General features: G+C 38.2%; 1 protein-coding gene across 2 annotated transcripts; it reads right to left on the minus strand.

Moving 5' to 3' along the window:
* Positions 1–7,829: 7,829 nt before the first annotated feature.
* LAMP2 (lysosomal associated membrane protein 2) lies at positions 7,830–50,031 on the minus strand. 2 transcript variants are annotated; one of them, XM_037152087.2, is made up of 9 exons: positions 49,847–50,030; positions 39,678–39,796; positions 38,308–38,521; positions 34,050–34,208; positions 32,898–33,085; positions 32,118–32,240; positions 27,578–27,641; positions 24,342–24,506; positions 7,830–13,185 (listed from the first exon to the last, which is right to left on the minus strand). In XM_037152087.2, exons 1-9 carry the CDS (start codon positions 49,908–49,910, stop codon positions 13,046–13,048), a joined length of 1,236 nt encoding a protein of 411 aa, XP_037007982.2. In that variant the 5' UTR covers positions 49,911–50,030; the 3' UTR covers positions 7,830–13,045. The 2 variants fall into 2 exon arrangements, with proteins under 2 accessions (XP_037007982.2, XP_037007983.2); XM_037152088.2 differs by lacking the exon at positions 7,830–13,185 and adding an exon at positions 19,532–21,947 and having other exon boundaries at positions 49,847–50,031.
* Between the last annotated feature and the right edge of the window lie 22,058 nt (positions 50,032–72,089).

A 72,089-nucleotide genomic window follows, 5' to 3' on the forward strand; every position in this document is an offset into this window, starting at 1 on the left:
TCTCGAGCATAGGGAGGCGGGCTTCCGTGGGGCCTTCATTTTGTTGTCTGAAAGACCACTGGGTGACTGTCCTAAAGAAAGGCAGTGTTTGGGGAAGTGTCGGTTATATACGTAAGGCCTGAGCCTTGGCCACTTTCATCTCAAGTCCCTTTCCAGTGAAGAGTCGATGAAGAACAAAAGGAATTCCAAGGACAGACCTGGTGCTTCTCTTGGGAGGACTAACTGGATTAAAAAACAGACTGAAGGAGGTGGGACAGACACTTGAGAATGCCTCTGTGCTTCTTGTCTTCCACTTGGTGTGTTCTCTGTAGGCCCCCAAAGGCAGTTGGAGCCTAGGGGGTGGGAAGGTAGATCAGTTCCAGTGTGAACAAAAGATGTCCTAGTTTCTCCTCTGAGATCTGCCCTGTTTACCAAGTTCAACCTTTGTCAGGATTTTCTGAATCTAACTAGTAATAAAGTGTGTGCATTTTCCTGCTGTGTCTTCTGTGTAGTGTGTATCTCAGAGCAGGCTTGCTCATACGTGCCAGCTTAAATCTGCATCTCCCTCCACCCCACTGAGGTGAAAGGTCAATCTCATTCCCTATTGAAGGGACCCACCTCTTCTCCTAGGTTACTTAAGAATGGGAGGGAGGGCGGCTTCTGTGGGGCCTTCAATCATTTTGTGATTGTCTCTGCTACCCTCACTGTCCCAGTCCACACGGTCCTTCGAAGGTGGGCATCTCTGCTGCTCCTGGGCCTGTGGGGTATGAGAGGTGAGGTGGGGAGGGGGTTTCTGCCTAGGCTAAGAGACCTAATGCCTGGGGTCCAGCCTCTGTGTTTACCATCTCTCTGAGGCCCTGTCCCTCTCAGTATAAATTTCCCTCATTTTTTTAAACTTTATTTTTGTTGACACTATTACAATTGTCCTCCTTTACCCTCCTTTGCCCACTTTCACTCAGCCCCCATCCTGCATTTCATTTCTGTTTTCCAAGGCCTGTGCACAGTTCCATCAAGGTGCTCAGGATTCTGGAGAACAGCCAGGCTTGGTCTGCTAATGAGACAAATGTTCCCTGAGGCAAATGTGGGTAGCTCATTGCCTGCTTGGTATAGGGGCAGAGATGGGGCAGAGCACAGAAGTGATCCTGCCCCACCAGCTTTCTCTTCCCTCAGAGGCCTGACCACCGGGAGGTCTTGGTTACTTGGGAGGGCATTTGACAAGCAGGGGGACAAGGAGGGACACTGAGCTAAAACTCTGTTTTGTCAGTGCTGACTTTAAGATACTCGTGTGTGCTGACAGCTCCCTGGAATTTTGGGAGGATCGTACACAGGTGAGACTTGGGAATGTTATTGTACATTTTAATCTGGTGCTTCTCGATGTGTGGTTTCTTGACCCACAGCATCAGGGTCACCTGAGTACTTGTTACAAGTGCAAACTCTCATGCTCCACCCCCCCAGATCTGACTCCAGAAGCCCTGGGGTTGGAGCATAACAGGTGTTTGTGATGCCCCCGGAAGCTTAAGAACCTTTGTAATCCATAGTGTAATAACAGCACACCTCATGGTTGGTTCATTTAGGGCCTCACAACACTGGGATGTCCACTGGAATATCTGTAGGTCTCTGTGAAATCAGGGCCAGCCCTGGGCATGATCTCTTCCACAACTCAATGTGATTACCCAGTATTTCAGGACTTTTTTTTCCATAGAAACCTGCATGAATCTTTGGCCAGAATCACTGATGTTGGCTATCAGTTATCCCTTCATTCAGGGCTGGGCACATGCAGGTAAAGGCAGTAAGTTACTTAAGGGAAGAGTCTGGGCTTTGGAGCCAGAGAGACCTGGTTTTATACACCTGCTCTGCCATTCACTAGCTGTGTGACCTTGAACAAGCCATTGAATTTTTCTGATCCCCCCAAAGTGGTGGCTTCTTACCTCTGGTTCTGCTGTGATAATCAGGTAATGAATAAAGGACACCTAGTTAGTGACTGCTCACATCACTAAGTACCTACTATGTGACACTTTATGGTCATAAGCCTTTTGGTCACTGTCACAGCTCTGTAAAGTATAGGTATAGATACGTTTATTAATAGTTCTTCAAGAAGGACATTTTACTCCCATGTTACAGATGTGGTAACTGAGTAACTCAGTTGGCAGTTGATGAAGCCTGTGTTCTAACCCTTATTTGCCAGGCACCAAACCCCATGCCTTTCTACTGTATCAGTGCCTCAACCTTTTGCCATTACCATGAATAGAAGTTAACAGGGTCTGCCAATACCTTGACCAATAGGACTGATTATAATAGAAGGACTAAAGTTATAGAGGCAGTCCGCGGGACAGGAAAGTAGGCAGAGTTGGTGAGAGTCAGGCATGCTTGGTTTCTGTGGAGTACTGGTGCTAGAAAAGAAGATGCTGGAAGAAGAGGATTGTGGACATAGTTCCTAGAGGTGTCAGCCTGGTGAAACCAGCAGAGACAGAAATACAGGAAACAGAGCAGCATGTAGTGGTTGGTATATTTACTTTGGCCCCACCTCCACAGAGCACCTTGCCATCAACACGTCCACTCCCATGAGTCTCAACTGCAAAAGGTAAGTAGTGGTTCCCATCCTGACCCTTCCTGTGGGGTCTCTGCAGGCCGTATGTGCAAAAGTGTAGGGATGGGGAAAGAGACTCTTGGGTGTCACAGGAAGCGACAGCAGACCAGTGATAAGTGTGCCTCTGCATTTTTCTGGGGGTGAGAAAGCTGTGCATGCTGCGTGGTAAAGGCCAGGTGATTGGACTAATGAGCAATATAAAATAATCTTTCTTTATAAAAACATGTTTCAAATGAAGGGAGAGCCCTGATATCTGGTAGGAGTGGAGGCTTTGTCCTCTCATGAAACCAGCTGTCCTTTATGAGCAGAGTGCAAGAGAGAACCAAGGAGATTCAAAACCCACTCTTTTGGGAATTCATCTTCCTGAGGCTCTTTCTTATTATCAAAGTAAACTGGATTCACCAAAGCAGAAATATAAAAAAACAATTAAAACCATCCACAATCCTTAAATGGGGAGGTGACTACTGTTTATATGTTAATGTTTTTGTATACATATACACATGTACATATATAAATATATATATCAAGACAAGATGTGGTACATACTTTTTTAGTTGCCTCCCTGACTGTAGTAGTAGCTCCAATCTGGGCCCTTCCTATAGTGGATTTTACACCTAGCACAGGTGTGTGTGTATGTATGTATGTGGGTATACACACATATACATTATATACATATACCAAAACATAATATTACATATTTTTCATTTAACAGTATGACAGGCATATTCATATTATTTGAGAAACTGTTTTTAAATGGCCATGTAACATTTTCTGTCAATGTTTCAATTTGCTTAACTAGTTCTATTTTACTGGGCATTTAGATTGTTTTCCAGTCTCAAAATTGTTAGTGTGCAGCTTTCTGTACCATGACCAAGAGTAAATATCATCATTCAAAATACCTTAATATGTTTGAAGCATATCTTGTTTTAATTTATATATTTTTTGCTTACTAGGAACATTTTTTCAAGTTACTTATTCATTTGTATTTCTTCTGTCATGATTTATTCATGTCCTTATTCAAGTTTACTCATGGAATATGTATCTTGTTTTGTATTTATTTGATAGTATGAATGTTATCCTAACCCTTTGTCATATTTAAGATTGCAAGTATTCCCCCTTGTTTGTAGTTAAAATTTTATCTGGTGGTATTTTATGGTCAGAAGTACTAAACTTTTATATATTGAGATCTTTTCTTTTCCAGTGTCATCTTTTTTCTTTTATTCTTAGGAAAGTCTTCTTTATTTTGAAATAAGATATACAACCATCTATATTTGATTCTATATCTGTTATAATTTTAAAATTTGAACTCTTTAATCATCCTTGAATTTATTTTGGTACTTGTTATGATGTTGGTTTCTAAATGTGTTTTTCCCCAAAATAATTAACCTTGTATCTCAGCATCATTTTTCAATGTTCCATTCTTTCCCCATTGAGTTGAAAAGAACATCTTTATCTGATACCAAATACATATCAGTGAGTGTGTGTGTGTCTTTTTCTTGTCTGTTGCACTGTTGGCCTTTTCCTATTTGATTCTGGTTTTATAACACATTTTAATAAATGTAGTACAAGTCATCGCTCATTACTCATCTTTTTCTAAACTTTCCTGATAGTCATTACCTGTTTATTCTCTCAGTTAAAGCTTTGTAATTGAACTCTCTACCCCTTAGAGCCCCAGATGTACTTCCTTCAATTGGATTCCGTAAGACTTACCCTATAGTGTCATAATTCATTCCTTTTTTAAACCTAGTTTGAGTGGATTTTTGTTCCTCTGTCTCAGCCCTATTCTCACTTTTCACTTCCTCCTTCCATGATCTTGTCTAGACATTTGAGACCCATCATCTTTAGGAAAAAGATCCCAATCTATATCATTAAAAAAGCTCACATTTATTGCTTCCTACTATGTACTTGGTAGCATTGTGTTACATAATTCTCTTAAAAACCCTGTAAGAGTATCTCCATTTTACTGATGGAGAAACCTTGGCTTACAGAGGTTAATAACTTGTCCAAGTTCACACCGCTACTGTGTAGTAAAAGCCAGGATTCAAATTCTGTTCTGACACACCTGCGAAGCTATACTAAATAGCATTCAAAAGAAGGAAGAACGAATATCAAATATTCTGTCTGCTTTAAACTTGAAAATTATAGCAACTATAGACACAGAATTCTGTTTTGGGAACTGAAACTGACATAAGAACCAGTATGTTATGCTACATGGAGGCTGTAATAGCAGAGTGCTTAAAGACATCATCTCCAAAGACTTGGCTCTGAATCCCAGCTGCATTCAATGGATTGATGATAAAGATGGTATAATCCACATACAGCACTCTCCACAGTGCCTGGCACACATCAATTCTAAGATGTACATTTTTTCATATTTTAACATCTTTGAAACCGGTAGGCCTCTCACAACCACAGTTTAATTGGTAATATTTGTTACAATTGTGGATAAAAGAAGGTACTAAGTGCTCAATAAATATTCAGCTATTACACAAGATGACCACTCATTCGTCACACACGCAAATACTTATTCAGTATGAACTATGTACCAGGCACTGTTCTAGGGACTGGGACAGAGTGGTAAACACGGCAAAAATTCCTGCTCTCATGAAGTTTACCTTCTAGTGGGAAACATACATGAAACACAGATTAAGTAAAATATATAAGGTGTCAGATGGTGATAGGTGGTAAAAAACAAAACAGTAGGGGGAATAGACAATTCTGGGGATGGGGAGTGCTATTTTAAATAGGGTGGTCAGGGAATGCTTCGTTGGGCGATATTTGGAAAGAGAATTGAATGGGATGAGAGGGTAAGCATGATAGCTGTGAGAAGACCTTTCCAAGTAGAAGGCAAAGTAGCTTTAGGGCACAGGTGGCAAACGCAAGGCCCACGGGCTGAATGCAGCCCTCCACCTTGTTTTATCCGGCCCAGCCCCTTGTTTCTACCAGGCGGTAGCACCGACCTCTCACTTAACTGTTAAGGAAGGAGTAGTTATATTTATACAGTCCTCAAATTACATTCAGCCCTTTCAAGGCAACCGCAAGGCTGATGTGGTTCCCGGTGAAAATGAATTTGACACCACTGGGTGTCAAAGGCCTTTGGGGAGTAGCAGGAGCGCCTGTATGAGTGGAGTGAGTACAGAAGAGCAGATGAGGTGGGTAGGGGAGCGCTACAGATTAGGGCTGGAAACTGGAAGTATGTGGGTAAGGATTCCTTGAAATCCATTAAAAAGGCTCTATATGGGAGCACAGAAACTGTGTATTGGGGCTCAGATCCACCTAGTGAGGATCGTTGTCATGGTTATACTGCACTTAACACCACACGATGGCTCAGGATAGGAATGCATTCATTTAGTGAAAGTGAGGAGACAGTTCCATTTAGTCTCTTAAACACACTGATTAATGCACAGTCAAAATGAGTCATGGTGCAGAACCGTTTAAGGGCAGAATGATAATGGTACATGATCAGAATAATTAGATGAGGCTACTCTGAAAAAAGTGAGATTCAGGGCTTAAACATTACCGATGAAATACAGAGCAAACCGGCCTTGGTTTGATCTTGCAAAAGGCATGCTACCACAGCATTCACCTGGCTCCTCAAGTGGGCTGACAAAACTCAAGTTATTTTAAGAATATTGGAGGGCATTTTTAGAGTGACTACATCGCACAGGATAGAAGAGTACAGCAGTCAAATTTCTGTAACCATTTAATGTAAGGTATACATTTTTTAAAGATCGATCATTTCCTAGAATCCAGGATGCGGAGTAGTTAAGGGCCTGGCTTTTGAGGGAAGGCAGAGCTGGGCTCAAATGTCAGTGTTGTCACTCTCTGTGCAACTTTGGCTAAGTAACCAACTCAAGCCTCAGTTAATACCTTACCTATAAATTGGAAATGATACTGCCCAACCTCAGAGCTGCTGTGAGGATTAAAGGAAATAATGTGTGTAAAGTGCTTGCATTTACTGTAACTGCTCAATAAAACTATAGCTGCTTTATGCCCTGGCTGGGGTGGTTCAGTGGATTGAGTGCTGGCCTGTGAACTAAAGGGTTGCTGGTTTGATTCCCAGTTGGGCACATGCCTGGGTTGCAGGCCAGGTCCTCATTAGGGGGTGCTCCAGAGGCAACCACACATTGATGTTTTTCTCCCTCCCTTCCCCTCTCTAAAAATAAATAAAACCTTAAAAAAACTACAGCTGCTTTATTTTACTACAAATGCACGGCATACTCTTCTGTTCATTCAAGCAAGTTCTTGAAACAAAGGGACTGAAATTTATACTGTTATCATAATACAGATAGTAAGAGCAAAGAGAAAGTAAAACGTTCCTCTAGAGTTCCAAAGGCAGTTCTAGCAGTCAGAGTATACACACTGAACTTTAAAAAATGAATCAGCAAACTACCTTTTAGATACACAATAACCGTCATGGCACTACACGTAGTGGGGCAGTAGGTCTACAATTGTGAGTATGCAAAACAGAGTTTATTCTGATATTATTTATTCATTACTATATTATTTTTCCACATGAACAACTGTAAACCTACCTTTGCCCCACCCTGTATAAAGAACCACTCTTCTTGCTACCAGTAATGTTAAAGTGCTGCTTTCAGAGGCCCTGAGAGGTGCACAGAGTTGTGAAGTATGTTCAGTGAATTAGCTGGGACAATAAAGACAGGTTCTATTGAGGTTCCCCTCCCCAGCCCCACAATGCAAGGTGAGGACATTTTTTAAAAATTAAAAGCCATTAAATAACTAATGAGATCTAATGTATAATTCTTTCTGCCACCAAAAGTGCCCCTTATGTAAAATGGAGTGTTGTCATTTAACCCAATCATATAACATTTGCACATTAGACTGTGTTCTAAGTAATTTGAAATTTTCAGGAAATGGATAGCTACCCTTCTTCCCTGCTGCATCACTGAGCTGTATCTTGCTGAGAATGGCATGAACTTCAACAATTGAGTTCAGTTCATCCATGCAGAGAGACATATGCTCAGAGTACATTTATTCAGGAGTTCTTACATTTGTTAGATTTCCAGATTTTATTCAGAATGTTTTCTTGGAATTTTCATGACCAGATAGGCCCCCATATTTGAGGTGTCTGAACTAAAGGTTCTAATGCCTTCTTAATGATGGCAATTGGTTAATTTGCAGACCTAGACATCATATGATTCCTCTTGGCAATTCAAGAGACTAGAATTTGAGATTACACAAATCAATCTAAGTTCTTAAGCCTAAATACACAGAGTAAAAATGAAGTTACCCACAGTGATCTGGATTATATGATCTTTATTATTTTAGAATTCATTGATCTAAAGATCACACATGTCAGATCAAATAGGAGTATCACAGTATGTTTTACTTTGCAGGTATTAATTAGTTCATTAAATTGATATATCCAAAACTTGACTTAGCAGCAAGCATCGGTTCTCCCAAAGAAGCTTAGGTGAAAACAATTCTTTTTATTCATGAGCTCAAAGTCCTTCTACCGTCTGACCCACTGACATAAAAACTCAGTGAGTAAAGCTAATTGAACACTCAGATCCCAGATTTGGGGCTTCCTATATTTAATTGGAGTTGAAGCAGTGTTTGTTTTAACCCTCTGTTAATATTTTGTTTTTTATTCTTAATTCTCAAAGAAGATTAAATGCACATTTGGTAATTACCTAAGATAAAGCTATGATACCTATTGAAGAATTAAGTGATTTCAGTCCCCTACTCTTCATTTAAAGGTAGAACACTTTTAAATGAACCTATAATTTTTAATGTATTTGAATTTCCAATTTATATACCTAGCTAGGTCACAGTCTGATTGAAATCTGGGCTCTAGAAAATGATCTAAAAAATATTTAATGAAGCCACCATTCTTTATGATACCATCATTTTGACCAAATAATAAATAAGCAATTGTTTTCACAGGAGACCATTTAAAAAAGAAAACATTCTTGATATATTTAGCAAGCAGGGGAGAGCTTGAATCTGCACGTCACAACTAGAGTGTTCTAAGGGAGAAGTAATTGAGCGATCTGACTTTCTACTCCAGTTTGGAATATATGCTTTTGAGATTCACAATAGGTAAAGGCAGTAAAGAAAGATGTTGATAAATTTTCTTTCTTTTCTAATTCCAGTCATTGGCAAAAAGTTCTGGCATCAGCTAATGGCAACAATACAGTGGTGAACATCTGCATTGTGCTGAGAGGTAGATGGGGACTTGATCCTTGGATTTAATAACCAACTAACTTAAGGTTTAAGCTCAATTTAATATTCCACGGGACGTTTTGGAAGTGAAGGCAGATCTTTGGAAATTTTTGTTTTTAGTTATATAGAGATAAAATAGCTTGATAAAATTAACATCTGCCTTATACTAGTAACAGGTGTGCAAAGCAGCCATTTGGCCCCTGGAGAAACATAACACTGTGCTTCCAAATCGAAGGGCAATTCAACAGCCTAGCCAATCAGATATTGGGATGAGTGGTCTCTACAGCCTTACTCCAAAAGCTAGAGCCACTAGAGGTCTTGAAAAGGATGTAAGTCTATATTGAGATCAACAAATTTACGGAATAATTCCAGTCCAGCTTTGGATAGGCAGCTGATGACACTTTAGGGTCCACTAACCTCTAGAGATAGCTCTTACTCCTCTGAGAAGTCAATATATTTAAAATATCAATTAGAACTTCAGATAGGAAATGGGAGAGTGTAGGAGGCACACAAAGTATAGAACTTTGTTTTTAGTGGAGGATGGATTAACTTTCTGAACAAGTTAAGGCTCTAAAGGAAAAAAACATTATAAATCATAACCCTAAAAAAACATAATCCACTCTGTATTGACACCTTCCAAAAAGCCAAAGATCTTACTTCATCCTTCATCTTAAATGTCAAGTCAGATAATCAGTATATTTCAAACTCCAGGAGGAAAAGAAAAAGACAACTTTGTGAAGAAAACAGCCAAAGTTTTGCTATTAAACAGAGTATTTTGAAGACATTTCTTTCTTTAACTAGCAGAAAAATACAGATTTAAGTAATCCTGATCAGGAGGTTGAGAAAGGAAGTTTTATTATGGACCAAATTTTGTGTTTGCCTCCAATGAAAATGAATTCGTTGTTTTCTTGCATTTATTTCCTGAAGCAAGTTAGAGTCTCTAACATCTTTGACTTTGCAAATAATGTTAAAGTAGCCAAATACAAGTAACTGCAACATATAAAATTATACTTCAGTAGAAATGCTATTATAATTAGATCCAGAGGCTTAAAATTATTACTAAAAAAACACTCTAAATCACATTTTTTCTTCCAATTACACTTTTAACAAAGGAAGGAAAAATAGGAAAACAAAGGAAATTGGTCCTAATACATTTTTTAAAAAATAAGTGCTACTCATGCCCAAGTTAGCTAGCAATTCACTGAGGTTAGTCTGCTTATCTTAAACAATCAACTGCACAGGGTTTCCTGGCTTTTAGCCAATGGAAAACATAACTTCTGATGATAGAAAACCAAAAAGCACTAGATTTAATTGGCTACACAGACTGATACCCAGTTCGACTTTTCCTTCTTCCAATCATGTAAGAGATAAAGACAACAATTATAAGGAAGCCCAAGGCCACACCCACTGCAACAGGAATAAGAAAGTTGAGGTCAGAGTCTGCAGAACATTCTTCAGCTGTTAGAAAAGAACAGACAGAATCAAGGAAAGGAAATTAGTAAGGAATACAATTAAGCAGAAACAGCATTTTGAAAGTGTACATAAGTTAGTCTTTTAGAACATTGCCCCAATTTTCTTATTTTCTCTATATCCACCCAGATATTTCAAACAACCAATCTTCTTATAGTTCTCATCAATGCATCTGAAATCACAGCAAATGCCTCAGTACAAAAAGCAGTAGTTAAGGGAAGAACAGGAAAAGGTCTAAAACACAGAATTGCACTTGCCTAACATGGGGAGATTTTGTTTGTGAAATTACACTGGGGAAAAGAGCTATATCATCTACTCCTTCGACCACTTCCTGAGTATTTCCCTGCTCCCTTTCTTCCTCACCACCATTATCATTAAAATATAAATAAGAATTCTGTACAAGTAATAAAATTTAAGTTGAAAAGAACTCAGGATCAAAAAATGCAGTATAAAATTGTTCACACAGGCAATAGGTAACTATCAGGTTATATATGCAGAATCCCATACATTGCAGTCTGTTCCACTGGACCACCAGGAAGTCAGGGTGTGCAATGTAGATTTTGAGCTCTGGATTCAGAAAGAACTGAGTTTGAGTCTTGATTCCATAAATTACAACAACACCCTAGGGGGTCAAGTTATTTAAACTTGGCCTCACTTTCCTCATCTGTAAAAGGGTAATAATATCTGTATTATAAGGTATTTGAGGATTATATACAATGGTACTTCTAAAGCATCAGATACACATCAGGTGATCAATAAGTGTTCCTTTCTGTTTTCCTCCCATGTTTGTGATCCCATTCAAAGAGGTTTAGGTTTTGAGGTAGCAAACAGAGATCAACATAACAGTGTTTCAACTTATTATTATTATTATTTTGAAAAAGCTAATATTTAGTACTTTAAAAATACTTAAAGTTGAGATCATGTGTTATTTATTGAAACTAGTGCAGAAGCTCAAAGTACTCCATTTTGATCTCATAATTACAAGTTTAAATTAGTTTTACTACTGAGTGACTAGATTTCATTGGGACAATTTTTATCAAAATGCTAATGGTTTTGTTGACCAGTAGGTATATAACCTCAGTGAGGTTACTTCCCTTTCTGTAAAATTATAGGGTTAGTAAATAACAATTAAGGTCCTTTCCAGTATGAATTAGTCCTTCCCTAATTCAATTAACAAAATGTGATATTTGGTATGATTTATGATTAAGTAATAACTTGCATTTTCCTCTAATTTTATCTTTTCCTCCTCTTGCACTTTTGTCATTCATAAAAAAGAAAAACAGTTGCTATGGTTCTGAGTATATGAAATTCAGCTATTAAGGTAGCTTATGTTGAAAGAATTTATTGTATTTTAATGAAAGCTTTCAGAGACTAATAGCTGGGTACCAAAACACTCTAATCAGTGAGTTACAGAAATTCTGAACCAGCTAATATATACATAGAATGAATAAAATAATTCCAATGTGAAAGTCTTCTCAAGTCTATTAATTAAGCTTCCTTCTTATTTGTTCTTACATTCAGTATCTATGCTGCACTTATAATAAGAAATATGCTTCAATAGGAGCTGATTATCTAGTTCATTTTAATAATTCCAACAGCTTCCTCCTTTGGCCCCCCTTCCCCATCTATGCTCTGCCTCACAGGGACTGTCTTGAAAAAGCAACAGCCTAGTTGCTATGCTTCACTGCATCCCTTCTGAGATTGCTGTTAGCTTACATTTCATAAGTACCAGTCTGATGACAACACTAAATAGATTTTAATGCTCTAGAGAGCAACAAGATGAGGTAGAGAAACACAACACAATCTATCCTAATTAGTTCACAGAATATTCCTTCCAATGCTAATCAGGTACCCAAAGACTAACACAAGAAAAAAAAAGGCAAGTGGTTAGATATCCTTGAATCTTATCAGTCTCTAGTGGTGAAAAAAAGAAACATTTTTTAAAAATTACTAATTAGAAAACACTGTGGCCCTGGCCGGGTGACTCGGTTGGCTCCTGGAGTGCCATCCCATACACCAAAAGGTTGTATGTTTGATTCCCACAGGTGCTTATGGGTTTGATCCTCAGTTGGGGCACCTATGAGAGGCAAGCGATCGATGTCCCTCTGTTTGTCCATCTGTCTCTAATCAATAAACATATCCCTGAGTGAGGATTTAAAAAAAAACAAATTAGGCTCTACTGTGGCCTTTTGGCTCTATTATTTACCTAGGGGGAAAAATCACAAGCCTAAGTACTGACTTAGCCTTACCTTGAACTCAAAGAAATCAACAAAAAGTCACATAACCTAAAAAATGTGGTGGTCCTGAGGACATTCAACTGAAAACCAAGTTTGCCTATATCTGATGGGCATTTATGCCACATCAGTATTTAATAAACTATATGCAAAGGCACTGTGATGACTTAAAATCAGTATAGTTCTTATACACTGAAACAGAACACCAGTAGTGAAATAGTATTTATTAATTCTATTAAGAGACAGCTACATATTTTATTCTTATAATGGCCATGTTAATAAGTTTAATGTATCTTAGATTAGGATCAAAATTTGGCCAAGGCTTCTCAAAATAGACCTAAAAACACTGCACACCAATGTTCTTTTTAACAAGTTTGTCTTCAGGCCAGTAAAGACATTTTTTATTTTAAGTTGATCAAAGAGAACAGTTTTGTATTAATAAAGATGTATCTCAAATGCTAACACTGATTTAAGCACTGATCAATTTCAACAAATCAATCTTCAGGAGCAAAGTGTTTCAAAATTAAGAGGCAAGAAAATCTTGTTATGTGCATGTGTTTTTATATAATCAATCAAATTGCAGGTTCTAAAACTGCTCATATCCAGTGTGATGGCGCTTGAGACCAATAAAGTAAGCCAGCAACACTAGAATAAGTACTCCTGCCAACGCTGCTCCCACCGCTATGGGCACAAGGAAGTTGTCGTCATCTGCACTGCAGTCTTGAGCTAGATGTGGAGAAAGGACAATTGAGAACAGAAACAATGACAAAATTTCAAATCTGTAAAATTTAACTTAAAATCAGCACTTCCCAACATGTATTTTTTACACCAAAATAACAAGTCATTGGCATTCATTACCAGCAAATGAGATGCTCCACAAAAGTGATTTTCCAAATAACCAAATCATACACTTTTAAGGACCTCCAAAATGCAGTCATTTTGGAAGATATATAAAATGACCACATACTTCCCAGATTCCTTAAACAGAAGATAATGAATAAATATAATTACTCTTTCCTGGATTATCAGCCTGTGAGCTTTCAGAGGCAAACTGTTATGATGTTGTCTCAGTGGAACACTGCAGTTTGTGAAGTATTAATGAAATGAACCAAGTGAACAACTATACTATGCAGACCTAAGAACTCTAAGCATGGAAATCTGGGATTATTTAGTAGTGGGGAAAAGACTTAAATTGGCCCCGATGGCATAACTGTTTGCCTTAAGATGTTCAATCTAGTATGAGAGACAAGAAAATCGGTGGTTATAATTTCAAAATGGGCTATAATACGGGCAAGCATTGGAAATGTTTGAGGCACACTCAACTCAGCCTTGTTACACAAGACATACTTTAAAAGAAGTGAAACGGGAGTTGTGTTTTAAAAGATGAACAGGAATTAACCATGCAGGTAATGGGAAAACGGCATTTCAGGTATAGGGAATGGCAAAGACAAAAATAAGGAAGGTAAGATAAAATAGTACTTCAGGGGAAATGCAAGAAGGTTGGCATAGGGAGAACATCGGATCAAGTACTCAGCAGGAAAAGCAGCAGCTCACAAAGGCCCTCTATGCTGTGAGCAGTCTGGCCTTATACTGAAGCCCCCCCCCCAAAAAAAAAGTGCAGCAGGACTTTAAGCAAGATATTGCTTCAGAAGTTGTAGCAAAGACAACTGGTGGTATTAAGTTAGGAGGCACCTCTATTGCTATAGTCCAGATCTCCAATAATCAGGTCCTGAACTGGTTTAACAAAGTGCAAATGCATAAGGGACAGACTAGGGATATAATTAGAAGGCAGAATTGACCAAATGGATGTCAGTGATATGGTAGGAGGAGATAATTGAATGGTTTCCAATTCTACCCACTGCTTAAGTGACTATGTAGATGCTGGTCCCAGTTCATGATGATAGGGAATACAGGAGGAAGAATATATGCATTTCAGTTTTGTTTATAGTTATTTTTGTATTTCTAAAATTTGTGGTGGGGGGGTAGGGTGGAAGAAGGACATATTCTGTTTTAGATCTGCTGAGTTTAAGATACATGTTTCCAAGTGGTTGATGAACCTAAGTTGTAGTTAAAACCACAAAGGTATTTCTTAGTGATGGCAAATAACAGAAAGAGGACCAGAGGCAAAACCCTTGAGAACACTAAAATTTGAGGGATAAAGGAGCAGAAAAAAGACGTAGAAAAGGCATTTGAAAATAGTGCCAGTGAAAGAAACAATTTCCAATAGCGTGGGAGAATAGTGTAAAATGTTAGAGAAGTCTGAGAAATGCCCATTGGATCTAGCAATATGAAGGGTGGGGGCTATAAGTCAAACTGCTGCAGGTTTAACAGTAAACAGGAAGTGATTGGTAGGAGATCAAGAACTTGGGATGGGGAACATAATACTCATTTCAAGAAGTTTAGAACAGAGAGGACAGTAGGGAGGTAATTATATGGGACACGTGGGGTCGAGAAAACATATCTTCAAGGCGAAAGAGACTTAAATATGTTTATAGGATGAGGGAAAGAGCCATTAGCATTTGACAGGTTGGAGATGCTAAATGGTACAAGCTTTCCTAAGAGGTAGAAGAAATGGGATTCCAGAAGTACTGGAATTCCCAGGAAAAGAAAATATACTGAGACTGGAGAGGAGGAAGGAATGAATAGTGCAGATGGAGATACATTTGCAAAAAGGGAAAGAAGGCTGGGATGTTGAGTCACCACTTCTCACTATTTTTCCATTTCCTTGACTCTAATTGCCCTAGTTCTCCTCCTAGCTTGCAATCTATCAAGGATGGATAAATCAGATAATTAAACTTATTAGAATTTGGGTCAAAAATAAGACTGAACAGGCTGCAAGGCAATTCTGATTGTGTTTGCGTTTAAGAAATGTGCCAGGCTAGCCTCCAGGGCAATAACTGGGAACAAGATGCAGTCCTGGACTTTATGGACTTTATGACTTCAACTGTGGCTGCCAGCTCAATGTTCTTTCTTACTTGCTTCTTAGTTCTATTAAAAATCCAGAAAGCTGAGGTTGCCAGATGTGACTTGTGAATATATGGCATTTGTTAAGAGTATCCAGTTAGCCTCCCCTTTCAATTTCCTAAATTATTACCCAGTATATAAACTAATACATGACATGTACCATATAGCATTATGCCTTGGACTTAATGTAACTTTGAAAAAATTCATTAGATCAATTTCTAATTCTGACAACGGATTCATAGCCATCTTTCCCAAATTGGGTATTTAACCTAGTACTGAAACAACTTTCATAAATAGTGCTAATAAGGCTTTCATGTAAGGCAAATATTTCCAGAGTAGATCAAAAAGGTAATTCCACTAATACAAAGATCTTTCTTGGTGCTGTCACTGATTTAAAATGCTCTCAATTAGCATGTGAAATATTAATTTATAACAACTAATGATGTTATACATGCAACCTTTAAGGATTCTTTAAGTAATGGGAAGATATTTAGGTAAAACAGTCATTTTAATAAGATCACATCCTGAAGAAAAGAAAATATCACTTTGTAAGTCATTCTCATCTGATCTATTTGTCTAATGTACACTTGAGATCACATTGAAAGTATTTTGGGGGAAAGGAAAAGTGTACCTCTGGAAGAGTTCAACAGTTACAGAAGCAGTGAAGATTTTTAAAAATAAAAAAATTCACAGCCATTGAGGACTTCTGGCTAAGATGGAGGCATAGGTAGACATACTGTGCCTCCTTGCACAACCAAAATAAGGACAATTTAGAAACAAAATAACAACCAGAACTAACAGAAAATTGAACTATATGAAAGTCTGACAACCAAGGAGTTATTTTAACTCCTCTGCACACATTCATCCAGACCGGGAGGAGAGGCACAATCAAGTGGCTGGATGGAGAGGGGTCACTGCAAAAAAAGCAGCAGCATGGGGCATGCAAGACAGCAGAGGGCAGACCCAGCAAGGTGGCGATTGTGAAGCAGGGTACTGTGTGCAAGGCAGCTGGCTGACTGTGCAGTCCAACATTCACACACAGATAAACCAGGTGAAATTGGGGAGCGAGACAGACCGAACAACACAGGGTCCCAGTGCCAGGAAATAAAACCTCAATACACCAACTGAAAACACCTGTGGGGGTTGAGGTGCTGGGAGACCCCCCCAACCTCACAGGAGTTCGTTGAAGAGACCCACAGAATCCTAGAAGGTACACAAGCCCACCCACCCGGATCAGCACCAGAAGAGCCCAGGTTGCTTGGGAAAAGCAGTGGAAGTGACTGAAATTCCGTAGCAGATAGCAGAGCAAGGGCCATTGTTCCCTCTCAGACCTTGCCCCCATACATAACCTCACAACCCTGCGACTGGGTTACCCCACTCTGGTGAACACCTAAGGCTCCGCCCCTTACTACATAACAGGCATGCTGAGACAAAAAAAAAAAAGGACCCAAATGAAAGAACAGATCAAAGCTCCAGAAAAAATACAACTAAGTGAGGAAGAGATAGCCAGCCTATAAGATGTACAGTTCAAAACACTGGTAATCAGTATGCTCATAGAATTGGTTGACTATGGTTGCAAATTAGATTAAAAAATGTAGGCCATGCTAAGTGAAATAAAGGAGAATGTTCAGGGAACCAACAGTGAGGGTAGGAAACTGGGACTCTAATCAATGGAGTGGACCAGAAGGAAGAAAGAAACATTCAACCAGAAAAGAATAAAATAAGAATTTAAAAAAATGAGGAGAGGCTTAGGAACCTCTAGGACATCTTTAAACGTTCCAGCATCCAAATTACAGGGGTACCAGAAGGGGAAGAGGAAGAGCAAGAAGTGGAAAAGTTATTTGAATAAATAATAAAGGAGAACTTCCCCAAAGTGGCAAAGGAAATAGACTTCCAGGAAGTCCAGGAAGCTCAGAGAGTCCCAAAGAAGTTGGACCTAAGGAGGAACACACCAAAACACATCATAATTACATTACCCAAGATTAAAGATAAGGAGAGAATCTTAAAAGCAGCAAGAGAAAAGAAATTACCTGTAAAGGACTTCTTATCGGACTGTCAGCTGATTTCTCAAAAGAGACCTTACAGGCAAGAAGGGGCTGGAAAGAAGTATTCCAAGTCATGACAGGCAAGGACCTACATCCAAGATTGCTCTATCCAGCAAACTTTTCATTTAGAATGGAAGGGCAGATAAAGTGCTTCTCAGATAAGGTGAAGTTCAAAGAGTTCATCACCACCAAGCCCTTATTCTAGGAAATGTTAAAGGGACTTATCTAAGAAAAAGAAGATAAAAAATATGAACAGTAAAATGACAACAAGCTCACAATCATTAACCACACCTAAAACAAAAACAAAAGCAAACTAAGCAAACAAGTAGAACAGGAACAGAAACACATAAATGGAGATCACATGGAGGGTTAGCAACAGGGGAGTGGGATGAGGAGAGAGAAGGGAAAGGTACAGAGAATAAGTAGCATAGACGGTAGGCAGCAAATAGGGGGAAGTTAAGAATTATATGGGAAATGTAGAAGCTAAAGAACTTATGACACATGGACATGAACTAAAGGGGGGGAATGTGGGTGGGAGAGGGTGTGCAGGGGGGAGGGGAATGAAGTGGGGGAAATGGGAAAACTGTAATAGCATAATCAATAAAATATATTTTAGAAAAATTCACAGCCATTGAAATTTCAACAAAAAGTTTCTTGCAGATTTAAAAATACTGTTATCTTCAGTTTTATATCTCAGAAATCTTTCAAATACAATATTCAGTGTGAGTGGGAAAGCTGAGACATACATTTTAACAAAATATAAAACGAAATTCCTTTTAAAAACCAATTGTGTTAAATGTCTCTTTGGAAAAATCAGTGTTAGGAATCATATTCTTATGCGACACCTTTTTTATTATATATTTTTTAGTTATATAACCAAACTGAAGTACATCAATATGTGAAAAGTGTGAAAAGACAGTTGAAGCTATTTAGTATCATGTCTATGTACACTACTTTCAAAAACAAAATATGGAAATTACTGATACAGAAAGTTAGCTACCAGGGTAAAAGATAGGGAGATGGGAGGGACAGAGATGAGCCCAAGCCAATTTAACATTATCTATCTAACCAGAGATGAAATGCTATAATCTTAGAAATAGCTGAGTCTTACAGGAATTCCTCCTAAAAAAAAATTAAAGAAACTTAAGACAGTGCATTTTACACTGTATATAAGGTATGTTTTTGATACATAACAAGGAGCTTATCAGATTCCTTCTAAATATACTCAAATCTTCACTGAAATGAAAAACTACTACTCAAAAAAAAAAGTAATGGGATTTTTAAAGCCCTCAGCTTTAAGAGACCCCAGAAATTAAGCAGCTTGGCAAAGAAGTCATGTGGTAGCTAGTAGTAGAGGTGGAAGCTGTGAAATTAACTGGCAGTCATATGGTTTAACTGGGTAATCCAGAGGAAAGTTCTGGGCCATATGGCTATATCTGTGTGTGTATGTGTATGATATACTAAAGTTCAAGTATTTGAGGGTATCTGAGACAGAGAATGCACACAATCCTATTTTGGTTCAGATCAACAGCCTGGATTGTATGGCTGCAACATACAGCTGCTATGGATAGATATTAAATATCAGACTTATCTTAGGAGTTGAGAAAAGTGTCTAACAAAATTCTCTGATGCTTTTACTATGAAATGAATACTCTCGATCATTGATTCCCCCAGTTGGCTACACACCAGATTCAGCTGGGGAGCTTCTAAACACACACACACACACACACACACACACACACACACACACACACACACACACACACACATGCAAGCACCCAAGCACCTCATCGCAGACCTGCTCAATTAAATCCTCTAGCAATGGAGCTTAGAATCTCAATTTTTATAACAAGCTTCCTAGGTGATTCTTACTCTGTAGCCAGCCCAGCATCAGTACAGATTCATGTATGTGACCACTCTTCCAGATAGTAATACTACAACAGACTATTTTAGAAATAATTTAGTTCTACAGAGCATTTGTAAAGTTTTTCCTTTTGGAAGAAATGGTCATTATGTGGCATACCACACCTTGACTTTAACCAACGGGAAAAAATATGAGCAAATTTCCTTAAGAAATAAAACAATCTTTATTGTTTGTTTTAGAAGCAATATGTTGAGCAAATGGACAAGCAAATATCTAAAGAGAAACACCATACATCAACTAGTGGCTTAGACAGTTGAAAAAAAACATGAGAAGTATTTACATGGACCAGTTTCTTTATACAAATGATCGAACATGAAAAACACGCAGAACCATATAGTGTTAGACCATCAAGGTATAAACCCAGTAAAGCAAATGAAGCTACAAAAGGTACAAAGAACATGTGGCTACAGGAAATAATAATGGAAATAACCATATATAAACTGGCCCATGTAAAATACAAAAAATATTCAATGAAGTCAAATTTCCTAGAAAATAGTACTAATGAGAGGTATTTTAGTATGAATCAGGTATATAGTTAAATGTAGAAACTTTCAGAAATATTAACAGCATTAAGCCACTGCCATCCACTTGTGCTTCTAATTTCTTTTTTTTTTAAAGAAGCTGTTTTGTTTTGACTCATGAGAAATATCTAAGGTCTACTTCTTATAAGCATTATCCATTCTTCTAAAGTTAATGCTCTTACACTAAGATACTATTTAAATAAAAAATATTTTTTTTAAAATCAGATTTATATTTAGTCCTTAATAAGTGCTTAAGCTGGCAATGCAGCTCAATGTAGCTTTAGGAGAGAGGCTGATTAGGAATCTGATTCTGAGCCAGTAAGACTTTCAAGCTACCCTAAACAGAGAGCAAATTTAAGTGAGAGTAGATAGTTAGTACTCCAATATAACTCAAAAGGCAATTATAGACATACACATACTAACATGCAATTGTGTACATGTGTTTGTGTGTGTTTTAACTAGACTACCAAATTAATTCAACATTGATAATATTTTGGAACCCAGACATTTTCTAGTGGATAGGGGTACACATAATATCCCATCCAAAAAAACTTAGACACCTTTGGTATATGGCTGTATACTAACAATTTCTAAATATTTGCTGAGCCATTCCAATAAAAAAAGATCTAGAAACAGCAAAAAATATTTGATGTGTTAACTATGAAGCTATGTTTTGCCTTCTCGTACAAACATTAGGTGGTGTACAGTAAATGGACAATTGGTGCATATCTCGAGAGGACAAAACTGAACACAAATACATGAATTAATAATGGTTCTCTCATAATGAGCAATAATAACATAAGTTTTGATTAGCATAGAACCATTTAAATGGGAAAGCCAAATTAGTAAATGTTGTAGCAGTCAATGTAAGCTGTAAACAAAGAATAACTTTAATGGAGAAGAATGAGACTTTTGGGTTAGATGCAAATTACTTTAAGTGGAAGTGCTCTTCTTTATCACAATTCTAGGACATACTGGCATTTCTTCTTTAAGGAAAAGAAAACACAAGAAAGGAATAAAACACACTACTGCCACCAAGGATACTGAAAGTCTAAAGAGAAGTCTACATTAACTTTAGCGCTGCAGGTAGAGGCCAATTTATGGGTACAAAGGACTAATGCCCAAAATTGGCACTGCCTAGCAATTATCTCTAAAGCACCTAGAAAATGGATTGAAATGTCCAGCTGGAATAGTCTCGTATCTTGCAATTTAAAAGACTGCAATATCCAGTTCTTTTTTAAAAGGATTAAACAATAAGCTTAACACCTACTTTAAAATTTCGAAAGCTTTTGTATCTTCTGTCCTTACAGCCACATTACATACAAATGTATTTAAAAATCATAGGAAAGTAGTCATGGCTAAGAACAAACAATACTAGATTACTGAAAACTGGCATATCTCTCATAGGTCAAATATGCAGCAATGTCAAAGCAACTAAGTTAACCTGCAAACAAAATCACAGAAAAAATGCAAAGGAGCAAGTACAAATCCATTGTAGATGTATTGTCTCAATTCAACCACATGCAAGAAAACAAATCTCTTTTTTAAAACTGTTCTCCCTAAACTGTATATTTCTAGTCAGAACATCTAAAGTAAAAATACTGAAACATTAATTCAACCCAATAAAATAGAACTTATAATCCAGGTGATTTTGTACATGTTTTTGCTGTAGAAATAGCAGATTCAAATCCTTTGGCTGGTGAAACCAAATGCATGTGACCAATTTATAGTTTATAGTTTTGATGTCTTTGCATTTATTAAAGAACAAAACCCCCCAAACCACTGGTTCTAAGATCAGAACTACAACTAAATATACCTTAAATTGAATAGTATTGCATGTTGGAACTTGTACTTGCTTTATTATTTTGGAACAGAGATCACATATGGATTAGTGTTACAGAGTCTGATATCCAGCATAACTTTTTCTTCTGCCAATTAGGTAAGCAATCACTATAACGATAATCAAGCCTGAAAGACCAGCACCAACTACAATTGGTATTAGAATGGTGTCATCATCCAGCGAACACTCCTGGGCTGTAGGTGAGAGAAAGTGTGTAACAAATAATGAGTATAATAAAAAAAAGAATGTTTAAAAGTTAAAGATGTTGATTCAAAAGTCAGAAATGCTCTTACAAGTTCAACTTTAACTGAGACAGGTATATTTTAAAGATAAAGCTACAGAAAATTATAGATAGCTCTAGAATTAAAATCCTAAAACTTACTTGTCCTTTCATTTATGTATATGTATATATGTTAATATATATGAATACATATATACTCATATCTATGAGTAAACACACATGTTTGAATGTGCTTATTTATTTACATTCAAAGTCCTTTGCAAAACAGGAGTATTACTTTATCAAACATGAAGAGAGCTAATCTAACCCATTTCATATAGTCAGATGAACCTCTTAGTGGTAGAGTGAATGCCTCTTGGGACACTGGGACCAGATCAGGAAGGTTTAATCATGGAATTAGAAAGGACAGGCTGGCTCTAAAATCCCTTAGAACACAGATTGACAAACTACAGGCCATGAGCCAAATTGGCCCAGCTAAAAATGGCTTTTAAACATTTATAAATGGTTGAAAAGAAACCAATGGCTGTTTTCATGCTTCAAGAGCAGAGTTGAATAATTGTGACAGAGACCATATGGCCTTCAAACCTAAAACACTGTCTGGGACTTTACAGAAAAGTATACAGATCCCTGACACAGAGTACATTACTTGAGTGACTGCAAAAGTCAAGAAACTGGGACCTCTTCCTAATTTGAATATGTTTATTACATTTATCCATCTGGTCAGGACTGGCAGTCCACAGGGACTATTTATTCTATTTCTCGGGAGTAATGTGATCCAATAACATCCAATCAACACCCTTTTACCTTACTGCAAGTGTATTTCCTCCTCCTATATAGTCAAGTATTACTAATGCGTTGTTTTTAAAGTTACCCAGAGTCAAGAGCCTAACCTCACATTATTGATGATGCATTCATTATCAATCAGTACAAGGGTTGGCAAAGTTAGGTTTACAGTTGTTTATATGGAAAAATACAAATTACTAAACTCTGTGTTTCATGTACTCACAACTATAAACCTACTTTTGCCCAGCCCTGTATTACAAGTTGTATATTTGGGTGACATTTTAAATTCTACATACATAAAAACCAGTTTCAAATTAGAGAAAGAACAGAGCTCTTCTCTTGTTACAGCTGACTAGCTAGCTATACAAGCATGAGCTGATATTAAACTGCAAGTGATTTTAAATTCTGAACACAAATCTGGATCTAAAATTAAGGTAATAATATAGAGGAACCGGATAAAGACTCAAGGAGAAAACTATTAAAGGGTCAAAATAATTGAAGTAAAAAAGAAAAACAGACAAAAGGGGAAAAGAGTTTTTTGAAAAAGTTTTTAAGTGTGATTAGCCTCTCACGTCACATTAATGGTAAGGTGAAGAGCCTACTTTATTTTGACCTAACCAAGCCAGGCTAGGTATTCAGCACTACTGCAAAAGTAGTTGAATGACACAAAGCATATTTACTTTTAAATACAGCTTTTACATTTCCTTCTAAACCATGGAATTAATTGTTAAAAATTCTGTGGATGTAGATGACTGGAATGGCTGTGTTCAGCAGAGCTACAATCCACAAACCCCCAATTTTAAGTAAATGGTTAAAAAGGACAAGTCAATTAAAGAATTTTTTCCTTTGTGCAAATTTTAATCTTGTAATGCCAAATACATCTTTAATATTAATATAAACACACTGTAATTAGCCCTTCACAAAGGTTTGGGTAAAAGGCAGAAAACTGTACTTGAACACAAAAAAAAGTTTAAAAAATTAAAAATAAATAAATAAAAATAAAAATCTGAGAAACACCATCATTAGGAATGAGTAGATCTTCAGAAAGACTCATTCACACTGGCACATGATTTTAAAACTCTCCAGATCATTCTGGCTGGCCAAAACACTGTTTATGATACTGGAGGCTTTGGTACCTCAATCTTTTGTCTCAGCAAAACATGACCAAACTGCTTTTATTTGAGTATGAAAATGTTTCCAGCTAGAAGATGGCCCCAAGGCAGATGAGAGATACTTAAAGCTGCTGCTTCCAAGTGCCATCCTTCCCACAAACTAAAACTGTGGGGGCACCCCTACCTTAAGTAAAGCTCACTTAAAGCTTCTATCAGTATTTAGCTCTTAAGAACTTTGTTGTAAATGTTTTTCAGATCACAAAAAAAATCTATTTTGAGCACAATGATGGGCCAAATATAGAGTGACACAACTTGCCCAAGGCTTTGAGAATTCTATATCGGAGTTGAGAGGTGAATTCATACTTCTCTATGTCATTGCTTAAAGTTTCCATGACTCAAAGGAAAAGTCAATGTAAACCATCAATTATTAATAAAACTCACTTGATTCTTACCTGTAGAATACTTTCCTTTTATAACATTGAAAGGCTGAACCCTTAGATCAAAGGTATTTATCTGAAATGCTTCAGATACTGAAACCGTCTGCTCTTTCTTGCACATATAAGAACTTCCCAGGGGGGCATCCCAGTAGCTGAGATTGTTATTTGCAAAGCTGAAACCTTTAAAGGAAAAAATATGTTAGTAACTTTTTATCCTATCAACACAAAAAGTGGGACAGTCCTCAAGATATTTCAGTGAAGTATAAAGAGCTTGGAGTACAGGCTCTACCCACAAAAAGCAATTCTTCCAATCACTAGGTTCCCTATCTTTCCTTTTTTTCTTTTTAAAATTTAAGTATACTTGGTATACAAGATTATATTAGGTATATTAGTTTCATGCGTATAATATACTGACTCAATATTTCTATACCTTACAATGTGATCACCCTACTAATTCTATTCACCATCTCTCTTTCTATAGATGTTTCTATAGTCTAAAAATCAGTCATATCCCTAACTATTACACACCATGGTTCAAAAATACAATACACTGCAAAATATAGAATACTATAGTTTTAAGTTACTGAGTTTAAATTGTGATCAAAGTGGGATTCGTTCCAGGAATGCAAGGACAATATTTGTAAATGAATAAATGAAATACATCACATAAACAAAAGGAAAGAAAAACCACATGATCATACCAATAGATGCAGAAAAAGCACTTGGTAAGGTACAGCATCCATTTATGATGAAAACACTCAGCAAAGTGGGAATAGAGGGAGCATTCCTCAATATAATAAAGGCCATACATGGGAGACCTACAGCCAACATCATACTTAATGGGCAAAAACTTAGAGCTTTCCCACTAAGATCAAGAACAAGACAAGGATACCCACTTTCACCACTCTTATTCAATATAGTATTGGTAGTCCTAGCCACAGCGATTGGACAAGAAAAAGAAATAAAAAGCATCCAAATTGGAAAGAAAGAAATAAAACTGTCATTGTTTACAGAAGACATGATAGTATACATAGAAAATCCTATAGACTCCACCAAAAAACTACTCGACCTAATAAGTGAATTTGGCAAAGCAGCAGGATACAAAGTCAGTATTCAGAAATCAAAGGCATTTTTATACACCAACAGTGAAATATCAGAAATGGAAATCAGTACAAAAAATCCCATTTGATATAGCAACAAGAAAAATAAGGTACCTACGAATAAACCTAACCAAAGAGGTAAAAGATCTGTACTCAGAAAACTACACAACACTGAAGACAGAAATTGAGGAAGACACAGACAAGTGGAATCATGTACTGTGTTCATGGATTAGAAGAATTAACATCACCAAAATGTCCATATTACCCAAAACAATTTACAGATTCAACACAATTCCTATTAAAGTACCAATAATATATTTTACAAATATAGAACAAACATTTCAAAAATTTATGTGCAACCATAAATGACCCCAAATAGCTAAAACAACTTTGAGAAAGAAGAACAAAACAGGAGGGATCACAATACCTGATATCAAACTATATTACAAGGCCATAATAATCAAACCACTCTGCTACTGGCATAAGAACAGACACAGAGATCAAAGGAACAGAATACAGAGCCTAGAAATAAATCCAAGTCTCTATGGTCAACTAATATTCGACAAAGGGGGCAGTAACATAAAATGCAGTAAAAATAGCCTCATCAACAAATGGTGTTGGGAGAGCTGGACAGCTATGTGCAAAAAGATGAAACTCGACCACTACCTTACACCATACACAAAAATAAAGTCAAGATGGATAAAAAACTTAAATATAAGTTGTGACACCATAAAAGTCCTAGAGGAGAACAAAGGCAGGAGAAATCTCAGATATTCCACGCAGCAGTATTTTCACCAATATGTCCCCAAGAACAAGGGATATAAAGGAAAAAATAAACAAATGAGACTTCAAAATAAAAAGCTTCTGCATAGCTAAAGAAAACATTAGCAAAATGAAAAGGGAACCAACCATATGAAAAAAATATACTTGCAAATGATGCCTTGGACAAGGGTTTGATCTCCGAAATATATAAAGAACTCACACAACTCCATTCCAGGAAGACAAATAACCCAATTAAAAATGGGCAAAGGACCTGAACAGACACTTCTCCAAGGAGGACATACAGAGGGCCCAGAGACATATGAAAGGATGCTCAACATCACTAGCCATCAGAGAGATGCAAATTAAAACCACAGTGAGATACCACTGCACACCAGTCAGAATGGTCATCATAAACAAATCAACAAACAAGTGCTGGCAAGGTTGTGGAGAAAAGGGAACCCTAGTGCACTGCTGGTGGGAATGCAGACTGGTGCAGCCACTGTGGAGAACAATATGGAATTTCCTCAGGAAACTAAAAATGGAACTGCCTTTTGATGCAGCAATTCCACTGCTGGGACTATACCCTAAGAATCCTGAAATACCAATTCAAAAGAGTCTATGCACCCCAATGTTCACTACTACAATTTATAGTAGACAAGTGCTGGAAGCAACCTAAGTGCCCATAAACTGATACATTTACACGGTGGAATACTATGCAGCAGAAAGAAAGAAGGAGCTCCTACCCTTTGCAACAGCAGGATGGATCTGGAGAGCATGATTCTAAGTGAAATAAGCCAGGTGGTAAAAGACAAATACTATACGATTTCACCTGTAAGTGGAACCTAATCAACAAAACAAACAAACCAGCAAAATAGAACCAGAGACATGGAAATAAAGAACAAACTGACAGTAACCAGAGGGGAGGTGAGAGGGGATAATGGGGGGTGGGAAGGTTGTCAAGAAACATATATAAAGGGCACATGGACAAAGCCAAAGGGGGGTTGGATAGAGGGTGGGAAGTGGGTATGTTTGGGGGGGATAGTAGGGGGGTAATAGAGACAATTGTACATGAAATATTAAAAATAAATTAATTAGCACTGGCTGTCATAGTGCAGTGGATTGAGGGCCGGCCTGCAAACCAAAGGGTCACCAGTTTGATTCCCAGTCTAGGGCACATGCCTAGGTTGCTGGCCAGGTCTCAAGAATGGGGCACACAAGAGGCAACCACACACTGATGTTTCTCTCCCTCTCTTTCTCCCTTCCCCTTTCTAAAAATAACAAATAAATAACATCTTTTTAAAAAGGCACTATTTGGTAACAAGACAATCATGGTTTCTCCTCTTTCAGTTTAACCCACACTCTTTTTCCCAAGGCCAATAATTTGCTTACCAGATCCATTAACCAAATACATGCTGATATTCACTTCCTTCAGATAGAATCGGTTTTCATTTTTCTGTTTAAAAAAGAGTTTGCAGTTAATCAACACATTACTACTGCATATAGGTACAATTATAATCTATAGAAGTAAAACAATCTAATACTATTAACCAAAAGATAAAAAATACTATAGATTAGACCTGGTCAGTAGAAGAAATTGTAACCAAGAGAACTGAAAACGTGACAGAAACCCCTTCCCTCTGCATTTTGTTTCCTATTCCTTAGACCAGAGGTGTAGTCATGTGGTTCTCAGACAATTCATTCCCTCCATTTTATTCCTGCTGTCACTTGCTAAGCCCTCACCACTTCTAACCTGGATCATAATAGCCTCTTATCTAGAGCTCTCTGCCTTTCAGCCTCTCCGGTTCAGTCGTTCCTTCACTGCTATTATTTTTCTGAAGCACTCATCTGATTAGCCAGTCATTCTAATTATGTCAGAGCTTAGTATGTACAAAGTAACATATGAAGTGCTCAAGGGAGCTAGCAAAATGAACCAGACTTGAATCCTGCCACCATGTTTGCAATCTGCCAAAGAAGATAAATACAGTAGTTCCCATTTTCCAATTTCGTGTTCTGTAGTTTCAATTTCCATGGTTTTGCTTGTGTGCGGTCAACCACAGTACAAAAATATTAAATGGAAAATTAGAGGTGTTTGGAGAGAGAGAAATCACATTCACATAACTTGTATTACAGTATATTAGTCTAACTGTTCTATTTTATTCTTTATTGTTGTTAATCTCTTACTGTGACCAACTTATACATTAAATTTATCTTAAGTACGTATAGGAAAACACATAGTCTATATAGGGTTCAGTACTATCTGTGGTTTCAGGCATCCCCTGGGGGTCTTGGAATGTTCCAGTGGCTCTTGAAATGCAGTATTAATTCACTGGTCATGTATGTACTATAACAGAAAAATGACTTAAATGTTAAAAAAGGGAGGATTTTTTTGTAAAATTTCCAAAATACAATTAGCTCTAATCCTCAATTATTCAGCATAGATCCTCCATAGAGGGAAAAAAAGGTTTTAGACTGAAGAAACCAAATTCAGATATAAAAAACATTAACAGACATAACTTTAAATAAATGTATGTACTATAGCTGTGGCTGGTGTGGCTCAGTGGATTGAGCACTGGCCTGAAAACCAGAGGCTTGCAGGTTTGATTCCCAGTCAGGTCACATGCCTGGGTTGCAGGCCAGGTCCCCAGTAGGGGGCGTGCAAGAGGCAACCACACACTGATGTTTCTCTCCCTCTCTTTCTCCTTCCCTTCCTCTCTCTAAAAATAAATAAATAAAAATCTTTAAAAAATAAATAAATAAATAAATAAATAAATAAATAAATATATATATATATATATATATAAATACACACACACACACAAAATAATAACCGTGTTACAAAAAGAAAGTGGTAAGTTGTGAAAATTAAAATGGAGAGAAATTACTTCAAACTAGGGGAGGAACAAAAGTGATGCAAGCTTAGGGATGGGCCATTTGAATTGGGTAGAATTCAATCAGGAAACAAGCAGAAAAGGATATTTAAGAGGGTAACAACAATAGTAAAGGTAGAAGATAAGTGTAATCACAAGTATACTGAAATCTGAGAATTTACTAAATGCTAAGCACTGTTTTTAAACCTTTACATATGAAGCTCACTGAATAATTACAACACCTTATTTTGAGATGTGGTAATCAAAGTGAGTAGATGTTAAGTAACTTCCCCAGAAGCTATATGGTTAGTAGTCAGTGAGCTGGGATTTGAACCAAGGAAGTCTGGCTGCAGAGCCCATGTGCTGGTTACTACCACACTCTCCTACCTCACTGGATTATATATGGGGAAACAGGGTGAGGGAAGCATGAGATTCATGAGGAGGAAACGAAGCTGGATATGCTGGTTACCTTGCACAATGGTGGGGCGGGGCGAGAAGCTACAACTACCCTGCCAGGGAATTTAGATATTAGCTTGCTGGCAAAACAGAACCACTGAAGGTTTCTGTCAGGAAAGGCTGTGCTTCAAGAATATTAAACTGACACAGAACACTAAGGGAGGGGAGGAAGTAGAGGGTCTAGTTAAGGAGGCTGAACAGTCTAGGTAAGAGGTAATGCAGGCTGGAATGAGGGGAAAGGCAGTAGGGAATGAAAACAAGAGGACAGACTCTGAGAAATTTCAGAAGGAAGCATAAAAAAAATATTTGACTACCTTATCTCATCTCCCCTGTGCCTGGGCTATGTTTCAGCTTGGCACCCAAGGCTCTCCACAATCTATCCCAACTACTGATCCACATTTATCTTTCACTAAATATGTTACATGCCTCATTTTCCTGGCTGGTCTTGACTGTATTCCTTTATCCATGGGTAACCTGTACTTTTGCACTTTCTCCCCTAATATACAAAATCTGACCCATCCTTGAAGTTTTAGCTCAAATGTCATCTCTTCCACTAAACCTTCCTGACCCACCGCCAGCCAGAATTAACCTCTCCCTCTCCTCTATACTCTACAGCACCTTGTATTTTCCTCTGGTTAAGCACTCATCCCACTTTGTATGCACCTTCTGCAGACCACAGAATCAAGGTCAAAAGCCTCAGCATGACATTCAAGGCCTCCCACAAAAACAGTAACTATTTGTCCATTTTTATCCTTGCCACCAAACTGTGGTCACCTTAAGAATACAGGCCTTCTGCCCTGGCTGATGTAGCTCAGCGGATTGAGCACAGGCCTATGGACCAAAGGATCATGATTCGATTCCCAGTCAGGGCACATGACTGGGTTGCAGGCCAGTTCCCAGCAGGGGATGCAAGAGAGGCAACCATACATTGATATTTCTCTCCCTTTCTCTTTCCCTTCCCCTCTAAAGATAAATAAAATATTTTAAAATTTTTTAAAAAAGAATACAGGCCTTCTAAAAAAAAAAGAACACAGACCTTTTTATCCTACAATAGCATCCTGTGCATAACACACTCGAATTCAATAAATTCTTAGGAAGAACTCTTGTGACAGGGTTGAAGGTAGGATGTATCCCACTCAGCTGTGGTGACATTACAGGTGTTCCCTGAATTTTCAAAGTGCCTAGAGCATGGTTAAAATATCACTATCTTGGATTACATTTTAAAGTAGTCTGCTGTGCAAATTAAATGTTGTAATTATCTAATATTTCCACATGAGAGTCAGAAGAAACCATGGGCCTTTCAGTATCTTACCAGAGCTAGAAAGATCAAACTCAATCACTCAAAAGGGAACGAACCTACAATATTAGTTTTCTCATTCTTATTGACTAGAATATAATCGCCATGCAATAACTTGAAAAGAATGTGTCTGCGGAGGCCTGCTGTTACCACATTGAACTGGACAGGCATAACTAGATGGTTTTAATAGTAATTCACTGGTCATATACATACTATAACAGAAGAATGATTTGAATGTTAGAAAAAGGGAGATTTTTGTAATCCTTTCTAAAATATAATTGTCTAATATAATCCTTAATTCTTGGCATAGATAGGCCATGGAGAAAAAGGCTTTAGACTCAGGCAGCCAACTTTAGATACAAAATAATAACAGACCTAACTTTTTCTTGTATCAGAGGTTCAGACTATTTCCCCATCCCTTAGATATACCATTGTTATTTGAAAGCAGAACTGTTTTCTACCCACTTATACAATAACTTAATTTGAGAACTTTTGGTGGTTCAACGTCTTCCATCACTGATAACTATCCCCCTTTTTCCATTCCCGTTTGCTATAATACACATGCGTGTATGAATGCATGCACACACACACACACACACACACACACACACCTCAAAAATGTGGGGATAATAATTGCTTCTGAGAAGGTAAAAATAAAGGCTCTCAATGATTCATTTATGCTAGCAAGAAAGTAGAGAAAGTATGCCTAACCTGGAACTTTCTGTTTCAGATTCAGCCTTGACATGAGCATGAACAACAAAAACAGAGCCTTGTACATACCAAGTGTTCAATAAATGTTTGCTGTTATTACTGATACTATTACAAACAGTATAGCTTCCAAAAAGCATAAAATATTATAGTACACAAACAAGAGTTTTCTAAAAAATAGAAAAATCATTACACTGTAGATATTACTTTATCTTCTATATATCTTATATATGTAGTAAATATATTTTCTAACCTCACCATATACACTTTATATATATGGAAAGATTAGAAAGTGTTTTTTTTTTATGTAGGCTAATTCTTGCTCCTACCCTAAGGTCTACATAAGAGCAAAATAGCCACAATTGGCCAACATTAATATAAGAATCCAGCCCATAGACCACTGAGGTGACCCTGAGGGATTAACAGCAATCAATGGACTACACTCTATAATTAAGTAGTGTTGAAATGGAAAATAGAGCTAAATATCCCCCCATATGCATGCACACGCGCACACACACACACACACACTCTCTACCTATTTTTACTTTCAGATATGTTTCTAAGAGAATGAATCTAATTTTAGAAAAAATCTATTACTCACCACAGCAAAGACAAAGTCAAGATACTTAATGTTGCTGCTGTTCAGCCTAAGTAGAGCAGTTTGAGAATGGCAGCTGCCAGTGAAGTTTGTTGTATTGGGGTTGATGTTAATAATTGAAGTAACCTTTAGGGGAACAAGGTGGGGAAGGATAGAGATTCATCATAAATGTCAACAAGAAAACCTTACATTCCTAATAAGACCAACTTTAGTGGGGAACAAAAAAAATCCTTTTGCCTCAATACCTAGGTTTATGGTGTCTTACATTCAAACAAAGTTGGCATAGGCCTTCAAGCTATGAGTCAGATGACTCAAAAAAAAAAAAAAGAAAAGAAAAACAAGAGAGAAGCTTCTAGTAAGCCAAATGCAAATACACTTATTTTATGGAGCATAAGAGCCATTTCTCTGGCTTGTTTCAGTCATGGGACTCTGGAAATGAGATTTGTTTGTTGCCACGTCTTCTGTATCCTCAGTGGAACACTGCAATTCAAAGTTGCACTTGAGCATATCTGTATGATTCAAGCTATTGAACAGCTGAAGAAATAGATAGCTAGCAGCACTGTTCCCACAGATCAACCTACAGTAACTCTTCACGATTACAGTAACTCCAAAGTCATCAAAACTCAATGAGTCAACATTAAATCTCCATTTTAAATGCCATTATTCTAGTAACACTACTCTTAAGCTGAATGTAGCATATACGGTTTGAAAGGAGATGCGAATAGAATATACCTATGAAAATAAACAGCCATACTTTATCGTGAGTGATATAAACAACTATACCTTATCTTGAGTTATGTTCAACTGCAGCCCCATGTCAGCCAGAAGACAAGTGTTGCTGCCATTTTTAACTGAATAGGATCCCATCTCTGGTTTTTCCTTTGGAGTAGGTGTTGTAGTAGGAGACGGCAAAGTGGTGGGAACAGTGGGCACCATGGTGGTTGAAGGTTTATCTTTCTTACACAGAAACTCTACAAACAAAGGACAGAATAAACTAAAGTAGACATTTTCCTAATTCGTAAGTTGCCACGGAAAAGCAAACTATTTCTCACAATAAAGTCTGAAATGAGGGAAGGGAACACCTTCATAGCATATTTTTAAGTAAATGACACAGAGCTCTCAAACTCTGCTTCATATGCAGACGATGTCTAAGAGTTAGGACACAGTAGACAGGCTTCAGACACATCCAAATGCTTTATATTCTACTCACACATGGCCGGCCGCACACCCATCTTTTCAGAACCTTAAGTCCCTTTCTTCCCACAGAATTTCACCTGCCTCTTACATGAATATAAGATATTTCAGTTTGAAAACATTTTGCCCCAACCAAGGCCTCTTCTCTTCACATGCCACCACTATAAGGAAGGATACCGTTTACCAGAAGAACATTTAGAAATCATGGAATGATTTAAATACAAATGAACCTTTTATTTGTGTTACCCCTACAGCAAATCACAGGCATTTCAAACCTCCTTTCGAAAGTGTTGGTAGTTTCCCAGAACTGGTGAGTGAGAAATTATGACATTTCCATAAAGTCATATGCAAGTTACAAAACCCATGAATAAAATTCAAGATTAGTACCCAGAAATCTAATTTCTATGCTTCTGTCTTGATCATCAAAAGCAAAAGAGCTGAGGATCAACTACAACACTATTTGAGGATTTGTTTAAACAAAGAGTAGGTTGGATCAGCTGAAAACCCTACGGGTAGAGCATTTTAAAATACCATTCCACAACAGGTATATTATAAACTTAAAATTACAAATTCCATAAGAATAAGAATTGCTATTTGTAAAAATTTTACAAATAGTCTAGTGTAAACTATGAACAAGTCTTAAAACATGCATACTTTCAGGTAACAACTTCAACTAAAGCTACCTGGTATACTCATCTTAAATAGGACCCAAGTACGGAAATATACAATTTAGGTAGTCACCTTTCGTGCTCACTGTGCCATTTTGGACAAAAGCCTGTACGTGAACATCCCAATAGTGCTGGCCAACATCACGCCCTTCTAAGGTCAATATGCTATTGCATCTAAAGATGTCATCCAATGGAATTCTGAATGTCACAGGTTCATAAACAGTAAACACTCCTGTAAAACAAAATTAACAATAGCTGTTTTCAAGAAGGAAGGAAAAATGTTAATACAAATATATATTAGACTTTCTTCTCTTCTGTCTGCCTGCCCCACCCCATCCCTGAAGTGACAAAGGGCATGGCATCTTCAGGGAACAACAGATTCACTGTGGCTGAAACACAGGGCATAAGAGCAAAGACATAATGGGGTTTAGGAAGGGAAGACAAGCTGCAGGTAGTTACACCCTGAAGCATCTTATCTGATCGGGAGACAGGATAGTTGGGTTTTATTTTTGTTAGCAATGGAAGATCAGCTTGTTTTTAAAGCTGGGTATAAACAGCACATATATAACTCATTTTAAGGGAGATAGCAAAACTGTAAAGGATAGACAGAGGAGGAAAATATTAAATCACTTAAGAGGAAAACCAGTTAGAAGGCTGATGGCATGGTTAAGATCAAAAGAAAGAAGGGGGATGCCTCAACTAAGATGGTGAGGGGCAGTAGGAAGAAAGCAAAGAGGCCAAACTGAAAACATGTATGTAAGGTAGCATGAACAGGACAGTGACAAAACAAGAAGAGAGATACATCAATCAAGGATTTTATAGTGAATCCTTCTTTTTATACTACTATCCCAAAGTAAGTTACAGTAACTACACGAGCCCATGGAGCCTCTTCTTGGGTAGAACTGAAAGACTATTCCGTTTCATGAAATCTTCAGAATGTGAAAGCAGTAAGTTATAGCCATTCTATACAGAGTATTTATTATAATTCCTATAGTAAAACTTCAAAAGACGGTGATCACACTTATCCACCACAATGGCTTAGTTTCTTTTTGAGAAGCAGCAAGGGAGGAAGGTATTATTCAAGGTCCATAATATAGGCTGCCTTCTGCACCTCTCCATCACATAGCAAGGCAGCCAATTATTGCTGCCTTGGCACCCCCTAATGGCCAAAGGAAAAAAAATTTTGTAATCAATGAACCCGAACGTTTTTCTCCAAAACTGTTTTCATCTTTACCGTAAGTGAACAGATTCATGAACTCACTATATATACACAGACGTCAAAAACAAGAGTGAAAAAACAAGGTGTAGAAAGTTTGGAATTAAACTATAAAACTATCTTTTTTAAAACTATGTATTGTTTATGAACATACATGTTGACATATGTATTAGTCAAGTATAAACACATAGATAGGAAGGCTAAACCCCAAAATTCACAAGAGCGGTTACCTCTCAGGAGGCAGGGGTGGAAATGGCTCTGGAGACTGGGTACAGTGGAAACCTCAAGTGTAAAATTTTATTTCTTTAAATAAAAATATGGGGCAAATGAAAAGCAATGGCATTTACTAATTCTAAGTAATGGGCACATGCGGGCCTGTTATATTATTCTCTGTACTTTTCTGTATTTTAATCATGAAAAAAAATTAAAGAAAATGGTAGTTTCAAAGTCACTTCAATGATCAGATGCCTAAAACGAAACCACTAAATTATTTCAAAAACCATCAACACTCCATTTAAGGAAGTCCTTTTAAATTCCAAATGGTTTCAAATATTACACAGCTGCTAGTAGTAAAAAAAAAAAAAAAAAAAAAAAAAAAAAAAAAAAAAAAGCATCCCCCCTGCTCTGGCTGGGTTGCTCATGCTTAGGTTGTGGGTTTGATGCCAGGTCAAGGCACATATGGGAGGCAACCAATCAATGTTTCTCTCCCTTCCTCTCTCTGAAATCAATAAACATACGGTCCTGTGAGGACATTCTTTATAAATTACTGCTTCTGCTTTTGATACATCATTCTCCTGTTTATAAACTTAAAATGGTTTCCCAGTGCCCACCCCATCAAGCTAAATGCCTTTCCTTGGCTTCCAAGGCTGCCTATAAGTTAGACCCACTGCCACCTAGCCAACTTGATTTTGTTTCTGCTATATACACAGCCCCTATTTTAACAGGGGGCTCTCTATTTAATACTGCACATGCTATGCTTCCCCCTGCTGGAAATACCCTGCTCAAAGTTCTCTGCTTATTCAAATTCTACATTATGAGAGTTTCAGCTCAGGTCTTACTTTTTACTTCTCCAACACAAAATGAGCTCTCCTTTCTCTATGCCCTTTAAATTTTTTTTATTTGACAGAGAGAGAGAGAGACAGACAGACAGACAGATGGATTTGTTGTTCCACTTATTGATGCATTCATTGGTTGATTTTTCTATGTGCCCTGACCAGAGATCAAACTCAGATCAATACTCAATACTTTAGAGTATTGGGACAATGTTGTAACCCACTGAGCTACCCAGCAATGGCCTCTTTGCTCTTCCTTAATCAGGACCCCCTTGTGAGAGCACTTTAAATCCGGTCTCTTAACCACAGGTCTGCACTGCACAGATGGGCTTAAGACTATGTACCAAATGCAAAGTGCACTCTGTACTTTGAATGAGTCTGGAGCTCTGACATTGTCAGAAAACATTTATGTGCCCTCCACCCCCCAAGCACAAGCAACAACAACAAATTCACATGGATCTCAATGCTTTCCAATTTTTCCATATTGCTTGAAAAACAACAATTTCACTTTGCCTCTCCAACTAGTTTTTAAGGTCCTTGAAAATGAGGAGCAAATCTTATACTAGTTCTGAAAGACAATGTAGGGCACAAAGCTAAAATATATAAGATATCCCACAACAAACTTGCTGTAGTTATCCTCTCAAACTAAGAGATTAATAAAAAGAAAACTAGGATTTGATTTCCAAGTCTCAATGTGTGATACCTCCTGTTTTATATAAGCACATTCACTTCTGGGTCTTTATTTTTTTTATTTTATTTAGTTATTTTTCAAGTACAGTTTTTTGTCTATTTCTCCCATCCCAGCCTCCTCCGCCCCGTGTTCCCCACCTCCCTCCCATTTCCACCCCCCTTAGTTCTCGTCCCTGTGTCCTTCCTATTTGTTCCTCCAAATCCCTCCCCCTTTTTCCCCTTAACTTCCCTTCCTTCTCCCCTCTGGTCACTGTCCCCTTGTTCTCTATTTCAGTGTCTTTGTTTTTATTCTGCTTGCTTGTTTGTTTTGTTGTTTAGCTTCCTGTTAAAGGTGAGATCATATGGTATTTGTCTTTCAACACCTGGCCTATTTCACTCAGCAGAATGCTTTCCAGTTCTATCCATGTTGTTGCAAAAGGTAGGAGCTACTTCTGGGTCTTTAAAATATGATCTTTTGATATCCATATATATAAATGAGTCATTTATCCCCAGGTCTAGGTAACTGAAGCACGTGTAGTTGTTTCTGGGGTCACAATGAAGTAATATTGGTGAGAACTGCTGAGCAACTGCAAACACCTGTTAACTGTAATCTCAACAGAGGGGGAAGAAAGTAGAGAATTATATCCTTAACTCAAAGAAAATCTCTACTATCCATGCCTTTCAAATATTTTAATCTCATTTCAGTTCTAGTAGTTATAAGAGTGACCTAATTGCTAATGCTTTTCCTAAGTTTGTTTTGACCTGAAATTGTCTCAAAATAGCAGCAAATGTTGAATCTACTCATTTTACATTTAATTAATCATCATTTACCTTTCAGTCAAAATCCTATCTAAATGGTAAAAAGATTTGAAGATGAAGCATTTCTGCTGGTTTCAGGTTACTGAACTTGTACACATTTAATAGATATTAGTAAAGTATTTGCTCATCGATGCAACATTTGTTGAGTGCCCACTATGGAATGACATAAACACTAACACTTAAGTGTGAACTCTGTAGCTCAACAGATTTTAGTTCAAACATCAGCTCACCCACTTAATAGCTTGTGTGACCTTTGGGAAAATCATGTAGTATCATCAAGCCTCATTTTTTTTTACCTGTAAAGTTGGGACAATATCTACTTCTCAGGTTTACTGGAAGGATTAAATGAGATGCTGCTCGTAATACAGTTAGGGTACTATATGGTACAAAGTACAGCAAATATCACTGATGTGTTGAACACTGTGCTGTATGTACATGGAGGTGAAGAGGATAAAAAACAAAGTTTCCATTCTAGTCAGGAAGACAGATGTGCATAAAGATGATTTTTAACTTGTTCACATTTTTTACTAATAAACAGCAAGAGAACATAACACAAATCCAAGTATTAAGGTTACCTTTCTCTTTAGCATCAGGAAATGTTGTGCTATCTTTCGTGTCATAGGAAAATGAGATGCTTTCAATTGAGTAAGTATACACCTGCTTTGTGAAATTCACAGTCCAGGAGAAACCAGATCCAAACTGCACCTCAATTCTGGGACCATTCTGATCATCCCCACAGATGCTTCCATTGTATGTTGCATTGTCAAGGTCTGAAATGGTTACAGTTTTCTAAAAGAAAAAAGAAGTTTGATTGGTGGATGATTGGATAAAGAAGATGTGGTACATATATACAATGGAATACTACACAGCTATAAAAATAGATGAAATACTGCCATTTGCGACAACATGGATGAATCTTGACAGCATTATGCTAAGTGAAATAAGTCAGATGGAAAATGACAAAAACCATAAAATTTCAGTCATATATGGAATATAAAATAAAAAGTAACTAACAAAACAAAAACAAGCTCATAAATACAGGCAACAGAATGGTGTTTATCAGAGGGGAAATGGTGTGGAGGAGAGCAAAGTGAGGTAAGGGGGTCAAATACATGGTGATGGAAGGAAACTACACTTTGGGTGGTGAGCACACAATGCAATATACAGATGTTGTAGTATAATTTTGTACACTTGAAGCTTATGTTATTAATCAATGTTACCCCAATACATAGTAATATAAGTATAAATATATACATATGGATACACACACACACAGACATACATAAAAGACATGGAGTTGAAAAGAACTTTGGGGGCAAGGAACACACAGGCAGAAATGAGCACCAAGCACTTCCACAGGATGTGCCACTCACAGTTTACAACACACATCCGCCATGGCCAGGATTCCCTTTGTCTGATTGCTGTGTAAACCAGTCTCAGATTCCTTACCTACACAGCAATCCTCTGCACAAATTAATGTACTATGTCTAAAAGGAAAAGGAAAACTGGCCTGAACTTCTGTTGGTTTTTTTTTAAAAATCAGGTTGTATAAAAGCAGGACCTTAACTAAAAGAAAATAAAAAGGCAAAGGGATTGAGAAGTACTACCAAAGAGGAAGATTTTTAATGACAAGCTATTAAAAAGGGAACAAGCTTTGATGTTAGTACATGTTAAAAATATTACAGAGGTAGTTAGGACACCATAGAGTCTTCAGATCATTTGCCCTTAGGCAACTGCAAAAAACACTTCAAAGAACCAATGAATTAAAGTATTCTTTTCCACACCAGTCAGAATATCGTCAAGTACCAATGTTTAAAAAACTCACAGAATTTACGTGTTAGGTCAGTTAACATATGAAATCTTATTTGAATAAATATAGGTAAAGAAGAAAAAGAGTAGAATTAAATTCCTGCTATAAAATTCAAAGAAAAGTAAAAATACTTACATTATTTTTGCTTGTAGTCTCATAGCGTATTGTGAAATTCATCTGCCATTTTGCATAAAGGCAAGTAGCTTTTTCTGCATTTGTCAAATTAAGTTCTAATGCATAAGATGAAACAGCTCCTAGGTTAAAAAGAATAAGATTTTAAAATTGCACTATGAAAACATATATAAGACAAGCCACTGAAGTTCAACTCTAAAATAAAACAAATATTTTTAATAGATATGGTATCTTGGTGATTATTCTTTTTTATATTTTTAGTGGAATGCTATTGATAAAGTTAGCATTACTTCTTCCCAAAGAATGGTTACTTGACCTTCATTAATGGCACAAACTGGTTATATTTCCCTTCTGCATCCTAATAGTAATTCCCGCACTTATCTGTGCCTCACTAGTTTTGTTGCAGACTATTATAGTTTGCCTGTTTAGATTTTTGTCCTTTAAGGTAAATGAGGTAAGGAGTAGCTTGGCAGGGGTCTTGTTAAACTCCTGTTTCTCTCAAACCAGCTCATGGAACTTTCTCTGCAAAAATTAAAGACAGATCTGATGTTCTGTGGTCTTGCTGCCTTAAAGCCTGTCACAAACTACATGAAGTATGACACACAGATGTCTTTGTAAATTACTTTCTTCTGATGTGAAGTGGTGGGATAACTCTTTCAAAGTATGTGTACTTTGTGAGCAAAGGAGCAGAGTCACAAAATTTGCTCCACCAATAATAATTTTTATAGATGGAATATTGGTTCATTACTTTGTTTCCCTTTAAAATTGAATTGATCAGTTCACAGCAGCACAATTTACAATTGCCAAGTGCTGGAAGCAACCTAAGTGCCCATCAGTAAATGAGTGGATCAAAAGACTATGGTACATTTATTTACACCATGGAATACTCTGCAGCAGAAAGAAGGAGCTCTTACCCTTTGCAACAGCATGGGTAAATCTGGAGAGCATGATTCTAAGTGAAATAAGCCAGGTGGTGAAAGACAAATACCGTATGCTCTCACCTATAAGTGGAACCTCATCAAGAAAACAAAGAAGTGAGCAAAATAGAACAAGACATATGAAAATAAAGAACTGACAGCAACCGAAGGGGAGTGGGGAGGGGCATAATGGACAGAAAGGTGTTCAGTAACAACTATAAAGGACACATATACAAAACCAAGTGGGGGTGGAATCAGGGGAGGGAGATGGAGATGGCTGGGGTGGAAGGGGAGTGATGGGGGGAGGCAGATTACTGTAATTGAACAACAATAAAATAAAATAATTTTAAAAAGCGCAATTGATTAGAAAGGCTGATGGATCCTTTGACACGGACTCGAAGTCACTTCCTGAACACAAACTGTTCCCTCTTTATGAGGCAGAGAAAACCATCCAGAGACAGAAAAGCCTTGAGGCTTTTCTGCTAACCTGACTCAGGTCTTCTACACTAGGGTAAACACAGGGAGGACATTACCTTATTATACTGGAGAGTCAGAGGACTCAAGGTACTATATGCTGGCAAAGATTCCAGCAGTGTCAGTGATGGGCAACCATCTAAGGATTTTCTTCAATGTCTCACACATTACCCAAGAAATGGGCTGTTTTTCCTGTTAAGATAACTGCAGATCCTTTAATGATATCTGAGCAAATCAGCATCATCTACAAGTAGGGACATGCTATAGATGACAGAGAATGAAATCCTAAAAGGAATACTAAGAAGGCGTGCCTCAGCAACACACGAAAACCTGTCGTCAGGCTCCAGAGTCTGGGCTGCCTTGCCAAGCCTGTACATTATGCTAAACCTTGTGGTTACTGACAGTGCCTAAAAGTATTGGCTAAGGCTCAAAAAGGCCTTGTGAGACCTAAGTAGGTTTTACAGCCATTCTTTTCTAAGTACAATATGGAATGGAGCTGTCATCACTGCTGAAAGCCTACCCAGTAGAGGTGCTGAGAACTCTTAGGTCATAATTTTTCCAATGAACTGGAGGCTTGCTTCTTATATGCTGTCTCTTTCAGTCTTGTTTAAAGTCCCTAGCTTTAACATAGTCTCCCTGTATTCAAGGCATTCAAAACTATTAGGAATCACCAAGAGAAGCCTCACATGGATTAATCATTTGCTTTTCAAGGATGTTACAGTAATAGAAAGAGCATAAAATAATGATAATACAATGGGGGCCGAGGTGAAGCTTTATGAAGCAGAAGGTACAGGTTGTGGTCCAAATTTTCCACTACATTAAATTTACCACTACATGAGAGCTGAGATCTGACAATACCCCTGAAGGCTCTGGCATATTTGTTCCAAACTCTTCACATTCTCTCCCCCTGTGAGAGCTATTCCTTCCACAGAGCTTACTTCACTGTCGGGTCTGTATCTCCAACTACACAGGGACTGCTTTTACTCAAAGACCTACTACCTCCAACTCAACAATTCCAAAACTGAACTTAATGCTTCTACTTTCCCCAAACCAGTTCCCTTCTCAGCCTCTCCAACTCAGGCTCGAAAGTATGAGAATTACTTTCTACTTCATTTTCTTTGTTAAGTCCTATTGATTTTTTTCCCCTCTATCTTTGTCTTTTATTTCTACTCCCAATCCAGCACACAACCCCTAAATTACTAGACACCTCCTAGCTGCTGCTCCTAAAAGAGCTTCCAGATTAATGGTCCTTGAATACCCCTTCCTCTCGGACACTTTCTTGTTCACAAACTTCTATTGGCTCCAAAATTCCCATATAAAATTTTAATTCCTCTGTCTGGCTTTCAAACTAATCCATAATTTTTCCCACCCTATCCTTTCAACTTTTCTCAAACCATTTTCCCAGAACACACCCTTTGATCTGGTTAAACTTGTTCTACTGGACCCACAAGTCAATCTCTACCCTTGACATTGTACCTAACATTTGAAATTGACTTTCTTCTACTGACGTCAATGTTAACCTCAGGAAGGCTTTCCTCTGAAACACCCACTCCACTACTTGTTTTTAAAAACAATTTCTGGCAGATATTGCTGTGTAGTTTAAAAGCTAAAAATGTCAGATATTTGCTTTCCCAGCCTCCCTTGCAGCAAGGATGGGATCTTGTGCTAGACTCCACCTAACAAAGGCATCCACACCAGATTTTGAATAGGAGAGCTGGGGAATGGAGCCAGGAATGTCACTATTACCCCCAGATGGAAGTAGCTACACCAGGATCAAGCTCCCAGGGAACAAAGCAAGCAGAGCTGGTTTGTTGCACCGGTGGCAGTGGCCCGTGGTACAAGCTGCAGTTCAATACTTGGCAGTGGAAATGCTGCTCAGGAACATGATTTGGGATATTAAACCAGACATTGGGATATATAACCAAGAGCTCCAGTAATTCCGCACTACCTAATATGCATATTTTCTAAACGACAATTTTATTGATGTGCAACATGCATATGGAAAAAGGCACAGTATAACATATGGAAGGGGAAAGTATACATAATATTAAATATACAGCTCAAAGATTTTTCACAAACTGAACCCACTTGTGACAAGAAACAGAACATTCCAAGTATTCCTGAGACATCCTGGGCTCCCTCTTCCCAATTACCATTTCCCTCCCAAGGGTATCCATTACCTTAACTTCTAAAAGTATAGGTGAGTTTTGCCTCATTTTCCACTTGATATAAATGGAAGCACTTACTATGCTGTCTTTTTGCATTCATTATTATGTTTATGAGATTTGCCTTGATTGTTGTGTTAACTACAGTTTGTCCATTCTCACTCTGTATGTATAGCTTTCTATCACTGGATGACTACTCCGCTACTCTTCTATGCTACTGTTGATGGGTATTTGGATAGTTTCCAGTTTGGTTCTATTACAAAGGGACACATCGGTGAACCCATGTGTATGTGTGTCTGTTGGGTGTATATCCAGGAATGAAATTGTGGAGTTAAAGCACATGCATGTGCCCCAGTATCTTTTTAATAAATTCCTTTTCTGCTTAAAGAGCAATCTGATTTTATTTCTCTTGCCTACAATTAAGAACCTGGACTGATATACTGTCCATTTTTCAGCCATTTTCTACATAAAGATTTCCCTGATTATAAAAGCCCTGGAGGGGCAGTCATAGTGCATATCCCAACATTTCAATGTATCTCGTACTATCCGGAATTATTCAGTTATTTTATGTCTGCAAGCCCTGTGTTCCCTATTGTCATAAGCTCCAAAACAGTATTCAGTTGTCACTTTGCAACGGACTGATGAGCCATGGTAAATTATAGCACACAGCAAGTAATTCGTTACCTAATAAAAAAAATACCAAAGTCTGTGAATGAATGATATTGCATGGATTCAAGATTCCCTTTTGATGCTGTCTCTGCAACTTGTCTGAGTTCCAATATGCCCCGTTAAACAGATGACCTTATCCATGCCACAGCCCCTAGGAGTCTGTCTTTTATATGAATGTCATCCATCATGGGTGTTGTGGTGGGGAAGATTATGTCTATTACCTCTATTCTATCTCCTATCATTACTAGTAGTGCTGAATACATATTAAATTCTCAATAAATATTGATTGATTATATAGAGGTGAAAATACCCTGCAATAAGGACCTGAAATATAGCTTTATCTAATTATAGGAAGGCCAATATTTTAGCTCTTCCAAATCATGAACCCAACCTATACTCCTTCAACCCCCATGTCAGTTTTCTGAACACATTCTGACATGGAACTTGTCAACTCCTATTCTAATCCTATTCTAATAGGAATAGACTCCTATTCTAATCTAGGAATAATGCTTTTCTCATAAGGTAAGTTTATAGTTGAAACATTTACACTTTGGTAAAAAATCTCCAGCAAGCCATTTCCATCCTTATTTCTGTGTTTAATTTTAGAACCACCAAACCATTTTTGGTTAAAGTCTTTATAACATTAAAAAACCACAGCTGAACATATCCTACAGTATGTAATTATAGAGCTGAGAGTTTATTTTCCAAACAAAAGACAAAGGCAATCCTCAAAATCAACTTTCTCAAATTCAAATATCCTCTCAATTTTGTTTCCAAAGAGATTATTTCTAGGTTCTTTTAGAACTCAGAACTTATTTCCTGAAGCATAAGATACTACAAAAAATGCCTAGGTTTTTACAAGTCTGTTTGACCCAGTGTAGCTGAAAAACACACATTTGTAAACAAGATGGGGTGGGTGGGAACATAATACTGATGGTAAAGCAAAACAAATAAAAAACAAACAATGATCTAGGTGGTAATATTATGAGGTGATTAAGAGCCCATCCCTGGAGTTGAAGAGCTAGCATTCAAATTAGGCCATCCGATTTACTGGCTGAGAGACTCTGGGCAAGTTAACCTTGTGAAGAATTGTAGTGTGTGTATTTCTCTAGTAAGTTCTTCAAAAGCATGTAAACCCTTCAGAGCTAAGAGAACTTTGCCAAGCAAACTAGAGGTTCTAGCTTACAAGTTTCCCTTCTAGTAAACACAGCACCAAAAGGGATCCTTCCCAACTTTAGGTATATGTTTATTCCATCATATTAATTTATGGACTCTTGTCCTCAGAGTTATCAATTCAGAATGATGTTGAGCAAAGCGTCTTAGAAAAGAACAGGATATAGGCATATACTTCCTATTTATTCTTTCTTTTCCATTCACAGGTTTGTTAAGTCTGATCAACAGTTCCTCATTTACATATAATTCCTCACAATTCCTAATAACAGGTACAATCATCACATTCAGTTGCTGATACTCTTGATTTCTGGTAAATCTCTTAAAAAAGAAAATGATTGCAAGCTACAAAATAATTTAATTTTTTAAGGTCAGGGAGTAGGTAAGGAAGTAAGACTCAACACTATTCAAATAATGGTTTGTTGCTGAGTGGTATTTGGCAGACTTTCAGAACACTCTTACAACACATAGCAGGATACCAGCAAGTACTTACAAAGTGTGCCTTTGGATTGGGGATCTCTCATCACTTTAACATGAAATCATGATCAGCATGCTTTTGTCACTACATGCGGAAGTGCAGCCTTCCTGCACCAATAGATCACTTAAGTCAGGTGCAGTACTGTGGAATAATCCTTGATCACAAATTCCACCCAAGGTATAAAGGAAGCAAGCTGCAGTCATGGGAAATATTTGAAAATTTATAATCCTATCAGATGTGATAACCAATGACTAATGGACAAATAATAAGCCTGTTCTTTCAAGTAGCTCTATTACAGCTATAATAATTTTAGCAGAACCCTGAAATCAAAGTTATCTGTTCAACCAAATGTGGTACAGCTACAGAAAAATCTCAATGCTTTCATTCCCTTTTAAATCCCCTCCAAAAGGAGAGGCTGGTTCTTTGTGAAAACCAAAGGCTTCCTTATTCTTCATGTTAACTTTCACTACTATGTAGGTATATCTGAAGGGTTACAGGTAAGATACTAGCATTATTAGTTTATACTTCAGTAAATTGGTTTTAATTGTCTGCACTACCTAGCGCTGATTTTGAAGTTCTTAGTCTGAAGACACACACAAAAAAAAACTTCTTGCAAAACATAATTTAAGATTCAAAAAGAGTAAGGATACCAAACAGGTGTAGTTCACCATCATATACCCAGTGCCCACCAATGAATACCCTCAACAAAAATTTACAGAGGGGTAAATATGCACCCAGCCCTATGCTAGGTAGGCATGGGGAAGTAAAGCATATAAGATAGTCTCCACTCTCAGGAACCAATACCATAGGGGAGACTTGACTTGGCACTGTTAGGAAAAAAAAAAGAGTAGAAAATAGGCTAGTATAATAACCTAAGAATTTGGGAAAGTCAAGATTTACTCTTATTCCTCCAGATGCTCACCTTGGCTGGCCTCCTTCCAACAGAAATGTCACACAAAAATGGAAGGCCTTCTGAGCCCATCACCCACTCCTAGCATCTGCTCATTCCTCTTCCACTTTACCTGCTGCATTTCTTCACAGCGCCTATCACTATCTGAAATTCTATTATTTACCTGCTGGGCTGTCTTCTACCGCTAAAATGTAAGCTCCCTGAGAACAGGGCCCTCATTTGTTGTTCCCATTGTTCTATCTATACCTTTCGCCTAGTATGTCAGCTGGTACACAATAGGCATTTAATAACCATTTGTGGGAAGGATGGGCTCCAACCAGTGAACCACACACTCAGGATATTTCTATGACGTTTTTCCCTCCCAGAAAAGCCTTAATCCTATAAAAACCAGAAGTCACTAGTTATAAGGATCAGTAATGTATGGAATTCTGTATAGAATTCTGTAGTAACCATTATAGAATTCTGAAATCTCTCATGTCACAGAGAAGGAACACAGTTAGGCAATTATGCTAGGAAAGGACATTCATTTAGCGCTCTCTTTATAATACCTCTACATAACTCTTCTCCAAAAAGTTCTCTAGTCAGTTACAACTGAAATAAATATCAGCAAAATTTAATTTCTCTGAAAAAGACCAATACATAGATTCAGAGAATTATTTTCTATACTTACCTGAAAGCAGCTATTTTTAAGAAGTAAACTTACTAGTGAAGCTGGGGTAGAGTTATAAAATCACAAAATAGCATAGCTCGAATGGTAATATTAATGGGACTGTAAATTTGGAGGAGATCATCCTTCAAGGGTACCCTCTGTAGTACTCAGGAACAGCAAGAGATCCATAACAGGTACTTTACAAATATTTATTGAGTTTTCAAAAACCTATTCTTGGTAGCCATTCTGATACTTAAAAGCAACATGCCAAATGCAACAAGCAACTAAAGACCTGCTAAATTTTCAAGAGGCAAATCCACATGGAAGGAGTTAGTGAACACTGAACCAACGGCTGTCAGAAAAGGCAGCTGTATAGAAGAAATGGTTTCTGTTTCATCCTGGTACCTTTGAAAAAAACTGATCTGGGTACATTATTATCTTTCACTCCTCCAGATTCTATTGTGATCTTGGAAGGGGAGGGGATCGATCCTGGAAATCTTCCAAAAGGATGATTCTAGTTAGTCCCAATCAATAAGTGGCAAACTAGCAGATGAGCTGATGGGGTTTTTTGTTTCTTTTTGCCTGTTTATTTTCTGCAATGAGCAAGCATGGCTTTTGTAAAAACAAAACAAAAAAGCTTTCATCAAAAACAACAAAATTAATGACATGAAAACCAACAAGTAGAACAACTATTTTTTTTTACTTTCTCTAAACAATAACAGTGCTGTGTCTGTGCAGATTCAATGGGCAGTGAATCAATTACTGGTTAACAGATGCCTTCGTCAGATGTGTTCTAGTCACTGATAAGGTGCTTTTCTGGTAAACAATCCTCTCTTAGGGTTGCTCACCCCTCAGTAGCACAAAAGCTTCAAATTGTGCTTGAGTAAAGCCTTCACAGCCCCCTTTCAGAAAGGCTACAGAAGAGTTTCCTGCACTGTGTGGACAGCTGGACTAGATCAGGGATTCACGAACATTTGTGTTAGGACCCCCTTTACTCTCTCATCCATGAGAAACTCAAAGAGCTTAGCTTATGGGAGTTGTATCTATTGGTATTTGCTGTAGAAGTTAAAACTGAGAAGTGAATAAAACACACCAGAACCACCAAGGTGATGTCATTACTCATTATGTAGGTTCTGGAAAACTCCATTGTACACTGGCGAGAGAATTAGAATGAAAAGGACAAATAACTTCTCATTATTTTCCTGGAAATAGTTTTGATCTGACAGACTCACTCAGCAAAGATCCTTGAGAATCACTAGATTAGACCATCAAGAATCCTTCTAATGCTATGGCTCTGTAAGATAATTTCTCAGCTTTGGCACCTTTGACATTCTGAGATAAGATACTTCTTTGTTGGGGGTGGGGGAGCTGTCCTGTGCATTGTAGGATACAAAAGCATCTACACATTAGATGCTAAAAGCAATCCTAGTTGTGACAACCAAAAATGTCTCCAGATACTGCCAAATATCCCCTAATTGAGAATCTACTGTTCTAGGGGGTTGATTTTATTCTACCGAAATGTGACTTATAAGATGTGTACCTCTTACTGTCTTCTCAGGCCCCTAATATATCTATTTCCTTTCCATTCCCATCTGGTCTGTTCCTTCTATTTTTTTTAATTAAGTCACAAATAGCAAGAGTTACTGGGTAGCAAAACCAGGATGGATCAGGTCAAGAAAAGACATTCTAGTCAAAGTTCACCTTTCAGGCATTGAACTCGCTGCTTATGGAGGGGATGTCACAGCACAATCAGCCAACATTTCACCCAGCCATCCTGAGGACGTGTAACAACCCAATCCTTAGGAAGTTACCCACCCTCCTCCTCTGAAAATCAGGTAATAGGTCAGTTGTATAACAGGGAAGAAGAAAACAAACTTCTGAAGATAGAGGCATAAAAGACTCAGATGCATTCCCAAAACCTTTCATCTGGGAGGTCCTCCCAACTGAAACATACAGGGATTTTTTTTTTTTGGCTGGGAGAAGTAGCAAAACTGGTAGAAAACTGACGTCTTCAACACCTCTAAGTCACATATTCACTCCCCACTGAAGTTCCCACCCCTTTACTCTCCAGAGTTTTCTTGCTTGGAAATGGCCCAGGCAATCTATGTCCCTTCCCCTTCAAAATTCCAACTACGGAACTCAAGTCCAGCATCCTCATGCCTATAATCACCCTTCCTCCACAGCCTCCAATTCCCACCCACAAAAGCCCCTAACCCTCTCACTGCCCCTTGAAGTCTACTACCATACCTGCTCCCTTCCAAGTTCTTCACGCAGGCAGTCTTTTCCTTCACCGATTTTTTCTCTTGCCCCATACTTTCCCACCTTCTTTAAAACTCTTCCCTGGTCCTAGGAAACCAGGACTTTCCTAACTGTTCCTGCCAGCCCAGAATCACCACGTACCGCCCTCCTAAACTCACTCCTTAGTATCTTCCCCCAAAGGACGCTTCCTACCCAGATTCACTCCACTCTTCGCTCTTCCCTACTTACGCCCTCGGCGTCCAGCCCAATACCCCCCCCCCTTACTTGCCCCTTACTCTCACTGGCCCTTCTTCCCCCGCCATCCCTCGGTCGGGTTGTCTCTAGGTCATTGCTTGCCGCATGGGGCAAGCGCCACCACCCAGTGCCAGCTGTTCAGCCTCTCAACCCCTTCCCCTTGGGATCAGTCCAGCGGGTTGTGGCCTTTGAACTGGGCGCCCCGGGCCCAGACGGAGGGACTAAGCAGGAGGGCCCGACAACTCACCCAGGACGAGGCAGAGCAGAACCAGCCCTGAGCCGGGTACCGGGGAAAGGCGGAAGCACACCATGACTCCGCAGAGCAGGCGGCCACAACAGAAGCAACACCACGGAAAAGGCTCGGGGGAAACAGACGAAGACAGTCCCTGACCACTGACCACAGCGCTACAAAACCCGAGACTGAGAGCTCAGCACGGGTCATAAGACTAGGGGCGGGGCTCTTTCTTGTCTTCAGCCAATCTCCGTGCTTGAAAGCAGCGAGAGGGGTAGTGATGTAGAGGCGGGTAGGCGGGGCGACCACGCCCTGGCTTTTTGGTTCACGATCGTCCTTACTTTATTAACGGATATGCGCGGACGGCCTTATCTGAGTTGGAAAAGAGAGGATGAACTTTTGAGGGACGTCTGTGGTAGGGATTATTTCAGTTCAGACTTCTTGAGGAAGAAGAGAATAATTTTAATGGAGCAGAAACTGTCGCTAGGCATCACAACGTACCACATACAAGAATCATACATGATGATTCTCCAAACATTGTCGTTGCCTATGCAGTTCATACTATTAAATGGAGAAGGGAGCTAGGGGGTAGTGTGGAGTCACTAGCCGCTAGAGCAGGACGTGATGTTGAAGTTCACTAAGTTACAACAATGTTTTTCACAAGGGGAAATTGAACTCAGAAAGAGGAAGTCTTTTTTAAATACGGAAAGAAAAAAACGAAATAGAAATAAAATAGAAAGGTTGGGGGAGGACACAAAAATCACCCATATTTCTACTACTCAGACACTATCCATCCATCATCCTTCCAATTGTTTTCTCTATGCATATATGCATGTAAATATCCTTTAATGAACTAATACTAAACATACTATTTGGTATACTTGACAGTTGAACAGATGAAACCTCAACTATTTAACAAATGAAAACATTCAAAAACTATTAAAATGTTAAATCTAAGTAAAGCACTACTTCTCAAATGTTAGTTTCCAAAAGAATTATCTTGGAATTTTTAATAACATACAGATTCTCCAGAGTTTCTGAAACAGTAGATCCTGTCTTTTTGTTTTATTTTTTGTTTTTGCTTTATGAAAAGCTGTTTCTCAACAGCTGCATGTTGAAATTACTTGTGGGACTTTAAAACTAGAGATGCCCCCTTGGCTTCACCCCTTGAGATTCAGATTCAGTTGGAATGGAGCACTGTATTTTTCTCAAAACTCCAGCTTTACAATTGTAGGATTCTTTAAGAGTAAATGTCCTTTTATTTAACATATACAGAAGCTAAGTGCCTCAATGAGTCAAATATCCAGTTTAATGAATTGTTGCCCATAACCTCTTGCAAATGTCATCAAATAAAAAAATGGAACACAGTGAGATAGAGCATCTTTTTCTGCTCTAATGAAAACCCCCCCATCACAACCATTACCCCTGATGAAACAAATGCTGGTTCTCATGAACATGAGACACTACAGTGTTTTGGAAGTGGTTGGTAAATGGTGAGCATTTTGTCAGAAAAAGATAGGCTAACAATACTGAAAGCTTTGGTCTGAGTTTTCATATTCACAGTTGTTTAATGTTTCCCCCCAAACCTTGTGAGAACTGCTTCCTTTTGCATGCACTGTCTCCCCTTGTCCCAGCCCAGTTGAAGGAGCTTTCCCCAGGCACTTCTGCGGTAGAGGAAGTGTGTGGGACTAGGGTTGACAATGGAGGAACTCCGGAAAAATCCCTTCCAATCTGAGCTTCATATGTGTTGACTTGACTGTTTATACTGCTGCATCCACAGTGCTTTTATGTGCACCTCCTCTCCTACCATGCCTCACATCTCCTCAGTGGGTGAAATTTCTCAGCAGGCGCACACACACTCACACATATTCCTACCACCATAGGTAGATAATGACTTTTTGGAGTAACTTTGAAAGCTCATGACTTTTTAGCTAGGGAACAGGGATCAATGGCAGACACTTCCCTCATGTGAAGACACTGAATGGTGTAAGAAATAATTACCTTACCACAGTTGGTAAATGTTAGACAATGAAATGAGTGGGTCAGAGGAACAGAGAGAATCTGTCCACCTGGCTCAAGCAGAGCCAAACACTAAACTCTGAGAATTCTGGTGGAGAAATATAGGCTATTTTATTATGAATGGTGACACCCAGGAGAACAGGAAGCTAATGTTCAAATCTCCCAACTCCCCGATGGCATGTAAGTTATAGATGACAAAGGACAAAAATCACAAAACACTGTGGATTAGGATGTTGGGGTTGTGCTCAGAGCTGATTGGTTGGAGATGAGGTAAGAGTAATGAATAGTTTCTTCAGGTCTTGAGGACAGTTTCTGAGGCCTGTTTCTGTGCTCTCCTGTCTGGTTTCACAGGAAAGTAGCCAGAGGTTCAGGAACTGAAACATAGCTTAGGTGAAGATGTTATCTTTACCCCGCCAGAGGTTCCAACCTTGTGACCATTACTCAGGACTGACTGCCTCGTGAGTTGCTAATTATGGGGAGTTGGGGGGATGATAGGTGTCCGAGAGGTATTCATATATATATATATATATATATATATATATATATCCTCTAGAGCTAGGATTTAAAGCTAAATTTAATCAAAGTCATAAGGACCCTCGGTTTCCTAGGCATGAAATATGTCGGTCGAAGGAAAGAAATGAACATAAAGATAACTGAGATTTAGAATTAAAAAACGATAAACACTTATTAACTCAATGAATGAGTGGATGTAAGGTATTAGTGTTGCCTACTTGCCATCTTATGATTTTTTAATATGCTTTCTTTCTCTGCTATTTTTCCTTTCTTAACTCATTCTCATTTTAGTTTCTTCTACACTCTTTTTCTTTCTTCTTCCAATATAGTCTGCTTTTCTGAATAGTGCCTCCAGACTGTGGTAGCATGGTCATCGCTCAACCCCAACAGACAGGTCACAGTAAGGTCAAGGGGCTGCCAGCCCTTGAGCTAGAGCTCGCTGGGTGAATGGAGATATGTTATTAGATTTCCCCAGTAGAAATCTTTTCAACCCTCCCTGCAACACCACCACCAAAGATCTGGTCTAACTTGCTAAGATGAAATGGTTCTCAGTTGTGAGCATGCATCAAAATTACCAAAAGGTTTTTTAAAACACAGATCAATAGGCTTCATTATACGGTTTGAGCAAATCTGGGGTAGGGCACATGAATCTGTGTTTCTAGCAACTTCCCAGATGATCCTGATGCTGTTGTCCTAGAAACTACACTGAGTAACAAGGTCCCCCACAGATATATCCGTGGTTACCTGTCCCCTGGGGATTAGATTAAGAGGTGGAGGAGAAGGGACTTTTATTAACTTCTGCTGTATTTAAATTTTTACAGCATTTGAATTGTTTCTGTATTAATGATTTTAAATTAATTTTAAACACTAATAGCAAATAAACAAATCACTTAAAATGGAAGTATTTTAGAAACATAAAATCAGTCCTGACAAGTGAAGCTTGGTGGATTAAGCACTGGCTGCGAATCAAAAGTTTACTGGTTTGAATCAAAAGGTTGCTGGTTTGATTCCCAGTCAGGGCACATGCCTGGGTTGCGGTGCAGGTCTCTAGTGGGGGCATGTGAGAGGCAACCACACATTGATGTTTCTCTCCCTCTTTCTCCCTCCCTTCCTATCTCTCTAAAAATAAATAAATAATTTTTAAATGTATAAAATCAAAAAGAAACACCCCAGTCCCATTTCTTAAAGTAATGACTGTTAATAGTTGTTTTTGTATACTTGTGGGGAAAAAAAGCATGCATATATCTGAATATGTATGTATATTCTTTTTTTTTAAAATTAGACAAATAGGAACCTACTCTTCTTATTATTTAGTGACTTACTTTTCTCACTTATTTACATATCTTGAAGATGTTCTCTACAAGTCATATAGCTGTACCTCATTCTTTTAGATGGCTGCATAACCTTAGTGTACCTGTATCACAATTTATAAAAACACTACAAATATCCTTAACTCCCCCTGCCCCAAATTCCTAGATTTGTCTGCAGCATCACCATGTGGTTAAAATAGGAATTGCATCATGAAGCAACATTATTAATATAAGGGGATTTTAATAAAGCATTTGGACTTATGCAGCTGATTTGAAAACTGGATACTTTCCACAAGATAAGCTTTGCTGCTGCATTCAGAGTAAAGCGGAGTCCACCAGCTGTGATGCTGGAGTGTATTTTTGGAACCCATTCAGCCATCAGATTGTTGTGCAACCTCAGGAAAATCACTTTACGCTCTTTGTGCATCTGACCTCTTTAGCACACACGTTAAGACTATCCCTTGCCGCACCCACATAGTCAGCTGATGGCAAGTAGTTGCTTCTTCTACAAGGGAGAAGTTAAAACAGTAATCGTCTTCTCATGTGTATCGCTTTAATCATGTAAAGAGGAGCAGTATAGTGTAGTAGTCACAAGGCAGGGCTTTGGCATTGGACTACTTGGACTTGATTCCTGCCTGCCTCTACCCCTCAATATAATTGTGTGACCTCTGAGCCTTAGTTTCCTCATCCATAAATGAAGGTGGTAATAGTTGTGCCTATCATGGAAGATTATTGTAAGGATTAAATGAGGTGCCTGGAAAACACCAATATGTAGTAAGTACTCAAAAAATATTCTCATTACTCTTACTAGTAGTAGTAATTGCAGCGTTCCTTTATCACGAACCTAAGGAAGTTCTCAATGGCACTCACTGATTAAGAGAGTGCCATTGCTAATATTATTCTGCCATAAAAAAGAATGAAATCATACCATTTATGATAGCGTGGTGGACCCAGAGAGTATTATGCCAAGTGAAGTTAAATCAGTCAGAGAAGGGCAAATACCATATGATTTCACTTGCATGTGGAATCTAATGAACAAAATAAATAAACAAACAGAACGAAAACAGACTCATAGATACAGAGAACAGACTAATGGTTGCCGGAGAGGAGGAGGGTTGGGGGACTGGGTGAAAAAGGTGAAGGGATTGAGTACAAATTGGTAGTCACAAAACAGTCATGGGGATGTAAAGTACAGCACAGAGAATATATTCAATAATATCGTGATAACTAGGTATGGAGCCAGGTGGGTACTGGAAATATCAGGGGGACCACTTTGTAAAGTATATGACTATCTAACCACTACGCTGTGTACCTCAAATTATACAAAATAATATTGAATGTAAACCGAAATTGAAACAAAAAACAAAAAATTAAAAAAGAGATGGCCATTGTTGTTCTTCATATTTTAAAATTCTTTCTATATAAATGTCATATATGTCCAATGAAAATCACTTATAAACACTGCTAAGTACAAAGAAAAAATGAAAATAACCTGTATTTGTATCTATGCCTAAAACACTTCTTTTCCTTCCACTTCCTCCAACACCAGGCTGTTTTTTGCTTCTGCTTTTGGTGACATGACTTTCTCCAGAGAAAGCTTTTTTAATAAACCAAGGCTGAAGTGAGGGTGGTGTTAACCTAATACCCTGGACTTCCCTCATCGTGGCATTCATCATACTGTAATCCCTGGCCCAGAACCTGTGGCAGCCTGTGAACTTCTTTAGAGCAGAGAACATGGACATTTTTTCACTAGTCTATTCTCATAGCAAGTGCTCAGTAAATATTTATTAAATTAATGAATGAATGGCAGATCTAAGAATACATTCTGGCCTTTGGAGACTATACGACGTAAGTGCTCAGCTGGTGGGATGGTTTCCCCGGCACAGAGTTTCCCAGGTTTTTTCCATCTGTCTCACATCAGAGAAAGTGGCAAGACATATGTTTTCTTTCCACTAGACTAGTCAGCTGACTGTTGACACACTTCTGACTTCCACTTCCACCACTTTCTCCTTGTCTATATGTCTTTCTTTAACTGCCTGTCTCTCTTCCTTTGTTAATCTCGCCTCCCTCTGTACACACACACACACACACACTTTTGCAAGCCAGCCTTATTTACCTCTTTGTTGTAATCTCCAGCTTCTCCTTCAACTCAACAGATTATGAAGGAGAGTGATCCCAGGACATTATGACCCATGAAACTGAAGTCATGTGTTACTTAGGAAATAATGTCATATTGCTCTCTTCCTTTGCAGTAGGGGTTTACAGGAGAGGGTTCAGATTCAGAAATTCTTACCTACCATTTATGACACTAGTGATGATGTCAATGACCTGACTCTGCAGGTGTAACTGAGAGGGTTGCAGCCAGCTCTTTGGTATAAGATGACAGCCATTAGTTGTACACTCTCGATATGGAATGACAGACATTTTAAAATCAGAAGAGCCCTTCTCTGCTTCAACCCCTTCATTTTGCCTAGGGAGGTCCAGCTACTTACCCAGGTAGGCACCAGAGCTGACAGTAGAAGTCTTACCTCTGTATTTCTTGTCTAGTGCTCTATTCTCAGTTAGATCAGACCCCATGCCCTAAAAGGTCTTCTTCTTTAAATTTTCATATCAGTGGGAAAAGCCAGGAAAACACTGAGGGCCCTGGTGGGTTCTGATGTAGAACTTATTAGATGCAGACCTTAGAAGTCATGAATTGAAATGTGTAAATTTCCTGGCAACTTTGTTCTTTCAAATGTTATTTATTCCATATTCCAGCTGACTGTTCAGGAAAGTACTTGCTGGCTTTAAAATGAGCATTCAGGAAGTCAGACCATCCCACCCTTCATTAGGGGTTTACTAGAAGTTGGTAAAAGTAAGCATAATTCAGCCCTGCCTGGTGTAGCTCAGTGGACTGAGCACAGACTGTGAACCAAAAGGCTGCAGTTCGATTCCCAGTCAGGGCATATGCCTGGGTTATGGGCCAGTGGGGGGCCATGTGAGAGGCAACCACACACTGATGTTTCTATCCCTCTCTTTCTCCTTCCCTTCCCCTCTCTATAAAAATAAAAAAAGAAATAAAATATTTTTTAAAGTAAGCATAATTCACTTGATTCTGTCCCATTCTTTCCATCCATATTTCTCCATCCTTTCTCCCAAGACACAGTGATTTCTGAGTGCCAAGGTGGCTTCCAGGGGTAGACACATCCACCTGAAGACCCGTAAACCAGGATAAAGACACCAACCATGCAGATAAAACCTAAGTGACAGGTGTCACAGGACCCAGCTGAGGCCTCCCTATATACTGCCACATCTAGCACAGTGTGCCTAACAGTCTCTCAGTCTCCTCAACGTAAAACCCAGGAAAGCAGGTTTCTGATCCCACTTTGGCCATCAGTCCCTCTGTGGCCCGTTCAGGTCACAAAATACATTTGGCTATTTAATCACACTTTCCTCTACTGTCTAAGTGTTTGAACTCCATTGGTGTTTCTCAAAGTGTCTTACATGGAGTTCTTGAGTTCAGAGGAGGTGCCTCTGAGCATGTATGGAGGAGATCGGCTGGGCAGGATATTCTACTTTTCGCCCCACACCAACCAGAATGACTCCCGTTTTCCCTGTTTTAGGTCATGGGATTTCATGTGAAATTTTGTTTGAACAAGGGGCTCCATGGCTAAAACATTACATTAAACATTGGACTAGAAAATTGCCATGGTCTCTTTCAGCTTTAACAGTCTAATATCCTAGTTTTTTTTCTGGGTCTCTAAGATGTGCTTGTCTTATAATAAAATACTATGGCGTATTTTGCTCTAAAATAGTAACTCAAATGAGAACACTCAAAGAACACATCCACGGTAGGCCTCTAGGATGACCTACCTCTAAGCTGGTGACACCCCAAAAGTAATAACAGCTAGCACATCCTATATACAAGGGACTGCCACAGCCTTTTACTTGTATTAGCTCATGTAATTCTCATAACTCTATAAAATAGGTATCATCATCTGTGTTTTACAGATGAAGAAACCGAAGCCCAGGAAGGTTAAATAACTTGCCTGTTTGTCTCAGTTCGAACTGCTATGACAAATTACCATAGAGTGGATAGCTTAAACAACAAACTTTTATTTGTTGTAATTTTAAAGACTGGGAAGTGCAAGATTAAGCAGCCAGCAGATTTGGTGCCTGGTGAGAGCATGCTTCCTGGTTTACAGACAGCCACCTTCTTGCTGTGTCTTCACAAGGTGATGAGATTATTTTGTGGAGCTCTGGAGAGAAAACAGGAAGATTAGTTTGAAGTTACAAGGAGACAGAATTCAGTTGAGTAGGAAGGAAGAGTTTCTAACAATAAGATCTTAAAAAGTAGTAACTCATAGTGACCTGTTCTGCATCACTGGAAGTGTTTAATGAGAAGCTGAAAGAGCATTTGTCCAGAAAATGTCAAATGAATTTCAATACTGAAGAAAGGTTAGATAAGGTGACCTGTGAGCACTCTGTCAACTTGAATCACACAGCTTTCTGATATTCCTTGTGCTCCAGTAGTTGTTAGAGGAGGGAATTTATAGTGAATGAAAACACAAAGGACAATGATATTATAAAGGTAAAAGAACCACGAGATAAGGAATGCGAGCAGTCTATATAAACTAGAAAAGTCAAAGAAACGGTTTCTCCCCATGAGCCTCCAGAAGGAATACAGCCCTTCTGACACCTTGATTTCAGGACTTCTGACCTGCAGAACTGTAAGATAATAAATTTGCGTTGTTTTAAGCCACCGAGTTTGTGGTGGTCTGTTAAAGCAGCAGTAGAAAACTAATACGCTATTATTGACTACATTCCCCTTCACCTTTTTCACCCATCTCTCCACCTCCCTCTCCTCTGGCAACCACCAGTTTATTCTTTGTTTCTGTTTTTGTTTCTATGAGTCTGTTTTTGTTTTGTTTGTTCATTTGTTTTTTAATTCCACATATAAGTGAGCTAGTTAATAATAGAGTAATAGTTTTGCATAGTAACAGATGGTCACTAGACTTTGTGTGGTGATCACATTGTAAAGTATGTATATAATTGCTATGTTATACACCTGGAACTAATATACTATTGTATGCCAACTGTACTTTAATAAGAAATTAAATTAAATTGAAAAGAAACCTAATACAATAAACTCTGTATGAAAGACCAGCAGGTTTTAGATGGAAGAAGAGGTGGGTCACTGAGCATTTTGCTCCTGAAGTCAGCTTCTGTAAGATTTTGATAAAAACTGTAGTTTGTTGTTTTTGTTTTTTGGTTGGTTTGTTTGCTTCCTTTGCCACTTAAAAGTCCTGGAATAAGAGTATATGCCAGTTTTCAACTAGCCCTATAGAGACCTGCAAGTCTGGACAATGATCGTGGGGTAGTTTGAGGCCTTGGCTCCATTTTATAGGCCCTGTCTACCTTCACCTCCCTTCCAACACTCAAGTTCCACAAAGCCTATCTACAGCCGTTTTCATCTGATAATTTCGTTCCATCTCAGCAGCTGCTCAAACACTCATACCTTCAGTTTGCACTATGGGTAAGGTTTTTTTCATACTTAGTAACATCTTGATTTGCAATCACATATCTAAACATCTATTCAGTTAAGCAATAAGCTTTGCTCCTCTCTATCCATGTTCACTGCCTTGCTGTTCTTCAGTCTCACTGCAGGGCCTTTTTAAAAAATATATATATATATATATTTTATTGATTATGCCATTACAGTTGTCCTATCCCCCCCCCTTCATCCCCCTCCACCCTGCACCTGCAGGGCCTTTATACCAGCTGTTTTCTCTGCCTGAAACACTCTTCCCTCAGATATCTAGACAGCTAACCCTCTCACTTCCTCCAAGTCTTTGCTTACCAGTCACTTTCTTAATGAGGCCTATCCTGACTACCCTATTTAATACTGAAACACACACACACACACACACACACACACACACACTTTTTCAAATTCTCTTTTCTTGCCCTGTTTAAAAATAGAACTTATCTCTTCCTAACAGAAAGAACAGTGCCTGGTACATAGTAGATACCTGGTAACTACTGTTGAGTGAGTGAATTTATTCCCTTCTCTGTGCTAATGTTAGGCTGGATCCTGGGGCATAGCTATAAAAGAATAAAACACTGTGATTTGTCGTCTTTTTGTCCAGTACTGCACATGGGTTTGACTTTGTTGTGAATGGTTGGGCTCTAAACACTAGTCCCCTCAAGCTCAGTCCCATTCTCCCCCTTCTCCCCAACACTAATTGCTAGTGATTGCCCACTGCCTCCAAGTTTTCTCTACTCAGTGGAAAGGATTGAGTGGGAAGGGAGTTAAATCATTCTTTTCTCTGATGGAGGTGCTTACAGATGTATAAAGTGTTGAAGCACTTTGGAAAAAACACACAAAAATGCTTAAAACAATATAGTTTTACAGTGTTGGAGCTATATCAAACATACATTTGTAGGAAAACGTCCAACAACTCCCAAACTTAAAAAAAAAAGTTCAGGTGTGCTTTGCCTTAAACAATCCCAATAAACGAGAACTCAAAAACTTCTGGAGGAAAACAGAATATGCTACACCAAAATGTGCCACTTTGGCAGGTGGATTGTTTTGAACTGAAAGCAGTTAAACCCAGCAGACTGAGGAAATACTTTTTGCCTCCCCCTTAACTGACTAAAATAATCTAGGTAGGGGTCATGTACAACAAAGAGAGTTATTATCATAGAAACTTTTTTAAAAAGGCTTTTACTACAGTACTGTTCATTTCTTTTTTAAAAATAATTTATTTATTTATTTTTAAAGAAATGGGAAGGGAAGGAGAAAGAGAGAGAGAGAGAGACAGAGAAACATCAGTGTGTGGTTGCCTCTTGCACGCCCCCTACTGGGGACCTGGCCTGTAACCCAGGCATGTGCCCTGACTGGGAATCGAACCCAGAACCCTTTGCTTCACAGATCCACACTCAATCCACTGAGCTATGCTAGCCAGGACAGAAACCTTTTTTAATATCAGCAAGACTCATCTACATGGCATGGCAAAGATTTGTTTACCAAACATTTGCTCTTCTCATCTTCCTATGAATTGTTTTCTTCCCTTTTGAAGACCCATACCCCCTACCAGGGGGTAGGGCTTTCTCCTTAGCTCAGGATGGCACATAAGCCTCAATTGCCTCCCTGTGGGTTTCATATTCTTATGGGACCCCTACACATAAAATTAAATGTTTTCTTCTGTTAATCTGTCTTATGTCAATTTTATTATTAGGGCAACCAAAGAACCTAGAAGGGAAAACTTTTCCACCCTATACTTATAAAAATAAATTGAGTCCGGGAGCCCTGGCCAGGTGTCTCAGTTGTTTGGAGCATCATCCCATACACCAAAAAGGTTCTGGGTTTGATACGGGTTGGGGCGCATACGGGAGGCAACTTATCAATCTCTCTCTCCTCCCTCTCCAGCCCTTCTGCTCTCTAAAATCAATGAAAACATATCCTCAGGTGAGGATTTTGAAATGTAAAATAAAATATAATAAGATTGGATCTGGGAGTAGCTATTCATATTAAAAGGATGCCTCAGTACACAGAAAGAATTTACAATAGGGTTATTCTAAATAGTTAGCTCAATTAAAAATATGAGGGGGACCCCCCAAAAAAAAACTGGAATTATCTTCTGAAGGGTGGGCCCCTTGTAGTACAAGCTTCTCATGCTAGGTGAGTGTTCTAGGAACCCATCTGTATCAGTGTGCCAGCTGGCGTTGTTGTGAGAGGTTATGTTCAGCTTCAGTAAATTTTTTGAAGACTCAACGCCTTTGCCCATTTTATCATGGGTGATTTATGAGTGCACCTGCTCACACCATGCTGAGTGTTCAGCAGTTTTTCACCAAAACCCAGCATGACCCCTGTCTCCTATCCTCTTTATTTACCATATGTCAACCCAAGTGACTTTCTTTTTTGTTTCCTGGAAGAAAAAAATCCTCAGAGGGAAATATTTTGCTGATGTGGAAGAGGTGAAACAAAAAAATGGCAAAAGCACTAAAAGGCATACAAATTGATGTGTTCAAAAACTATTTTGAGCAGTGTAAAAAACACATCAAAACATGCATTGCATCAAATGGAGAATACTTCAAAGGTGACTGAAGTTTAAATGTGCAAGAGTAATACATAATTTTTATAAATACATTTTAGGTTGCTTTGGGGTTCCCTCTCATATTGAAGCTAAATGTTACAAAATGGAAGATTAAGTGATGCATGTTATATTCATACAATGGACTATTAAAATTATGCTCTTAATACAATGAGAATATGCTAATGTTATAATGAGGGAAAATAAGTTGGAAACACTGATGAGGTTGTGAAGGGTACCTTTATATGCTTTTGGTGGGATTGTGAATTGGTGCAGCCACTATGGGAAATGTTATGGAGATTCCTCAAAAAATTAAAAATAGCCCTTGCTGGTATAGGTCAGTGGATTGAGCATGGGCCTGTGAATCAAAAAGTTTCCAGTTCAATTACCAGTCAGGGCACATGCCTGGGTTGCAGGCCAGGTTGCAGGCCAGGTCCCCGGTGTGGGGTGCGTAAGAGGAAACCACACATTGATGTTTCTCTCCCTCTCTTTCTCCCTCCCTTATCCTCTCTCAAAAGAAGGAAAGGAGGAAGGAAGGAAGGAAGGAAGGAAGGAAGGAAGGAAGGAAGGAAGGAAGGAAGGAAGGAAGGAAGGAAGGAAGGAAGGAAGGAAGGAAGGAAGGAAGGAAGGAAGGAAGGAAGGAAGGAAGGAAAGAGAGAGAGAGAGAGAGTGAGAGAAAGAAAGAAAGAAAGAAAGCAGAAAATCTTATCTTCTAAAAAATTAAAAATAGAGCTGGCATACAATCCAGCAATACTACGTCTTGGTATTTATCCAAAGAAAACAAAAACACGAATTTGAATAGATATCTGCACTCCTATGATCATAGCAGCATTCCTTACAATAGACAAAATATGGAAGCAACCTGTGCCCATTGTTTGACAAAAGGATAAAGATGTGGAACATTTACACAATGAAATCTTATTCAGCAATAAAAAAATGAAATTTTGCCATTTGCAACAACATGGATGGACCTAGAGGGTATTATGTTAAGTGAAATAAGTCAAAGAAAGACAAATACCATGTGATTTCGCTTATATGCAGAATCTAAAGAAACAAAAAAACAAATGAACAAACAAACCCATAGGTACAAAGAACCAGCTGATGATTGCCAAAGGGGAGGTGTTGGGAAATGGGTGAAAAGGGGGAAAATATATATAATGTTGGAAGCAAACCTGTACAATTATAATTTTTTTAAAATCCATAATAAAAAGACTGGAAGGCAAGACACCAAATAATTCACAGGAATAATTTCCAAGTGTCAAGATTGTTAACAATTAACTTTTTGTCTTTTGAATTGTATGATTATCCACATTTTATAAAATGAGTATGTATTATTTTTATTATAGAGATTAAAATAAACCTTTAAAAACAAAATCAATGTTTGAGTTCTAAATATTCAATTTGCACACTTTTCAGAATTGTCACTATTGGGGTGTACCTGTGGGAGAAGGAGAGAAAAATTTCAGGACAACTGTTTAGCAAGTAAGTCTTCCTCTAATTCTTTTCTTTATTTAAGAATGGGTCTATAAGGCCCTGGCTAGGTCACTCAGTTGTTTATAGCAATGCCCCCAGATTTCAAGGTTGTGGCTTCTATCCTGGGTCAGGGCACAAAGATCAACTCATGAATACATAAATAAGTGGAAAAACAAATTGATCTCTCTCTCTCTGAAATCAATTTAAAAAACGGGTCTATAATAATCTAGAACTAAGGTAGAAGAGTGGAAAAGAACCCTGAGGATCCTTTTAACAAAACGTGTGGCAGTTGCTTCCCTGGGGAATGAGGGAGGAAACTCAAGTGATTATTTAAAGCCCCGATATTATTTTGCAGACTTGAAATGAATTTAACAGGTGGTTTCTTATTTGTATCAAATGGGAGAATTCTGCTTAAATGTTCAAAACTAGTAGGGAGGGCTATACAAGAAAAGGTGAAGGCGGTGATGACAAACCAATAAATTAAAGAAGGCTGAATGGAGAAATCGCTTAGTCATGAGTCTGGCAATCACGTGAAGTTTTTAATAAAAACGAAACTTAACCAGAAGTGGTTGGCTTCCCCTTCCATTCCCACTCTTTCTTGGTATTGTTACTGGCACCCAGAGCGCCGGTTCAATCCAGCGTTTGGATCCAGGACTGGGCGGACCCCGGGCGGGCCACAGCAAATGGGGTGGCAGAAGGAGGGGGAATCTGGGCCAGCTGGCGCGCCATTGAACTTGTGAGTCAGCGTTTCGGAAAAGCAAACACATCGATCTAGACGAAATGTTAGCTTTTTCTGTCTCCTACATTTGGTACCTCTGGAGGGTCGGCTGCATCTGTGGGAAACCGTGCTTGCTGCCAGCGGTCAAGGCGACCTTGTTAGGCAAATCGACTGGTGTACGTTGAGCTAGTGACTCGGAGGTTTTGCAGCTGTCTAGGGATTCCTTCAGGAGCTTTCTCCCCCTGGAGGCCTAGCCTATAAATGCAGTTTGTTTTTGCAGTGGGATGCGGTTTTATTCTTGGCGTTGGCAACAAGAATAGCATGTAATCCTTACCAGTTAATGATGGATTATCGGAGAAAAGAACAATAAAGTGTTGTCCTTTAAGTCTAAAGTGGTGTTTCTGAGTTCATTGGCAGTGGTTTCTTTGAAGTTTCATGGTGTCCTATATGACAGCAGGAACCTTCACTAAAGCCTAGTGCTTTCCTAGGTTGGCTATAGATGACTCAGTTGTAAAGAGACACCACAATCATTTCCTGCATACGCGTATGCCAAAACTTATCGAATCGTACAATTTAAATGTGCTGTTTATTGAATATCAATTGTACCTCAGTAAGGCTTTTTTTTTTTTTTTACTGTGAATCACTTGCTCACATCTTCGCCTATTTTATTATTAATTTGTAGAACTTCTTTATATATTCCAAGAAGAAATAATTAATCTGTTATAATTGCGGTAAATAGTGTCTTTCAGACTATTATTTTACCTTTTATTTATGGTGTCTTTTGTAAAAACAGAAGTTTAGAATCTGAAAAAGAATCTCTTTTTCTTTATAACTTCTGAGCCAAAAAAAATAAGTGAAAGTGTAAGGATTGTGAATCACTATTTATAACATACATTTTTGTTTCCTTTTTCCACCCATCCCCTACCCCATCCCCTTTGGCAACCATCAAGTTATTCTCATAATCTGTTTGTGTTTTGTTTGTTTTGTTTTTTAAAATGCCATGTATAAATGATATCATATAGCATTTATCTTTCTCTGTCTAACATTTCACTGAGTGTAATATCCTGAAGGTCTTACCCATGTTACCACAAATGGCAAGATTTCGTTTCTTTTTAGTGCTGAGTAATATTCCATTGTGTGTGTGCATGTGTCACATCTTCTTTACCCATTCACCTATAGAAGGACATCAATAAGACTATATAAAAGGATAATTCAGAGGATGAAGTAATAAATGATAAGTAACTGATAAATACAAAAAATACATTTTTATATCTATGTTATTAACTAATGAAAAATATCTATAGCCCCGTTTTGGTTAGTTAACTGCACTTTATTTTAAAGCCCTATATTTCTGTAAATATAGGCACATGGTTTTATGGCAGTTTTTCCTCAATAAGGATATTTCATTAATATTTTATTTAGTATGGCTGTGACACCTCAGAAAACACACAGGCATCATACCTCAAAAAAAAAATGAAAGAAAGAAACAAAATGTCACAGCCCAGTAAGCGGTAATACAACACCAGAGTCAGAGGAGCCTGTCTAGGGAGTCAAGCTGGACTAAATCTAAACTCAAACCCTATTACTCATTAACTCTAAGAGCAGAACTGAGCCCCTTATTTTCTCTGAGCCTCAGCTTCCTCCTAGAGTCCCGAGTGAATCAGGGTCAGCAGAGGAGGAATAGAAAGAGGCATCACTTGGCTAGAGCCTTGAGACTAGGTGGGCCTCACATATGGACTGCTGCCTTGTAGTAAATTCATGTTGAATTGCTGGGAGAATGATCATCACAATGTTGATCCTAAGCAAAATTCATGGAACCTTGGCACTAGAGAGTTGGAGGTTGGTGAACATCTTCGAAATCTGAAATCTTTCCTGGCCTCGAGGACCTTTAAGGAATTAATGAAATAATAGCAAATGGGAAAATTCAGAACAGTACTGGATACATAGTAAGTACTACACTCAGTCATTGGTACTTGTTTTTATTATTATTTTTGTTATTACTATTGGTGGTGAAACCATATATTTAATAGTATTTTGAGCAGAGTACCAATGAAATAAAGCAAGTGAAGCTCCTAGCAGAGAGCCCAAGACATGAGGTGCTCAGTAGGTGTTAGTTCTCTCTCTCCTTCTTGTTCCTTACTTTGAAGTGTTCACCTCAACTTCAGCCCACTCCATGAAGCTTTCCCTACTTCATGTTACCCCCAATACATGTGGCTTTTCCTGTTCCCATAGGACAGAATACAGGGAAGCATCATGTGGGAGATGTGGATTGGGTCACCAGGTACCGACCTACAGGGAAGCATCTAAGTTTGCACTGAGATTGCCCAGGACTTTGTGGACTTTTTAAAAAAGGTTTTCAACTTTATATTTTTAATACAAAAAAGTTTAAAGAAGAGTACAATGAACATCTAAATGATTCCAACTAGATTCAACATCAACAGAAAATGAACATTAAAAATTTAAATATTAATACCAAAATAAAATAGTTTTTCAGTATTATTTTGTACTGGTTTTAGGTGTATATCACAGTGATTAGAAAATTATATACAAGTGTTCCCGCTAATATTTCCAGTACCCACCTGGCACCATACATAGTTATCACAATATTAGTGACTATATGCCCTATGCTGTACTTTACGTCCCCATGACTATTTTGTAACTGCCAATTACTTCTCGGTGCCCTCACCTCTTCACCCATTCCCCCAAATGCCTTCTCCTCTGGCAATAATCAGTCTGGTCCTGTGTCTATGAGTCTGTTTGAATTTTGTTTCTTTATTTTGTTTTGTAGATTTCATATATAAGTGAAATCATATGGTATTGTCTTTCTCTGACTAATTCACTTCACTAAGCATAATACTCTCTAGGTCCATCCATGCTGTTGCAAATGGTAAGATTTCATTCTTTTCATGGCAGAGTGATTTTCCAATGTATATATGTACCACCACTTTTTTATCCATACACCTATTGATGGACACTTGGGTTGCTTCCATTTCTTGACTACTGTAAATAACACTGCAATCATATATTCTTTTTTAAAATTGTTGTTCAGTTACAGTTGTCCCCATTTTCCCCATCAGTAAATGAGTGGATCCAAAAACTGTGGTACATTTACACAATGGAATACTACACAGCAGAAAGAAAGAAGGAGCTCCTACCCTTCATGACAGCTTGGGTGGAACTGGAGAGCATTATGCTAAGTGAAGTAAGCCAGGTAGTGTAAGACAAATATTGTATATTCTTTTTAATTAGTGTTTTGTGTTTCTTCAGATAAATACCCAGAAGTGGAATTACTGTGTCACAAGGCAGTTTCATTTTTTAATTTTTAAGAAAGCTGCATAATGCATTCCACAGTGGCTGCACCAATCTGCATTCTCACCAACAGTGCCTGAGGGTTCCCTTTGCTCCACATCCTCCCCAACAGTTGTTTGTAGATTAAGTGATGATAGCCATTCTGACTGGTGTTAGATGATATCTCACTGTGGTTTCAATGTGCATTTATCTGATGATTAGTTATGTTGAACATCTTTTTATACATATACTGGCCATCTGTATGTCCTCTTTCAGGAAGTGTCTATTCAGGTATTCCGCCCACTTCTTAATTAGGTTACTTGTTTTTCTGGTGTTAAATTGTATTAGTTCTTTATAAATTTTGGATATTAACCCCTTATCAGATGTATCATTAGCAAATATTTTCCCCCATTCAATAAATTGACTTTTTGTTTTTTCAATGGTTTTCTTTTTTGTGCAAAAAATGTTTAGTTTCATATAGACCCATTTGTTTATTTTTTCTTTTGTTTCCCTTGCCTAAGGAGATATATCAGAAAAATATTACTAAGAGAAATGACTGAGATTTTATTCCTTATATTTTCTTCTAGGAGTTTATGGTTTTAAGTCTTACATTTAAATATTTATTCCATTTTGAGATTATTCTTTTATATAGCATAAGAAGGTGCACTACTTTCATTTTCTTGCACGTATCTGTTCAATTTTTCCAACATCATTTATTAAATAGACTGTCTTTAGCCATCGTATATTTTTACCTCCAGTGTCAAATATTAATTGACCATGCAGACATGGGTTGATTTCTGGACTCTATTTTGTTCCATTGATCTATATGCCTTTTTTTATGCCAATACCATGCTGTTTAGATTACTATAGCATTGTACTATAGTTTGATATCGGGTATAGCATGACCTCCAATTTCATTCTTCTTTCTCAAGGTTGCTCTGGCTATTTGGGGCCTTCTGTGGTTTCATGTACATTTTTTGGATTATTTGTTGTAGTTCTGTAAAAAATGCCATTAGTATTTTGATAGGGATTGCACTGAATCTATAGATCATTTCAGGTAGTATGGATATTTTAACAATGTTAATTCTTCTTATCCATGAGTACAGTATATGCTTTGACTTATTTGTTCCTTATTTAATTTATTTCTTCAGTATCTTATAATTTTCCTAATACAGGTCTTGACTTCCTTAATTAAATTTATTTCTAGGTATTTTTGATACAATTGTAAATGAGGTTGTTTTCTCTAATAGTTCATTATTGGTACATAAAAAATGTAACCAATTTCTGAATATTTATTCTGTATCCTGCTGTTTTACTGAATTCATTAATCAGTTGTAGTATTGTTTTGGTGGGATCCGTAGGGTTCTATCTATATAGTATCATGTTATCTGCAAATAATGACACATTTAATTTTTTCCTTACAATTTCAATGCCCTCTATTTCTTCTTTCTTGTCTGATTGCTGTTCTAGGACTTCCAGTGATATGTTAAATAGAAATGGTAAAAGTGGACATCTCTGTCTTGTTCCTGATAAGTGAAACACTTCTAGTTTTTCCCCATTGGGTATGATATCAGCTGTGGATTTGTCATATATGGCCTTTATTATGTTAAGATATGTTTCTTCTGTTCCCACTTGACTGAACATTTGTATTATAAATGGGTACTATATTTTGTCTACTGCTTTTAATACATCTATTGATGTGATCATATGATTTTTATTTTTCACTTTGTTTATGTGGTGTATTATATTAATTGATTTGAGGATATTGTACCAATCTTTCATCCCAGAAATAAATCCCAATAGATCATGGCATATTATATTCTTAATGTATTGCTGAATTCAGTTTGCTGATATTTTATTGAAGCTTTTTGTATCTATGTTTATCAGGGATATTGGCCTATAATTTTCTTTCTTTGTAGTGTCTTTATCTGGTTTTGGAATTAAGATTATGCTATCCTCATAAAATGAACTTGGGAGTCTTACTTCTATTGAATTTTTTGGAAAAGTTTGGGATGGATAGGTGTTAGTTCTTCTTTGCATATTTGATAAAAATTTACCTGTGAAGCCATCTGGTCAAGGACTTTTGCTTGCTGGGATGTCAGTTGTTATATCTTCTCTTTCATTTCTGATTTTATTTATTTAGGTCCTTTCCCTTTTTTTCCCTTGATCGGTCTGGTTAAAGGTTTATCAATCTTGTTTATGTTTTCTAAGAGCCAGCCCTTGGTAACATTGATCTTTATATTCTTTTTTTAGATTCTTTTGTTTATTTCCACTCTGATCTTTATTATTTCCTTCCTTATACTCACTTTGGGCTTTGTTTGTTGTTCTTCTTCTAGTTCCTTTATGTGTAAGATTAGATTGTTTATTTGAGTTTTTATTTCTTTTTTTTTAAATTTTATTTATTTATTTTTAGAGACAGGGAAAAGAAGGAGAAAAAGAGGAAGAGAAACATCAATGTGTGGTTGCTTCTCTTAGACCCCCTACTGGGGACCTGGCCTGCAACCCAGGCATGTGCCCTGACTAGGAATCAAACAAGCAACCCTTAACCCTTTGGTTCACAGGCTGGCACTCAATCCACTGAGCTACACCAGCCAATGCTAGAGTTACACTTTTAGTGCATAATCATAAGTAAAATAATTAAAACATTTACACAGATACAGAATTAATACTACCCATGTATAATGTGCACCTTTTTCTTTCCCTCAAAAATGTGGGCAAAAAAAGTGCACATTATATATGGCAAAATATAGTATTTACATTTAAACTGATACTGATAGGTATGCATTTATTTCCATTTTATTTTTTTAAGTGTCTTCCTCTTTTTTGTTGTTGTTCAAGTCTTTTTTTTCAAGCCTCAGTTTTTCCCATGTTCCTCTTTTTTATTTCTTCTTAAACAAGTCCTCTTAACATTTCTTGTAATATTGGCTTGGTGGTGTAAACTCCTTCACCTTCCTGTTCTCTAGGAAGCTTTTTATTTCTCCTTCAATTTTAAATGATACCCTTGCTTGGTAGAACAGTCTTGGTTGTAGATCCTTGGTTTACATTACTTTGAATATGTCATGCTAATCACTTCTGGCCTGAAATGGTTTTGTTGAGAAATCAGCTGCAAGTCTTCTGGGAGTTCTCTTGCAAGAAACTCTCTTTCTCTTGCTGCTTTTAAGATTTTTTCTTCATATGTAACATTTGCCACTTTAATTATGATGTCTCTTGGTGTGGGCCTCTTGGGTTTATTTTGTCTGAAACTCTGTGCTTTGTGGACTTGTGTGTCTTTTTCCTTCATCAAGTTAGGGAAGTTTTCATTCATTATTTCCTCAAATAGTCTCTCAACACCTTGCTCTCTCTTCTCTTTTTGGTACCCCTATGATGCAGATATTGTTAAGCTTCATATCACAGAGGTCCCTTAGAATATCTTCATTTTTATTTTTTATAGTAACAAAGGTTTTTTTGTACTTTTCTTTTTAAAATTATTTTTAAACTTATTTTTAAAGAGTTTATTTTAGAGAGGAAGGGAGAGAGAGAGGGAGAGAAACATGAATGTGTGGTTGCCTCTCAGGTGCCCCCCACTGGGGGCCTGGCCCATAACCCATGCATGTGCCCTGATAGAGAATTGAACTGGTGACCCTTTGGTTTGCAGGCTGGCACTCAATCCACTGAGCCACACCAGCTAGTGCTTAAAATCATTTTTTATTGTTATTTCTTTACAGATGTCCCAATTTTTCTCCTTTTCCCTCCTCCACCCATCCCACCCCCTGCTCCTACAGTCAGTTCCTACACTGTTGTTCATGTTCGTGGGTCATTCATACATGGTTTTTGTCTAGTTCCTTCCCCTTTTTTCCACCATTATCCTCCTCCACTGTGCCCTCTGGTCACTGTCAGTGTGTTCCATATTTCTATGCCCATGGTTCTATTTTCTTTGTTAGTATATTTTGTTCATTAGATTGCTCTTATAGGTGAGGTCATATGGTATTTGTCTCTCACCAACTGGCTTATTTCACTTAGCATAATATCCTTCAGTTCCAACTATGCTTTTGCAAAAGCTGCACACTGAGCCCCAGGGCAGGTGAACACTGAGCCCCAGGGCAAGCTGCACACTGAGCCCCAGGGCAGATGAACACTGAGCCCCAGGGCAAGCTGCACACTGAGCCCCAGGGCAGGTGAACACTGAGCCCCAGGGCAAGCTGCACACTGAGCCCCAGGGCAGGTGAACAAAAGGCCCAAGGCACCCCGAAATCCACCTCCACCTGCTTCTACCTGCCAGCTGCCTGTTACACTCAGCCACTGAAGGAGCCTTTGGCAGTACACAAGTTGCATGAGGTAGGGGCAAGTGGTATTCACCAGAATGGTACAGGTTCAACCTTGGTGCCAATGCCAGGTCTGAGGCCACTCAGCAAATGTTCTGGGGTATACGGAGTCTAGCTGCTATGGTCTAGGTGGCCACAGACCTTTGTGGTGGGGTGGGGTCTCAGAAGATTGTTAGGGTGAGGCCAGCAGAGCTTATCAGGCCCAAGCAGACCAAGAGTTGTGGAGGGAAGGCTCTGCATTGGTCAGGCATGTGAGGGAAAATGTCCCTCATCCTAGAGCCACCCAATCAGTCTCTCCAGAATTCTGCCTGGACAACCTGGGAAGCCCAAGCTCAGCAGGGCAGGGTCACTACAAGTTAGAAAGGTGGGGCTAGTGGATCTCCCATGAGAAGGTGATATAGGTCAGTCTCACAAAAAAGTAGGGGGAATGGCCTCAGCCTCAGAGCCATGCAAATCAGTCAGTGATACCCTCTGTATCCTCTGTGTCTGCCCAGACCTCTACACCTTGGGCCCAGGCAGCTGACTCATCCAGAGGGTGTAAGCTCTGCATGACAGATGACA

The sequence above is a fragment of the Artibeus jamaicensis genome, unplaced genomic scaffold (assembly GCF_021234435.1).
Source record: "Artibeus jamaicensis isolate MK-2021 breed Jamaican fruit bat unplaced genomic scaffold, CSHL_Jam_final contig_240, whole genome shotgun sequence".
Taxonomy (NCBI): Eukaryota; Metazoa; Chordata; class Mammalia; order Chiroptera; family Phyllostomidae; genus Artibeus; species Artibeus jamaicensis.

Bases quoted from the DNA above. Each gene is read 5' to 3' on its own strand.
- LAMP2 (XM_037152087.2), bottom strand. From the start codon at position 49,910: ATGGTGTGCTTCCGCCTTTCCCCGGTACCCGGCTCAGGGCTGGTTCTG. The intron at 38,522-39,677 runs GTAAGTATTTTT...TTTTTCTTTTAG, and splicing joins AGACTACAAGCAAAAATAAT to AAAACTGTAACCATTTCAGA. The intron at 24,507-27,577 runs GTAAGCAAATTA...TTTCCTTTAAAG, and splicing joins GTATTTGGTTAATGGATCTG to GTTTCAGCTTTGCAAATAAC.